Source organism: Physcomitrium patens, chromosome 14 (genome assembly GCF_059467195.1).
Source record: "Physcomitrium patens ecotype Gransden chromosome 14, ASM5946719v1, whole genome shotgun sequence".
Lineage (NCBI taxonomy): Eukaryota > Viridiplantae > Streptophyta > Bryopsida > Funariales > Funariaceae > Physcomitrium > Physcomitrium patens.
Window position 1 is genome coordinate 11,728,139 of NC_143423.1, and position 64,357 is coordinate 11,792,495.

The 64,357-nt window shown below is 34.1% G+C and overlaps 6 protein-coding genes across 8 annotated transcripts; 2 read left to right on the plus strand and 4 right to left on the minus strand.

Moving 5' to 3' along the window:
• Nucleotides 1-4,219: 4,219 nt before the first annotated feature.
• On the plus strand, nt 4,220-6,991 carry LOC112291629 (26S proteasome non-ATPase regulatory subunit 8 homolog A). Its single transcript, XM_024539314.3, has 7 exons — nt 4,220-4,470; nt 4,722-4,800; nt 5,298-5,400; nt 5,816-5,910; nt 6,176-6,344; nt 6,468-6,579; nt 6,765-6,991. Exons 1-7 carry the CDS (start codon nt 4,366-4,368, stop codon nt 6,903-6,905), a joined length of 804 nt encoding a protein of 267 aa, XP_024395082.1. The 5' UTR covers nt 4,220-4,365; the 3' UTR covers nt 6,906-6,991.
• A 432-nt stretch (nt 6,992-7,423) lies between these two features.
• Nucleotides 7,424-8,462, minus strand: LOC149987855 (gibberellin 3-beta-dioxygenase 1-like). Its single transcript, XM_090255521.1, has 3 exons — nt 8,184-8,462; nt 7,794-7,985; nt 7,424-7,558 (listed from the first exon to the last, which is right to left on the minus strand). The coding sequence occupies exons 1-3, from the start codon at nt 8,460-8,462 to the stop codon at nt 7,424-7,426; spliced, it is 606 nt and encodes a 201-aa protein (XP_090111647.1).
• LOC112291626 (protein LATERAL BRANCHING OXIDOREDUCTASE 1) lies at nt 7,455-10,341 on the minus strand. Its single transcript, XM_024539311.3, has 3 exons — nt 9,804-10,341; nt 8,858-9,203; nt 7,455-8,514 (listed from the first exon to the last, which is right to left on the minus strand). The coding sequence occupies exons 1-3, from the start codon at nt 10,339-10,341 to the stop codon at nt 8,496-8,498; spliced, it is 903 nt and encodes a 300-aa protein (XP_024395079.3). The 3' UTR covers nt 7,455-8,495.
• Nucleotides 10,342-23,178: 12,837 nt separating this feature from the next.
• LOC112291360 (SWR1 complex subunit 2) lies at nt 23,179-28,867 on the minus strand. 2 transcript variants are annotated; one of them, XM_024538640.3, is made up of 12 exons: nt 28,682-28,867; nt 28,065-28,134; nt 27,813-27,884; nt 27,495-27,535; nt 26,984-27,287; nt 26,585-26,660; nt 26,113-26,232; nt 25,592-25,660; nt 25,429-25,471; nt 24,975-25,040; nt 24,132-24,758; nt 23,179-24,001 (listed from the first exon to the last, which is right to left on the minus strand). In XM_024538640.3, the coding sequence occupies exons 1-12, from the start codon at nt 28,726-28,728 to the stop codon at nt 23,845-23,847; spliced, it is 1,692 nt and encodes a 563-aa protein (XP_024394408.1). In that variant the 5' UTR covers nt 28,729-28,867; the 3' UTR covers nt 23,179-23,844. The 2 variants fall into 2 exon arrangements, with proteins under 2 accessions (XP_024394408.1, XP_024394407.1); XM_024538639.3 differs by having other exon boundaries at nt 23,501-24,001; nt 25,574-25,660.
• Nucleotides 28,868-30,476: 1,609 nt separating this feature from the next.
• On the plus strand, nt 30,477-32,835 carry LOC112291361 (F-box/kelch-repeat protein At1g16250). 2 transcript variants are annotated; one of them, XR_012218908.2, is made up of 4 exons: nt 30,477-31,325; nt 31,422-31,856; nt 32,029-32,395; nt 32,637-32,835. XR_012218908.2 is itself a non-coding variant. In XM_024538643.3 (3 exons), exons 1-3 carry the CDS (start codon nt 30,747-30,749, stop codon nt 32,326-32,328), a joined length of 1,314 nt encoding a protein of 437 aa, XP_024394411.1. In that variant the 5' UTR covers nt 30,477-30,746; the 3' UTR covers nt 32,329-32,513. The 2 variants fall into 2 exon arrangements, 1 of the variants encoding a protein (XP_024394411.1); XM_024538643.3 differs by lacking the exon at nt 32,637-32,835 and having other exon boundaries at nt 32,029-32,513.
• A 651-nt stretch (nt 32,836-33,486) lies between these two features.
• Nucleotides 33,487-34,961, minus strand: LOC112291362 (uncharacterized). Its single transcript, XM_073538686.2, has one exon. The coding sequence runs from the start codon at nt 34,433-34,435 to the stop codon at nt 33,923-33,925; it is 513 nt and encodes a 170-aa protein (XP_073394787.1). The 5' UTR covers nt 34,436-34,961; the 3' UTR covers nt 33,487-33,922.
• Nucleotides 34,962-64,357: the final 29,396 nt, after the last annotated feature.

A 64,357-nucleotide genomic window follows, 5' to 3' on the forward strand; every position in this document is an offset into this window, starting at 1 on the left:
TTTTGTTTCCATCCAATCATATTTTTTTTCATCTAATAGCACTGTTTTTATCCAATGGTGCTTATTTTCATCCAATTGCTTATTCCATCCATTTTTTCTTTCATCCAACTACTTTCATTTGCTAGAATTTTATAATTCTTTTTTTTTCTTATTTTGTTTTTTATCACTTGTTCTAAATTAAATGGTGACCATTGCTTAGAAGACATTATTTAGTTAATTATAAATTGATTGATTAATTAATCAATCATTAAATTAATCTCTTAATTAATCTCTATTACCTTCCAAACTTATTGTGAAGTTATTTTTCCTCTTAAAATAAAATGAAGAGGATTTATAGCTCACAATGTCACTCAACTTCAAGGTTTCTTCTTCACATGTCTCACACAATATATTTTCTTCATTATCTGTAAGGTATATACTTCTTCTTTTAATTACTTTAGTTTTAATCCTAAGTTGATCACTAATTTTAGTCAAGATTTAATTTTTCATAGAACCACAATCTAAAAGCACTTGATATGGTTGTTTTCTTTGTTGTCCTATTAGATATACGAGTCAACCTTTTTATAGTTGTCCAAGGCCATGCGGTTTATCTCTAAGAGACAACAAGTATCTCTAATATTGGCTATCGATGCCTTTATTGGAGAGCCTTGTTTTCTTGCTCTATTTCATTATTGATTCAATGATTTTTATGACTATAAATCTGCCTTGATTTGTTGTTGCTTGAATTTTGATGTTTTAGACAACTTCTAATTTGATGAGTTGGCTTTCGTCAATAGAAACATAATCCCTTCTATGCCAATATTTGTCATCTTTGTCATGTCAATAATTCTTGTAGGACATCAATCTCTATTGGCATTGTTGTTGTACCACACTATTAGATAGCGGCATAGGAATTTGTGCTATAGGTCATATTCTATGATTTTTGAAATCTATAGCATTGAACTTCTTTGTAATTCTCATTGACTCTTCAAATGTTTGTGGATCCTTTAGTTCTACCTCTCGCTAGATCTCAGATTTGAATTCTCATAGAAATCAATCCATCATCTCCACTTTTAAAATATTGCCAATTTGGAGAGATAAAAACTTGAATCAAGAAACATAATCTTGTTCCAACTTGAATTGTGTAAGATTTGCCAACTAATTGCATATTATTTTTTCTACATTGATGGCCCAAAATTGATTCTTAAACTTTGTCTTAAATTCCTTCCAATAATAAAATCTACCTTGAGCTTTATAGCTTTGAACTTGATGTCACTACTAAATAATTGTTACATCTTTCAAAGAGTTGGTTGCATTCATAATTCTTTTGGTGGTATTTGCTTTAGATACTTAGTGGTATTATCACATGCTAAAGAGCCATTGACATACATCTTCTTGCTCTAAAGTCTTAGAGTATGTACTAGGCTTTCTCAATTTCAGCCTAACATATGTCAACTTCTTTATCCTAAAGGCTTCTATTTGTCTTTACAAAGTATCTATCTGGCCTAAGAAGTGTTGTATCTGAGCCTCCATCCAAGTTTGTCACTTACTGAAAGTGTAAAATTCACTCTTTAATCCCAATTATAAGATGGCATCAATTAAGAGTTTCTTTTAATTGGTGGTGTGAAGTGAAGTATGCAATTGACAAAAAACCAAAAAAGAACAAGCACAATACAAGTAAAAGAAATGAAATCAAGTAATTACAATATCCAAAATTAAGTCATAGTCTATTCATTATATTTTTATTCAGTAAAAAGTAAAAATTAAAATTAAAAAAATATGTTTTGAGATAGGTAATTTTATTATCTTTCCAATGACATAAGAAATATATAAATCCGAATTACTATGAGTAAGTTATAAAGTTTTAAAAATAGGAAATAAATAATTAAAAAGTGAAGTGAAAATATTTTATCTCAAGGATAATTTGCCTATAGATAAAGAGTTTAAGCCTAACCAAGGCTCACATTTAGTGTATAAGGGTTTCTAAGAGAGGTCACGAGGCCTTAGTCTTATCTTCCTAACTACCTTCAAGGTGCTACAATTCATATGGAACTTATGCACCTCTCTTCCTACAAGGACTATACTAGCTACTGGTTCTCCTATTTTCTATTAGAAGGACCAATATTTTTGCATTTTTGACCTCACTATGGTATTTAAAAATATCCAATTAACCTACAGACCTTGCGTGGCCTTCAAATCTTGCTCCATTTCTTCCTAAAGGCTCCCAAAGTGATAAAACTTCTTTTTACTAAGATCTTAAAAATTACTCTAAAAATTCCTAAAAAATAATATATAAATTCTAAATAAAATTTGAAAAATCCTATAATATTTTTATAATATTAATATCTATTTGATGCTATATTTTTCTACCTTTAATATTTTTTATAATAATAAAAATTAATTTAAATACACTATAAATCTTATTTTTTTCATATCAATAAATAAAATGACATGAGATTCTTTCTCATGCTTCTTCTAACTACTAATATTTATAGTTTTTATAAGTAGTACATACAAATAAAAGACCAATATAAATATTGGTCTTATTAAATAATCCTTAATATTTAAAAATTAATAAAAATACTAAATCAACAAAGATAATTACCTCTAAGACTTATTAAGATTTCATTTCCACCACTAACATTCTAATTTTCTATTTTTCTAAGGATTTCTACACTATTTACTATATATTATGATTTAAAGTATTTTAAATATATATTTTTATTATAAAATACTAAGTAAGTCAATTTGATAACTCACACTTGCCAAATTAAAAATGATACAAGTTCTTTGCCTAATAATATAGTTATATTTCTTGATCACATGATTGTTGATTGATAAATAATATTATTAGTTGATGTTATTTATCCAAGTCTAGCAAAAGACAATGTAGCAAATGATGGCTTTTTAAGAGATAAAATTATTTTATTGGAACAAAATGATAATTTGGATGAGACTAATCACAAGTTTTTGGCTATCTTTTTGGAAAAGAATAAGAATATCAAAGAATTGATGAAGTTATTATCAAAGATGGAGTCAATAAAAATAATGTTTATTTAATTCAATTCATCAAGTTGCTTAATTCATTTGAAGTGGTTAAATCAAGGCTTTGTCTTAAGATTAGATCTCCAATAATGCTACTAAAGTATATTTCTTTTTGCCAAAGACTTTGCAATAGAATCCAATTGGTAATTATACAACTAATGGATTGAGTTCTTGAAGCAAGAATCAAATTTATATGAAACTTGATGTTCATTTTATAAATTACATTAAATTATTTGATAAAAATATAAACATTGATTTAAAATAAATAAATAAATAAATAAATAAAAATCTAATATGTATTGCATTTGTAATAATAATAAACAAGTTCTAAGGACATTTAGTAAAACACTTTGGCTCAAATCTACGAAGAGCTATTTTTTTCTATAGTCAATTTCATGTAGCACTTTTTCAATGCACTTCTTCACATTCTATCAAGGTTCTTCTTCTTCCAAATAAGAATTCAAATTCTATGTTAAATATTATTTTTTTAAGATAATTTGATTAATTAATTATTGATTTTTTTATATATTTTATATTTTATTTATTTATTCATAATTTCAAAATTTGACTTTAGTACATTCTTGAATGCCTTAACATGATTTTATACTTTCTTATGGTTATGCCTTAACAAATAGTTCCTTTAACAAAATTAACTAATGTTTTACATATTTTTTGTAACAACAATACAAGTTCAAGTAGCCCCTTTTTTAGAAGAAAGTTCCATTGTGCATTTTATTTCTTTTTTTTTTTTGAAAAAAATATGAATAGTGTTTTTTGGCTCACAAACATGTCTTCAAAAAAATGCTTCTTGGAAGTCAAGCTTTTTGTGCCAATGGCACAGGTTTAGCTAGTATATTATATGATCCACATTCAACTAATATTAAATTCATTTATAAATATATTTGTAATATTCAATAAATTTTATAAATAAAAATTAATCTTTTATAAGTATGCATGCAAGAATATGTATACTTGCACATGTTGATGATGTTTCTCAAGTCCACAAGAGGTATTTCAAGATTTAAAGCTCTCTTGGATCAGGACATAGTGTGAACGCACAGACATCTAAACTTGCTAGGATCAAGGGGAACGGAATTGGGAACAGGAGAGCGTGGGAACGTAGGTCGTGAGGGACGCGGCACTGCTTAGGGTATAGTCGAGCATCGCTGCTGATCCCCGCTTACTGTGTTGGTTTTCCTGGTGTTTCTGATCAATTCTCGTTTTGTTGGTGTCGAGTTCCATCAATTCCTCGACACTTTTGATTGTTACGAGTTCTAAGTCGGAATCTTCTTATTCTTCCTTACATTTCGAGCTGTTTGGTCAGGTTTTTCTCGCTTTCAAATGGAGGGAAAGCTTGCGGAAATCACCCTATTGTTTCAGAAGTTTAAGGCTGCCTACGGAAAGAACGATGTGGATACCAGTGACAACATTCTTTCTCAACTCAAGGTTTTGTTCTTCTTCGGCCCCTGCTCAATTGGAAAAAGTATTGATAGCTTTTAGGTTTTGGTGATGCAGGTTTAATTTTTTGCGGCAATTTGTTTCCTGGGAGTAGTTTGGATTTGCAAATGTTTTTAGTGGTGAGGAGTTTTTCGATCTTGCTGGATCGAGGATTGAAGGAGATGTGTTAGGTAACAGTTATAGTTGGAACTGCATGGTGTTGCGTGAGCATTTATCAAACCAGTATTTGAATGTTGTAGGTGAAGTTGACGGAGTTGCCTGGTCTTCCGCCTCTGTTCAAATCGTCTCCAACAGCTGTGCAAGAGCTCCTTCTCGCAAGTATGTATAGCTATTTCTTGCGCTTTTAAGGATGTTCCCACAGTCGTTTGCAGATCCTTTAGCGGTAGTCACCTTGTTCAATTCAATTCTCTGTCGATTGTTTTTATACCTCTACTTTTGTTGAAATGCTTTTAGGTCTGGTCTGGTCCGGTCCGGAATAACAATCAATCGTTGACGGTAAAATACATGGTGTTGACTATCAGGTTTCTTACATCTAGCTTGTTTGTGTAGCGGAAGTATCAAATGAATAAACTATAGTGTGTCTATAGAGTTTAGAATTGAAATGTTTTTCCGAAATGTCCTTGATGACGTAGCTTCTAATTCGTCATGCTCGCGATCGTGAGCAAGAATTTTGAGGTAGTTTTGGTAGCATGCGGTGCATTAGATGACATTCTTCCCCACGATGCCTCGAATGCATTGTAGACATTTGGGGGCAGTCCCATTACCGCCCTTATTGACTTGTTTGCAAACCTAAAGATCATTCCTTTTTTTGGCAGGAGATATTTTTGAACATGCTGTCGTTCTGAGTGTGAAAATGGAGGATCAGGATGCATTCGAGCGTCATTTTCTTCAACTGAAGTCGTATTACACCGATACTAGGTATGGGTTAAACATTTGAGTTTGATAATGATAGGGTGGACAGCCTAGGTGCTTCTTGCCTGTCGCTCTCAACGTGTGGTTACTCCATAAAGAATCCATAAGGTTAATGCACGGAGGTTGTGATTCTGCCAACCTCACCTTTTACACTTAGTCATTTTTACGTTCTCATCGTTAGTGGGCTTCACACCTACATTCGTACTCGATTTCAGTCAGGTGCTTTTATAAGTTGTTTTGGATGTTAAAGAGCCTACTGTGCCCATTTTCACTGTATTTACTGTTATAACATTCTCAACCTTATGTGTATTCTTGTAAAATCCCCATGTATCTCAGAATTGTCTGAAAACTGGAATGCACAAATTTGTTGTGTTGAGTCACGTTACATTGTTGATCAATTTTTCTTAAACATAAACTGCAGGGGTTTGATTCCTCCATCAGAACAAGAGTATCCTATTTTAGGTCTTAACTTGCTCCGGCTATTAGTTCAGAACAGAATCGCGGAGTTTCATACAGGTAATTTGCTTTTTTCTTTTGGCGCATTTGGTTAAGACAGTCTTGCAGTTTTATTGCACGAAGTGCCGTTAAGCCTATCCTTCTTTGAACAATATCCTACATTGCAGTTGTATTTGTCCGAACACGGAACATGTAGTGAGCCCTTTTTGTTGTAAATACTTGAGCCGAAGGCCATATATTATGAAGGCAGCTAATGTTCTTATCTTTCTTTTTATCTGTATCTGGTTATCGTGATGCTTGACTTTGCTGTTGATGATGTTTGTAGAGCTAGAGCTTCTACCATATGCAGCTCACGATCATATTTGCATAAAGCATGCTTTCGAGCTGGAGCAGTCTTTCATGGAGGGTGCTTACAATCGTGTGCTGAGTGCACGTCAAGCTGTTCCACATGAAACTTACGTGTACTTTATGGACCTTCTTGCTAAGACTGTCAGGTATGATTCCTATATATATAATGGTTTTCTGGGTTTATTGCGTACATTCTGTTCTTTGCAAGGAATATGCTCTTGTTTTCGGGAATATTGGTAATGATGTACTTTCATTATCATCGTGCACAGAGATGAAATCGCAGGCTGTAGTGAGAAGGCGTATGATTCTTTGTCATTGGCGGATGCAAAGAAGATCCTGATGTTTGCATCTGATCGAGACTTGCAGGCATATGTACTGGATGTAAGTATACGTCTAGGTTTTTGCTCCAAATTGTTCTCACACAAATATGTAGTAATTTTGTACATCTCACATATTATTGACTTCTGTCATTGTTTCTGTTGAAGTTTTTCTACGTTTTCAGTTTTGAACGATTAATCGGTTGACTGTAAGCAATTGATGAGGATTGGGGGCTGGGAATTGCACAGGATCATCCTGATTGGGAGATTCGTGGCACCAGGGTGTACTTTCAAAAAGCCAAGGAACTTGCACCATGCAAAGAGATTCCTTCTCTTCAGCTGATCAATCAAACTCTAGGTTATGCTAGAGAGTTAGAGCGTATTGTATAGAATCAGGCTTACTGCCGCTCAAGTCTCTTATAAACTTCCTTCTTTTCACCCAAAAGAAAATTTCGATGAGGTGACAGTTGCATGCATTTATACGCTAAGTATGATTTATACGTGCAGTATGTTGTACTCGAATGCATGGCGCGTTAGTTGATAGTTAACGTTTCTGAATGTGATAATCTTCTCCACAGAAAAGTTAACCTCTACCTAGGCACATCTTATTCACTTCGAAGGATTCTGCGCTCGAGAGATCGTTGCCTCGTACTTTTAGATTGTATCCTGTTAATGAGTTAGTTGAATGTGCTGGTGCCGTAGGCTCTCTTTCGTCATTTTTCATCTGCGTGGGGATTGTGCAATGGCTTTTTTGGCTATGTGGATATCATGTGCTGTGCAACGAAGAACCTCTTAGAATGTATATAGGGGCGAAACAGTGCTCAACAGATAGTCTTCACTGTAAGGAGTATTTAATCGTCTTTCTAGTAGGAGCATGTTAAGATGCTATAAATGGGTGCGGTTCACCTTTAAGTGTAATCAAGCGAATTGCATTTCAGATCAAATGAACCAACGCATTTGGAGAACTGCGTGTAATTGATATCACGAATATTACATCTGTCAGCCACAATTTCGCATGAGTTGTCAATTCTGTGATACCAAGTCTACATTTAAGGATGAAACAATCACCTATCGACTACGATTCAAAATTTATCATAATACATCTTAAGGCAGCAAAACAAACCAGCAAACCCTCCGAGTCAGTAGCTTCGGATTTCACTCCGCATCTCTTGGTCCAGACGAAGTTCTTTGCAGCTTTCTGATGATTCTGAACATTGATTCGAAGCTTCTTCTCTCTTCTAGTTGAAAAGCAATAAGGGGGTTGAAGATGTCACTAACTTGACCAGACAGGTACTCTGTCCATGTGAAAGGTTTACACAGTGGTGGGTGTGCAGAGCTTACATTCTCTGGAGCAGTGGTGATGAGGATATTGGCTGGAGGGTAGGCCGAATACATCATGGAAAGCCGACCCTTGCCTTGATTCGGGACTGCTCGATGTAGAACAGCTTTGTAGGTGGCGTTTGTGAGCACCTGTAAGTCATAGAGACCAGTTGTCAAGCTCAAGAGATAATTAGATATGAAGTTAGAACTGGTTATTGTTGTTCTCCTGTTTCGGTTACTGAAATCTTTTGGAATCGTAGCACATTCTTCATCAAACCCATGCGTGGAATTAGTCCAGAGTATTTCGACAAAGTGATGTGACAGGAGCTGGGAGGAACAGGGATGTACCTCGCAAACGGCAGCCATGAGAACAATCATGACATCGTTTCGAGGTGGTACACTTACCCACTGGCCATCTTTTATTAATTCAAGCCCTTTAACATCACACCCTTGGTGCACTATGGTGAGTAGTGTATCATCAATGTGCGGTGGAAGCCCGATGTCTCGATCTGGATGCTCACTTGCGGGGTAGTTGCTGATTCTTAAAACTCCGAACTGTTCTGTCAAGTAGGGTTGAAAATGTGCGGAGTTAACCTGAGGTTTCAGGCCCTCAAGCACGAGCTCCATGATCTTTAAGGCCAGCTTATGTGATTCCGCATTTTACTCGTCCATGCTTATCCTAGAGTTTTGACACAGCACTGATAACTTTTAGTTCACAAGTGTTAGTTTCATTTGAAGGTGCAAGAAAACTGGCGTGCATAAGATTAACTTGAAATTTTGGCGTCGCCATGAGTTAGAATACAACTTGGTCTCACACAGTGTAGGATAAGGAAAGATGGACCCGATGCTCCTGAAGTGTAGTTGGCCATTGACTGACCAGAAAGTGCAAGCACAAGCAGACCTTGCTGGGGTTGAAAAGAAGAGATATACTGATTATTTATGTCATGATCTGCTTTAGGACGATGAAAGAACCACTGACACTTTACAGGGACAGTGAGATTGATAGCTTGGTTGCTACTCACCCGAAATCGGAATTGCCTTTAGGCCAGAACTTGCTAGCAATTACGTCGGCTTCAGAATGTGGGTACCCAAAGGTGATAGCTTCGGATGCAATTTCGCTGTTGAACGCGTCTGCGACGATGGCTCCATTCCCATATCCACACAAACTCCCCGGTGGCCGCTTGGCTTTCAACCTTGTTTCATCTGGCAGTTCAAAGACCTTGCCAGCTTGAGCTCTGGCCCTCTCTATCACGACCTGTTGAATGCCATGGTTGACCAGCTGGAAGGCGCCCCAGTCTTTGCATGCGTGAGCAATCTTAGCGATTATACGCTTCCGTTCACGTTCATCGACATGATCGTCTTGAAGTGCTGCAAGGTCAATGAGAGGTATGAGATCCGAAAGATTTTGCTGTGGCTGCAAATGTCCCCTTTCCTCCATTTTAAGACCGCATTGACAATGCGTCCAAAAGAATGAGTTTGGGATCTTCATCAGTTAACAGTTCTCGGACATGGTGTTATAAAATTCGAGTAGGACACAAGCTCGTGGACGAAAACTTTTGTATACAGTGGTGACAATCAGAGAAATGGATGGCACCCTTTAAACAGCTCTCACGAGAATAGAGACGGCGGCTCATACTGCGGAGCCAGGACACAAGGTTGCCTATTGCTTCGGCTAGAAAGCAGCTTCTGAAAACAAAATCTCAAAACTTACGTGAGCTCGATGAGTTGATGAATCTCTGGGGAAGGACTTGGACAACTTAAATGGACTCACCTCAAGCACCAGGCGCTCTAAGAGTACCCCTCATCATATTCAGAGATTCGAAGTGTGCAGGGATGTAGCAAAGGGTTTACATACACCGATCGAGAGATTAAGGAACTGGCTAAAGGTAGCCTCATTTGATCGGATAATCGACTTTCCTAAACAGTTAGCACCGAATGAGAAAAGCTCAGAGCTTCAGACAACCTCACCTTGTATCAATCTCCAAGTACAATTCAGTACCAGGGTTGATGCTTCGAGATTAATGACTGCATGATTTGTTGGATGCGAGGGGTGTGTATTTATCATGTCACGATCAGCCCAGCTTCTCAAGAGTCGATAAGTTGGAATATTACAAGATTCAGAGGATGATTTTCCAACATGCAAGGCACACATGGGATTGTTTACATCCAATGAAGTCTCTTGGAGACAGGCTAGGGCCACGTTCGGCGATCTGTCCAGTTGAATGAAGGCAGAGATCCAAGGTGCACTGTGGACTGGGATTCGGACTTGATTTTGGAGGGGCCCCAGAAATAATATCCAGTTCGTGAGCTTCTTACTTCGTGTCTGGACAGGGCATACTTGTTGCAAGATGAGAGGCTGCACTCCTTCATCACAGCCACGGGCCTGCTTCTGGGGATGTAGATCGGCCGCAGCGCTGGACCAAATCATTGAGTAACCACAAAGCTGGGTATTGGCTGGCTCCTGTGTCGTGCAGATTCCAGAATTGGACTTCCGCAACAGCCGCATGAGCTAGAATAGAATGTAGACTCCCTAAAAGGGTATCACATCCAGACTGGGAAGAATTTCCCATATCACACAATCATAGAAGAGTCTCCTCGGAGCCGCCCTGCCAGACCCAACAATCAGCTTTTGTGATATTCTGCGCCGGTGGACCTCTTCTGCATGCAACAATAGCTACTGATGACTGTGAATGCTCCTGAAATAGCATCTTGAGAACTGTGTGACGACTTTATCCGGAATTTGCTATTCACTCCACCCACTCTGTCCAACGATAATAGTACACTACAGTCGAGGCACTGCCGACTGGCCACTGTAGACTTGTGTGGAGTCTGAGTCGAATTCAGGACTTTATTACCAAAAATAGAGTAACTAAAAACTAACGTATATTAAATTTTCCCTTTTGAGGACTAATTTTATCCCGCAAGAGCTCAACAACAATTAACTTGAAATTAATCATGATAAGCACTTAAAATTTTCACATACGATTCAAACCTAAGGCAAATGTATTTCTAATTATGGAAATGTGTCAAAACTGTTGAGAATGTTTTAGAGAAAGACACAAGAGAGTATATAGAAGAAGAGAGAGCTTTTAAACAAAACTATATATTGATGTGGTTGTGTCACTTGTATACAAAGAGGAAGAGAAGATAAGCAGGTTTTCCCCACTACATTCTAAACACTATAGCTGCAGTATTTATTATAATTACAATGAATGTTATGGAGAACACCGTCTATATTTAATGCTCTCAATACTCCTCCTTATTTGTCATAATATTTATATAACATAAAATTTGTATAAAATTATAATCTATATTTTTTTGTAATTTTGTATAATCAATAGCTGATGCCTCATTAAAACCTTATCTGGAAAAATCTTCTTGCATTTAAGGGCAAAAACCATAGATGAAAGAAAAAGAGCACAACATCATTTTTTTATTATTATTTAAAGAATTCATTAACTTTCTTATTCAAGAAAAGAAAATTGGATCATACCAATGTCATAAATAAGTCAGCAATGGTTGCACAAAGGAAGAGTTTTGATGAGAAGATTAGCAAGCTTATTTATAGATTCAATTTTTTTTTATTTTAAGTGCTCAATCAATAACCAAGTTATGGATATAACTAAAATATTTTGGATCAATATGCTTTCTCTTATTGCCTATAATAAAACCAACTTACATCTGTACAATATAAACACTATTGTCTGCATACAAAATAGTTAGAGAATCATCATATAAAAGTCCACATGTTGTTTAAATGAGTTTATCAATTGATTGCAACCAAATGCATTCCCAATATACTTCATGTAAGGCAATAATTTTTGCATGATTGGATGAAGTTGCAGTTATAATTTATTTCATTGATTTTCATGATATTGCAACTCTATGTCTTAAAAATATATAGCTTATTTAAGATTTAGCTATTATAATATTAGATTTATATCTTCCATCACAATATCCAACCAATTATGAATCTACAAATCATGTGTAATAAATTTTCAAGTCTTTAGTATCTTTAAATAGTATAATAAATATTTGATGTCATTCCAATGTTGTAGTGTTGGACGTCCACTATGTCTTGCAAGAATACTAACTATAAATAAAATACCTAGTCTTATAGATGTGGCTAAATAAAAGAGTGCTCCAACAGTTGTGAGCTATAGATATTGATCTTCCAATATTTTTTCTTCCTCCTTACATGGATAGTATGGATTGCCACCATTATGACCACGTCCAACCATTATTGTTGATAATAGATAAGCATCAATCATATTGAATCTCCACAAGATTTATCTAATATACATTAGTTGATAGAAAAAAATGTTACCATCTGTGAGATGCTTAATTTGAAGACCAATGCAAAAAATTACTTTTCTCAATATATTTATCTCAAATTCACAGATAAGTAGGTAAATAGCTACAATGCATATAGATCTAATATCTATTATGTTAAGGTCATTAATATATATATATAATAATGATCACAAAACTAATTTTATCTCATTTGATAAATAAACAAGGGATCAATGGATTACTTATGAACTTATTTGTAATTAAATAATCTCAAAGATATTGATACCACATGCATCTAAATTGTTTTACATCATATAAGGCCTTCTATAATTTAATACCACAATATCATCCTAGAGTAGATGCATGTAGAATTTTTAATTCCAAATCAAATGGATGTCACGGATATACATAGGTACTTTAGTAAATACCTATATGATTATGTAGGAACAAGTAAAAGAAGATAAAAATAGGCTTATTTCATAAGATCTTCTAGAGTAGTTTCCTAGAAGCTTCATAGATACTGCTTTGACTTTATATATGTCTGTAGTTGATTGGTAGGTTAGAAACTTGGTCAATAAATTAACCACGTGTTGGTAGCTTATAAAACGAGTTAACTATGTAGCATACAAATAGAAAACTTGCCTTGCAATTTAAGATACATGTCTTGTAAATTCAACATGTTTTGGAAGTCCTATAGGACATCACTACATAGCTCTTAGTTAAGAATATATATGGAGGCAAGAGTAAAACCTTCTTCAATCTTGCTAATGCCTTTTTATTCTTTAGTCTTGTTTCAAGACTTTATAATCTTTTTGTTTTTGATAAAAACCATTCTAGTTTAATATTATATCACCTTTTGAATGACTTTGTAGTTATCTTCAATGATATTAGAGTGTATTGAGGATTTTCTTTCTTCGAGATTTATATCCTTGACAGTTTGACAAGAGTGTTATTTTATTATTTTTGTCTTATTTTAGAAGTGAGTAGATTATCCTATTTCTATTGTTGTATTTTAAAGGTTATGGACTATCTATTTTTAAATAAAAAATTTTTATTTTCTAATATTAATCTTTTTTTTAAAGAAAGTAGATTATCCTTTTTTTGTAGAAATTTTTATTAGAAGTTGTGGATTACATTCTTTTAATTTAATTCTTTGAATTTGTTTGAATAATCTATGAAAGGAAAGATTATGGATGCTACTTTCAGCAGAAGTGAAAATAGATTTCTAACTATTGCAGATCTTCATGAACTTCTCAATATTCTAAGAATAGAAATCTCATGTATTTTACGATATGAATCATAGAAGTACTATACCTATGCCTATGGAAGAAGTTTAGAATTTCTCGCAAAAATTTGTACAATTAAAAGAAGTAAGTAGATCAATCTTACAACCAAATCTAAGGAATTTTCTTACTACAAGTATAATGGAGACAAGGATTAGTATGCCTGAGAAGTTTGATGAAACAAGATCAAAATTTTGAAGATTTTTGCAATAAGTCAAGCTCTATCTAAGATTGCATCTTTTTAATATCCCAATGGATTTATCCAAGTCAGATACATAGGCACACTTCTATCAAGAAATATTCTCTCTTGATTTGTACTTTTAATAGAAAATAATTTGTGACTCCTTTATGATTTGAATTCATTCCTAAAAGTGTTTACAGCCATATTTGGAGAAAGAAATTGAAAAAGAGTAGCAAAGTCCAAGCTCTTATCTTTATGGAAAGGATCACGATTAACCATCATATATATTGCTGAATTCTAAAACCTTGCTTATGACGTGGATAGATATGATAAAGCCTTTATTAATCAATTTTGATATGGATTGAAGGATAGTATCAAAGACTTGTTATTGAGAATACCAAAAGTAGAATCTTAGGAACAATTTATTGCTCAAGCCATTGCATGTCATAATTGATTATTTAAAAAATATCAAGAACAAGAATTTGGTTGAAGAGAAAAACATCAAATAATGATGGCAACTTTTAAATTTTCATAAACTTATTCATCAAAGCCAAAACCAATGTAAATTGATATAGTACTTTTTAAATCCCTCACAAAGTAAGAAAAGAATTTGCAACATCAAGAAGACTTATGCTTATATTGTAGAAAAGCTAAACATACTGCTCAATATTTTCCAAAGAAATAATGCAATTACAAAATGAAAAGGATAATTGCCAAAGAAGACAATGTATCAAAAAACAAGTTATTCCAGCTACAATAGGGACCATGTGATTGAAATCATGTAGAACATCTAGTAAAGGTCTTATTCTCTCCTCAGATTCTTCATCTTGTTTCACAATAGAAGTCTATTTAGGATTAAAAAAAATCACAAAGTCTTAGCCTTGTTGGAATCTAGAGCCTCAGCTTGTTTTATAAATGAAAACTTTGTCAAAAAAAAAAGATATTTCTTTAGTTAAAAAAATCAAACATGTGCATGTAGAAGTAATAGATGGACGTTCATTGTCTTTTGAGGATGTTATACATGAAACTATTCTTGTAGAAGTAGTAACTAATGGTCACAATAGTTTAATAATATTTAATATAATTAAATCTCTTTCTTATTCAATTGATTTAGGATTATTGTGGTTAAAAAGATATAATCTTCAAATAGATTAGATTTCTTATAATCTTGATTTTTTTTCATAGTTTAGTTAAAGGTCCTGCTGGACAAGTAGAAATCCATAAGTCTAGTACATCCAAACCATGATTTATAGATACAAGAGCTTTTATGTATGCCACAAATGAAGGGCCATCTTTTGCCATATATGCCATCTACATTATTGATAGTAAGAAGATATCAAGTAGTATTTCTAGTCAATATCAAGATTTTTAGGACATTTTTGAAAAGAAGAATAGAGATATTTTTTCAGAGCATCATCTTTATGATTGTTCCATTGATTTTCAAGAAGAAAATCAACTACCATTTGGACTAATCTATAGACTATTACAAAATGAATTGGCTATACTTAAATAGTATATTAATGAGAACTTGGCTAAAAAATTTATACACCATTCTAAATCTTTAGCAGGAGCTTTGATCTTATTTGTGAAGAAAAAAGTCAAATCTTTGCAGATGTGTGTGGACTATCAAAGACTTAACAAGTTCATTGTTAAGAGTAGGTATCCTCTACCTTTGATTTTAGGAATTTTTTATCAACTAAATGAAGAAAAGTTCTATACAAAAATAGATCTACAGAGAGCATATAATTTGATTTGCATCAAAGAAGGAAATAGATGGAAGATTGCTTTTTAAACAAGGTATGAATATTTTGAATATAATATCATGCCTTTTGGACTCACAAATGCACCAGTTGCTTTTCAACATCTAATGAATGATATCTTTTGTGAGTTTCTTGATGATTTTATCATCTTTTATTTAGATAATATTTTCATCTATTCTAAGAATATAAAAGAGTATATAATTCATATTTATTACATATTATAAAAACTAAAAGATGTAAGATTATATGCAAAGATTGAAAAGTATGTATTCCACACTACTCAAGTTGATTTTTTGGAGTACATCATTTCCAATGAAGGCCTTATAATAGATACAAAGAATGTCCAAACTATCATAGATTAAAAGATCCTAAGAATAGTAAGAGATGTACAATACTTTTTGAGCTTTGTTAATTATTATCAAATCTTTATCAAGAATTTTTTTCGAGTTGCAGCTCCACTTACATATTTCACTTATAAAAACAAACTTGAGTAAAATAAAGAAGCCAAAGTATCATTTGTTGCTTTGAAGAAAGAATTTATTTTTGCATCAACTTTGTATCGCATCAATTTTTTTAAGGCATTCTTTATGAAAATAGATGCATTATAGTTTACCTTAGCTGTAGTATTATTACAAATAGGAACAACTAACAAACTCCATCCAATAGCTTTTCATTCCAGGAAATTTTCAATAATCGAGATTAACTATGAGATCCACAACAAAGAACTTTTTGAAATTATAGATTCATTTTAAGAATGGTGTCATTATCTATAAGGTGCTTCAAGTTTAATTACAATATATATAGATCACAAGAACCTCGAGTATTTCATGTCAATACATATTTTGAATTGTTGCCAAGTCTACTGCAATATGTCATTATTAAGATTTGATTTCAAGATCACATATCAACTTAGAAAACAACAAGTTTTATCAGATGTTCTTTCTAGATGCTCTTATCTTGCACCAAAAGAAAAAAAAATGTGTCTTTTGATCAACAAAGAATAGTCGTTTTGAAGTCAAAACATTTTCATCTTCAAGCAATGAAATCAACATTAATTTTTTATTTGACCTTTGTCAAAAAAATTCAATCAAGTATGTCCTTTGATTCTTTTGTTCATGATATCTAAAATCTTTTTTTTAAATATCATGTTGTTTCAAAGTTCAAGTTCAAGAACAACCTACTCTATTTTGAAGGATGCCTATATATTCTAAAAAGAAAAGCACATTTATGTATTCTTCAAGCATGGCATAACTTTCCAGCATTAAAATATTTTGGATACAATAAGACTTTAGAGCTTATATCTAGAGATTTTTTGTGGGAACAAATTTCGAAGTTGGTAAAAGACTTTGTTTAGTCATGTGATATTTGTTTAAGATCAAAAACTCCTTATCATTGATTCTATGGACTTTTCCAACCATTGCCTATACTTGAACAACTATGGTCTTCTATTTCTATAGATTTTATTACAAATCTTTTAAGTTCAAGTTCATATGACTCTATATTTGTAATAATAGATTAGCACATTTTGTATCATGTACAAAATCTATTTTACATGAATAAATAGCTAAGCTTTTCATTGACAATATCTATTGTTATTATGGATTGCCAAAAGATATTATATTAGATAGGAAGACTCAATTTATATCAAGATTCTAGAAAAGCCTATTTAAGATTCTAAAAGTGGATATAAAGCTTTATTTAAATTTTCATCCTCAAACTAATAGGCAAACAAAAAAAATGAATCAAGTTCTAGAGCAATATTTGATATATACCATCAATTATTATTAAGATAATTAAATAATTCTTTTTCCATTGGCATAGTTTGCATTCAATAATTTGGTAAATTTTTCTACTCAACAAACACCTTTCTTTGCTAATTATAGTTATCATTCATGACTTGATACTTTTGACTTTTTAAAAATTAATAATCCTATCGTAGAAGATTTAGTAAATCATTTTTTAGAACTACATGCAACAATAAAGACACAATCAAAGGAAGCTCAAGAATGAAAAAAAACCAACACAAATGCCTATCACAAGGAACAACCACAATTCAATGTAAGTGACAAGATATGGCTACTTCGTTGTAATATCAAGACTACTTGTTCTTGTAACAAGTTGGACTATTATATGTTATGACTTTTTTTTTTACTTATGGATAAATCAATCCTATTTTTATCGATTATATCTACTAGAGTCTATAAAGATCCACCTTATATTTTACATATCTCTTCTTGAGTCATATACGACTGAATAACTTGGAAAGAAGACAAATGCCATTTCTTCCTATATAAATAGATAATAATAAAGAATTTGAGATAGAAGAAGTTTTAGATTCAAGGCCGCACTGAAATAGGTTAAATTATCTTGTTCATTAGCATAAATATGATATTAATGAACACACATGGAAGCCAACAAAGAATCTTTCAAATGCAGCAAAGAGAGTTGAAGCTTTTCATTGACAATATCCATCAAAATTAAGATAAAGAATAGCAAATCTTTGCTATAAAAAGAATAAGATCAAAAGAAAATAATATTTTATCTTCTATATTTCTTTGTAGATTTTGTATATTTGTAATGCTAAAGAGATTGAAAACTGACAACCAACAGATTCAATTCAAGAACTTTTATTTACAGACTTATCAGATGAGACATTGCAATTGTCACAATCTTTTAGATGATAAAATTAAGATGAAGATCTTCAAAAATGACATATCTTTTCTTGAATAGATGGTAAAATATAACGTATTTGTTATCATGACCTTGGAAGAAAGTCTTGATGTTTGGTGATTTTATTAGAAATAAGAAAAATTCTTGATGGTGTTTCAAATGTCTTATTTGAAGGAAGTTATAAAGGCCTTAATAACAATCAAATAACAAGGTGGTCCTCTTGCCTTAGTATGAAGCACTATGAATGGCTGAGATGACCTATCAACCATCTTCGAAGAGAACAAAGATCAGAATATGTAGCAAACATAATTCATTGCATCTTAGATTTCTTCAACATATAAAGATTACTCCTCATCAAACTCATCTCTAGAAGAGAGGATAATAGCATAGATATATATAGATATTCTAGTAAATACTTATTTGATTAAGTAGAAATAGGTAAAAAAAATAAAAATAGATTATTTTCATAAGATCTTTTAGAGAAGCTTCATAAAAGCTTCATAGATATTATTTTGACTTTACATGTATCTGTAATTTATTAATAGGTTAAAAACTTAGTCAATAAATTAATCAAGTGATAATATCTTATAGAAAAAGCTGACTATATAGCGCACATATAAAAAACTTACTTTGCAAGTTAAAATACATGTCTTGCAAAGTCAACATGTTTTGGAGATTTTATAAGACATTACCTCATAACTCTTAGTTAAGAGTATATATGGAGGCAAAAGTGAAGCCTTCTTCCTTCTTGTCAATACCTTTCTAGTCCTTAGTCTTATTTTAGGACTTTTTAATCTTTTTGTTTTCGGCAATAGTCATTCTAGTTTAATATTATATCACCTTTTGAATAACTTTTTAATTCTCTTCACTAACACAAGAGTGTATTGAGGATTTTCTTTCTTCGAGATTCATGTCCTTAATAATGAAACTTTTATATAAGTATTTGTATCAAAAAAACTATAGAAATATACAATTATCACATCCATGACACATATTTCAAGGACAACATGGACTTCCATTCCAATAATATATCAAAATATAATTGAATCCATAACTATAAAATGTATAGATTCATAATCAATGCCAAATTGTTGGATAAATCTTTCAACAATAAAACAAGCTTTATAGCAGATTATTTACATTTTAGCATCTTGCTTGCATATTAATATTATCTTATATCCCAAAAAATAATATTTAAGAGTGTCCACAATTGGACCAAAGACTTTCTACTTACATAAAGAAATATATTCTTTTTTAATGGCATTTTTTTATATTAACAAGTCAGAGCTATACATTGTTTCTTCAATGGTTTGAGATTCAAGATCCTCTTCCTTGTAAAAAAGAACTTCTGTAATCATGCATGCAAATGATTTATTTATTGTAATAGATAGTCTATCTCAAATGTCATTTATAATATAATATAGAATAGATAATTTTATATTTAATTTGATTTTATTCCTCTTAATATGAAGATTTTTTATTGCATGAGGTGAAGATATAATTTACATGGACATATTATTATTAATTGATAGTTCCGTAGGTTTAATAGGAATTTTTACAAAAATAATATCAAAATTAGCACATGTTATAGCCTTCTTTTTATGTAGTTGCTTATTTGGTCCACAAGTCTTTTTAGTTTTTGATGTTATAACCTAAGATATATTAATTAGTGATATTGCAATCTAAGAAGGTGCATTTTGAGCATCATTAATAGAAATTCTTGTAATCTAAAGAAAATCATTAAAACCATCAAGTGTTTCATTTGCAATCCATTTTAGATACAAAATCGTGGCAACTTCAGTTTCAAACAAAGATGTTTTAGAATCAAGATTCATTATAAATATTTTTCATGCTCCAAATATAAATATTATATTTTTTTATTGATTAAATATTATTTTTTGAATAAATAGGAATATATTCTCTTGAAAATGAAAATTTTTAAAATGTTTACATAATAATATGTTAGTTGATGGATCAACAATATGAATAATGCTTGGTGAATCAAAACTAACATATATGCATTTTTGTCAATAATCTCTAATGGTGTGCCATTGAAGTTCTAATACTAAAATCCAAGTACAACAATCAAATATTTGTAGGTGAGATATATTAGGAATATGACTTGAAATGAACTCTTATGGTATATTAATTTCAAGAAAAGAATGATAGATGTATATTAATACTACAGCATGCAAAAATACATGATCCTACATAGATGCATATAAATTTGCTCAAAAGAGTGGTTAGATTATAAATTGTATATGCTTTATAAATGACTCTGCAAGTCCATTTTGAGCATGTTCATATAGAATACAATATGTCAACTCAATTCTTGTTACAATACAATATTCTTTAAAAGATTTTAATAAAAATTCTTTTGTGTTGTCCATATACAATGTTTTGATAGGATAATCAAGAAAATATGCTTGGAAATAAATAAGCATAGATATTAGATTGAAAAATACCATGTTTTAAATTGATAATAATGAAATATGTGATTTTTTGCTTCATGCATCAATAAGGACCAAAAAATAACAAAATAATCTAGATATTGGATAAATAGGACCACAAATATGTTCATGCAATCTTTTAAGTATTAGTGGTAATTTTTATAGGAGTTTTTAAATTGAAGGCCAAATAATTATCTTGCCTTATAGACATGCATGACATAATTCTATAGAATCTACATCTTGAAGTTTTAAATTATGTCGAATTATATATGGAATTATCTTTTAAAATAATATGGATCTTAAATGTTCCAATTGTCCATACTAAAGAGAAATGTGAATCTTTGTAATAGATGATGCAAAATTAAATATAATAGAAAGCCGGATTGCAATCTGGTATAAACCATTTGTTGCAACAAAGACTTTTTCAACAATTTTATAGTTCTGTGCAAGAACCAAAACCTCTCGCCTATTTAAAATGGCAATTGAAAGATGATAACCATTAGCACACACATCTTGGTAGCTAATCAGACTTTGAGGTATTAAAGGCATAAAAATTGCATGTTTATACTTTATAATGGAGCTTGCAAATAATTTTACTATTGTTGTTCTTTTTTGGATATAAAACACATTTACTCTAGCTATGGACATCAAATTTCTAGTTTGTTAAGTTGAGGACTATTATCTATCCCACAAGATAATATGTGTTGTTACAAAATCAATGAGCGCATCATTTGACTCATCATTAGAGGTTTTGTTATGTATGTAAGCCCCTAAAATATCAATATCAATTGAGTCCATAGACGCATCCATGATATGAACTTCATGAGCCTCAATTTGAAGTTTCTTATTTTTTTAGAAAATTTTAACAAAATATTTTGAAGTATGGCATATATGTGTTAAATATCCAATCATACCATATTTATAGCAAGAATGCATCGTTATTTTTTTTCTAATTTAATTAGTAATGGAACGTTTATTCTTTCTATATGGACAAAAATGGTCATGACCATGACTGCTTTGGTACTTATGAGCACCTTTTCTATGTTTGTATAATTTTTTCTTAGACTTTGAAATATTAAGTGCATGAGATTCAAGAACTGTGGTTCTAATAGAATGAGCTTTTCCATTATACAAAAGTAGCTCTTTTTGTTTTTCCATAAGAAATAGATAAGACATGAGATTAGAATGACTTTGAAATTTCATATTCTTTTATTGTTGTATAAGCATAGTACATACAAGAAGAAATGTAGAGAGAGTTTTTTCAATCATTTCTACTTTAGAGATGCTTTATCCATACAACCATAGTTGAAAGACAATAAAATATATTTCACTATTGAAAGTATTTAAATTTTAAAAATTCAAGATGCATAAATGTGTCCAATCTCAATGTGCATGTGGAAAGAAAATGGTCATTTTATGATCAAACCTAAATTTAAGATTCTCCCAAAGTTTGCCTAGATCTTCCATTTTTAAATATTGATATTGTAATGTAAATACAAGATGACAATGAAAGAGAAGAAGTGCTTTCCAATAGATAGTAAGAAGAATAGAAGTACTTACAGCAAGAGATTCTTCAAATAGAATTGCATCTGAGAGGTTTTTTTACAAATAAATTTGCTTTTGTCATTTTTTTCTGTAACAGATAATTATTTCCATCAGCATCTAATGGTAGAAATAGAAGAGTCTGAAAATATTGGGATGTAGTGGTGATAGTTGGAAACATAGTAAAGGCAGTTGAGAATGTTGAAGCATTTATTATAAATAAATTTGTAAAAAAAAAATATAAGATCAAGTAGAAAAGATTGAATAAAATGCACCTTGAAATGTAAAGTCAAATAAAATAATAAAATTCAACTTGAAAACAAAATATTAAAAAAATTGAGAAGATTTTTTTTTTTTTTTTTTTCCAAAAACAAGGATCTGCAATGGATTGCAGCAAGAGCAACAAACGGTGGACAGAGACAATAACAGCAATAATGACAATGGACAATGATGGTAGCAATGATAACAACAAAGATGGCAATTGCAAATGATAGTTTGGCGGTAAGGTTGTGAAGGTAGGCAGGAGCAAGCAGCAAGTAAGTAGGCAAGTAGCAAGCAAGTAATAGCAAGTAAATAGACAAGTAGCAAGCAAGTAGTATGCAGCAAGCAGGCAAGGCAATGTAGTGTAGGGAAAAAAAATGAGGGGAAGATGAAGGGCAAGGTATACACAAGTCTTTAAGAACCAAGAGTAATGCACGAGAGCAGTCATGCTGATAATGTATTGAGAATGTTTTAGAAATAGATACAAGAATAGCTAGAAATAATATGCACATACACACATACACAAGAAAGTATATAGAAGGAAAAAGAGCTTCTAAACAAAACTATGTATTGATGTGGTTGTATCACTTATATACAAAGAGAAGGAAGAGAAGATAAGCAGCTTCTCTCCACTACATTCTAAACACTATATCTACAATATTTACTATAAATATAGTAAATGTTATGGAGAGCACAGGCTACATTTAATGCTCTCAACAAAAACAAAGACAAAGCAAAAAGTCACTCTTTGAGTGAGTAAAGCAATTGACCACTCCTACCTAGAGCTCAGAGATGATTACGCTGGCCTACATTGAGCTGTGCTTCAATTTGGTGGAATTTTTCGAAGCAAAATGCTGCTCTCGAAGATTTTCTTGGCCAAAATAGTTACCATGAAGTAGAAAATCACTACAATTATTCCTCCTATTACCAGGGTGTTTCACAGCACAAGTCGTTAACCTTAACCTTAATGCTTTGGTCCCAGAACTTCTAAACCTACATTCTCGCCAACTGTAGAATGTGAAACTATTACTAGGGCTACGAACAATAATCCCAACTTAAAAAATTCCTTTCGCTTCTGCAGCTGCCAGTGAGCACTAAGACGGGACACAGGAACAGTGACAACAGAATCGAAATCTACAGTACAAAACCTAAAGATCCTGAAGACTGGGTGCTGGATACCAAATCCATTTCAAACAAATCTCATCCGCTGCATCACACTCGGAACTGATTTTGTAAGTCAGGAATCATCCTCGCTTTTCTCTATCCAAAAGCAGAGTGAAGTTGGATGATATTCTTGACCGAAATTTGAGCAACGATTCCAAAACATGGCTGTTTGCTCCGAGATTCAGCTTTTTCATCACGTGCTGCCTACTTATACATTAACGATGCTCTAGGGTTTGACTCGAGTCATTCATCACATGCATGTTGTGAATGATTCATGCTCCAGTCAATTGCATGCAATTATGCTCTGAATAAACGCCATATTCCCTACGACTGAGTTAGACACCTATCTCTTACATTGTGCCTTAGTATCTTTTTCACAACCAGCCTCCTAACGGCCTCTTGGTATCATCCTTTTACTGTTGAGTTCCAGTGGCACTGCATTGATGAGTCATTCCCTTGGTGGACAAGGGATAATCCAGTTTTTCGGGTTTGTGTTGAAGAACCCCACGAGTATTGGCGAGGACACGAAACTGCTTTCCAGACAACATTCCGACTTAAAATCCTGTACAGAGGGCACACATCTAGGTTCACTCCGCGACTTCATATGTGTGATTCGTCAAAAATCGCAAAAAATAAACCCGTGTAGAGACAGGAAAAAGATCAACAGCAAGTGAATAAATGAGGATGCTCACGTGTCTTGCAACCATGAATCATCCAGTAGCAAATTGTTACTTTGACCATCTATGCTGAGATCATAACGTTCTGAAAATCTTGGCAAGCCAGGTCCCGTGGGGGAAAGATTCAACAGCTCATGATCAAGTTGAAGTTCCTGTCCCCCTCCCTGCCCTGCAACGCCACCACCTGAACCCATGCCGGAGGTCTCAACTGATAGGCCACTGTCAAAGTTGGAAGGCAATGAAACCCCCAAGTCTTCTAACATAAAATCTGCTTCATTTGCTTCCACCATTGGCGTTGGCAGCGGAGCCGGAGCCGGAGCCGGAGTCGAAGTGTGGTCCAACTTGTCTTCGAATTCACCCACCTTGTTTGAGTTCTCAGGTTTGTCAAGGGTACCAAGCCCAGAGCTTGTAGCTCCTGAAGGCCCAGCACCGCCTGACGCTCGGTTTTCCACTGAAGGTTGAGATTGAGGCTTAGGGGAGTTTTGAAACTTTGTTTCTACCGGTTTGTCAGGTTTCTTGTACTTAATCTTGACAGCGCCTGTCCGAGTACCAGGAGCAAATTTCTCTCTCTCCACTTTCGTCCTCTTCCTTTGCACTTTTTCCAGCGAGTCTTTCCGAGATATATCCTCTCCTTTCCGTTGTCTGATAAGGGAACAAAATAATTATTGTAATCCATGACGGAGGAGGATAGTTGACCAGTTATATGTACACCTTTAAATGAATACCACATTTGACATTACCCAGCGAGATAATTGTCCTACTCATGATCCACTGAACCTAACAAATCATGTAACAAGCAATCTTGAAAAGTCGACATAAGCAAACTCCAATCACGAGAACATAGTACAGATATCATACCTTTCACGAATAATGGCGAAAGCTTCCTTAGTGGCATATGGAAAACCTGACTTGGGATCTCGGTACCTTCAAGTCCAAACAAGAAGATTATTTCAGAAATCGTGATTCACTCCTGAGGTCGGCCAGAAAAGAGACGAGTCTGTTAAAGCTCTTCCGTCTGCACATGTCTGAACTATAATGCAGTCCAGAGCCATTCCATGCTGGGCGAGAGAAGACTGTAGACTATTCACTCAAGAAACACTCATGCATATTGCAAACTTGACAAAGATCTACTTTCTTCTTTGCAATGAAATATCATGGATAAGTGGTTGTGACTAAACGAATATAACATTTCCTCTTGGTTCATGTACCCTGTAGTAATGTGCAGGAAGATAAAGAGCCAACTAAGGCAATGCAAATATACTGAAGTCCTCAGAGCAATTGTATCAAAAGGTGAAAGAGAGAGTAGACATACTTAGCAAGTAGCCCAGTCACAACACAGACAGGCTGCTTTGGATCTGCACATCACATTCCAGATGTACCAAGGAGAATCAGAAAAGATGATGAAAATATCAGAGAGGAAGATGCCACAAAGACCAAAATAATTGTCACATGCGTACTTCTGAAAGTGAACGTACAAGGAGGCGCCTTGGCATTTATAACCTCTGGTACTTCGGGCATTTTTACGAATTCCAAGACATTAATACCTGCTATCACAGCAAACCCCACAGATAGCAGACTTTAAGAACATCGTGTACATTACGTCATAAATGTATGTACACGAAATTCACACATCAACTTGAGCAACCTTGGATCTAATTCCTGCCGAACTTTCGAAACATAGGAAATGAACGTACACAGAACATTCATATATCAAGTGGAAATTTTGTGTATCCAACCTTAATCCCAAACTACAAAGAAACATGGCTTCTTATCATCGGATGCAGAAAAATCTACATCCCCTAATGAGCTGGGCGGCTGGTGAATCAATACAAATCCTTGCGTGAATAAGGTCTGCGTTAGATGCAATACTCTGTGACATCGACTTCGATAGGCAACCGTAAAGTAATGATTATTGTGTGCCCTAAAAGTCAGAGTTCATACGCGAAAAATGAATCTATGTGCTTTTGATTTTTCAGGAGGACGTACAAATGCATACCTTCTTTGGAATAAAATCTAATAAGAGGTCCACTGTACACCTCCTTATTAATTATTGCCTTCCGCTTGACCTCCTCTTCTCGAGCCAACAATGTCTCCAAAGACTGCCGATTTTGAATTTCTACGAAGCCAGATTCCAAAACATGATTAGTAAATACACCAAAACGAATGCTACTTGTAAATACAGGAACGTAATTGGTGAAATCGTACTATGCAATAAAATAAATAGACAAACAACAAAAATCTTGTAGAATACAGAAGTTGATTAAAGAACGACTGAAAGAAGAGGGCATCTAAAAACGATACAACATCTTCGCATGCAATAAAAGTACAAGTAAAATGGTGTATCCGGACCTGAAAACTATCCGCGAATAAATAATAGTCAACCAGACCCAAGAGCATACTAAGTGCATTTTTGCAGTTCTGTGCCATTTTCCAAGTAATAGCTTGTAAAGAGAAGAAACCTTACTTACCGGTCTGTGCAGCTTCTAGAAGCATCTCTTCCTGCGTCATTTTCCTATCTTCACCTTCCCTTTTTTTCTTCACTATCTGCATACATCACATCTATTTGTCAAGAGCCTCATCATAACGTAACATTAACCAATGCCACTCAACAATTACGAAGGCAACGTGGAACAACTGGTAATAATGATATACAGACTCTAATAAGCACACCCTCTTCGACCAAACAGCCTAAATGATTTCCTTTTGTTCCTTTTTATAAGGGAAAAGTATGTCTAAATCATGTCAGAAATAACTTGAACTTAAAACATACCAGCCGACTGACGCTGAAAAGCAACTAGAATAGAAGTTCAGCTCTACGGCTGAAGCTGTTGAAGACCTTTCATAACAAGGGTGCCCAAGTAGTATACCTTCGGGAGTGCCTGTTGTATTGCACGTTGCGCCTCCCTTTCGGCTTGCCTTACAATCACGGAAGTTCGGGTAGACTTCCGCAAGAGCTTTTCGCCCTCTTCAGTTTCACCATCTTCCTTCTCGGGACTCGGGCGAGTTGCCTGTCGAGGGGTTTTCAAAGTAGGGAGGGGAGTTTCTCCTGCATCGGCTGCTGCTGCAGCTTCTTCCAGAAATGATACACCTTTCTTCTTAGTACTTCCTGAAGGGCCTTTCTTGAGCGGCTTCTTACCACCAGGAGGTAAGATTTGTTTTTTCTTAGGACGCCTGGCCGATGTAAGGATCCTCATCAGCGTGTTACAGAAGCAATTTCAGGTAGGTCGTGGCTACACCCTATAGAGTATCTTGCACTTATGCGCTGGATTTTAAATAAATCAAAACACAGATTTGAAAAACACTACCATATAAGTTAATCAGAATCAAGTCAGAACAATCAACTCATTTACACAGTATGGAATAAGCCATGTGAGGAACCTTTCTTTCTCCTCAACCTCTTCATCGCCAGATTCGTCTTCCTGCAGGAAAAAAGCCAACATTTATGAATCTCCTAAAAGAACTGAATCCAGCTAATACATTCGAAGCCATTGAAGTATATTTCCAAAGCCATATGCGAAGCACATATTTGTGTTGTTTACAAACTCACACCTAAAAATTACATACGATTGCTCCCAAAATTCAAATGGGCTGGTGCACCAACAAAACAAACTGTCATGCGGCACCTTGGAACGAAACCAGACCTACAATTACAGTAAATAGCAGAATTCAAAGGGGCCATAAAATGCAATGAAATACATCATCATTAAAATCACTGTCGAATTCATCGGCAAGCTCTTGTTCTTCTTCATACTCATCATCGGCTACGTCCTGCCAACCAACGCACAGTGGCAGCCATATCTCAGCCAAAGAAATACAACAGATACATTCTTGAAGGACGTGTAACAAAAACAGGACATCTACACATTCTAGTCCTACATTTTCCGACGACGAAATTACAGACGCAAGAGTGCTCCTAGTCGAAACTTCAAATAAATGAGAAAACCTTACTTCCTTAAAAGCATCCTGGTTCCAAAACTCTTCATCAGCTTCAATCTCCTCATCCAACAACTTGGATAATCTGCTCAGTCACAAGAGTACAAGTGGTTTTACGTAATCAAACTAGACTTTTTTAAGTACGAGTCAATGTACAGAGCGTGTAAATATAATATAATCTCCACAAAATCTTGCGCTACTAAATTATCCCATTTTTCTAAGTGATGGTCCACAGGTCGTGACCACATTGTTAAACATAACATAGCCCAAACCAGCTCAGAATAAGACCCGGAAACCCAACATATACTTGTGTCGAGGCTTGTTCCGGGCCTATTCCAGCGGTTGATTGACTATAGAAATAAGAATGGAAAAAAAAAAAAAAAAAAAAAAAAAAAACCTTTCAGAAAAAATTTAAAGATCGCAATCTGTAAGAAATACACTACCCAACAGGAGCTCGAAATTCTAAAACAGAGTCCCAAGAATTTGCTAATAAATTAGGGTTTTCCACGAACTATTAGATGCAAGGGACCCATAACTACTAACAATCCCTAAAACCCAATTCGAACGCAGATTTCTCTTTTGCTTGCAACCAATGTCGAGAAGACCTCAAAACAAGGAAGAAATAAGAGTACCGCTTTCCGCGAGTAGCCCGCGTAGGACGGGGAAGAGCCGGTGCCATCGTTACCGCGCCAACTCCGATTGGTTGACGATTCTACAAGTAGTTCTATGTATGTGCTTCAATCGCAACTCCAATCATAAACCCAGATGCATTAACAGAGCCGATGCATGAGGAGAATCGCGAAATCGAACGCAAAGAAAAACTTTTTGCGCGGTCTTGCGACGAGAAGTGTCGGCGGCGACGACGACGACGACGACGACCGCCGCAGACGCCGCAGACGCCGCCGCGCGGCGATTCTCCCATCCCACATTAACACCCCAGTCAGACACACTAGGGTAGGGTTGGTCTTTGCCGCCTAACAAGAAGAAAGTTTAATACAACAATGTTACTTCATTTGCTTGGATTTGAACAAAAAATTAAATTAAATTAGACCACTTCTTACTTGCATATATATATATATATGTATGTATGTATGTATGTGTGTCTGTGTGTGTATATGAGTGTTATGTGATGGATATAAAATAAATAAATAAATAAATAATCATGTGCATATCAGAAACAATGAATATGATTTTTATTTTATTCATCATATTTTTATTTATTTATTCCTGTTTGATATTATCATTGCTACCTTCACAATTTTTTTATTTGTACTAAAACTCAATTAGTTTTGGTATCACACTATCATCCTCAGGCATAGAAAATGCCTTCTGCATTTAAATATCAAAGCCACATAAAGGAATCATGAACTCAAATACAACATACAACAATTTGATGCTTGAATGTTAATTAATATCTTAATTGAAGATGTGGATGAGTAGTGATGAAATTTTACAGCTGACACTTGTGAGTTTTAGAGATAATATCAAGGCTAAGGATAACAAAGAAGCATTTGTAAAAATAAACAAAAACAAAAAATGTAAAGAGATTTTTTTAATATATATGTATATATTGTTGTAAGCATAGAGTTCTTTTTGGAGCTTTGTGTGGTGAATGTTGAAATATTGCAAATTTTTGTTTTGATTTTATTCTTTTCTGTCTTGTGAGAGCATTAAGTCATCATACTCCAAAAAAAGTAAGAAACAAAGAAAGAAAAGTGTGAAAATAGGGTCATGTATGGTGCAAGTGATAGTTATATTGATTCATTGGCATTCAAACGGCCAATATTCTTTTGTTTTAGATAATCAAAACAATGGACAATGCATGATGATTTTGTAAAGTCTCTTTCAAAATGGCAGTATATGTTCACAAAAACTTCAGACTTTCTTTAAAAGAATCCACATTGAACAGTTGGCCTAAAAAATAAATGAGTAAATTTCAAATAGAAAACACTCATTTACTCACAATCCTTTGTAATCAAAATTGGATAGTACAACAATTTTACGACTTTTAAAAAAAACAAGAAACAGAAGTTTTATAACAATTAAATTATCGTAAATATACATATTTTTATTAATGTACATAATATTTTAGATAGGTACTGTTTTGAATGATTATAACAATAATACCCAGAAATATTAAGACATGTTTATCACACAATATAATAGAGACATGAAAGGCACCCACCCCAACATCAAAGTTAATCCCCACAAGCCACCATGCACAAAAACCCAACCTTTAGTTTAGAACCCAAAAAACAGGTCAGAATGAGAACCAATGAAGGACCTCAAATGACACAAGGGTCTAGGGATGTGGAGCATTGGAGAGTCACACAGGAGTTGGGTGTACACATTGCACAGTTTTATGATCATCTTTTAGCATATGAAAGATCACCCTTGTGCAACAACACAAAATAATATGCATAATCAAATAAACCACCATTTCAGATCCACTATGATTGGTACCATTTAACAAAGGGGGAAATGTGGCCTTCATTTTATGTAACTTAGATATAAATAAACGAAACCCACCTCCAATTACACAAATTAAAAGAATATGTTCCACACAATGAGGGCAAACAAGGGAAGAGAGAGAGCGAGAGGGGAATTGTGGAGGAGAGGGATAGATGGCCATGAATTAGTGCGACACAAGTAATAGTATTAGTAGGAGTAGTAGTAGAAGGCAAGAGAGAGTCGGCCATGGCCATGCCCAGCCAAGGGCGAAAGGGAGGAGGAGCAGCAGGGTTGGTGCCGGGTCTACCGGACGCGGTGGTAGCGCATTGCATTCTGCCGAGGCTGCCGTGGTACGTGCGTCCGTGCATGCGCGTGATCTCAAAGGCATGGAGACTAGTGCTGGACGACGAGGAAAGTGCCTGCTTGCTGGAGTCTCGCACCAAAGAGCTCTACAAACCCCAGGGATTGTTCCTCATCCACGAACTCCTCCGCACCTCGCCGGGCATGCCCGCGCACCACGAACATGACGACGACGAGGAGGAGAGCGAGGGAGGATCGGCCACGCTACCCAGCGCTCGGCTCTCCTCCCACGATTCTGACGACGAGCCGTCTGAAATCTTCCTTCTGCGAAAATATGCCATCGAAATGTGCGACGTGCGTGACGGATCCTGGCATCGGTTGCCCCCGATTCCAGGATATCCGTCTGAAATTCCGTCCAGATGCAGTTTCGTGTGCGTCGATGGGAAGCTGTATGTGATGGGAGGCATTCCTGACAGTACTAAAGCCAAAGATAGCGCCGAGATGCACATGCTTAACGTTGGATTGGTGAGCCTCTCTGTCTCTGTGCGTTTTCTTTCATTTTGTTTTGTTTTTGTTTTGTTTTCTTGTCGCATCCATGTTGACATTTGGAGCATTTCACAGGGCCATTGGTGGTGGGAACAATGTGCCAGCATGCATTTCTCGCGGGCATACGTAAAATGTGCTGCTCAGGGCGAGCATATCTACGTTGCAGGGGACACTTGCCCCGCCGAAGTTTACGATGTCGGTGCCGATCGGTGGCACCGCTTGCCTGACATGGTCGATGTTCAGTTCTTTTGCAATGGGATGCTCGCACTCAACCACCAGATCTATGCTTTTGGCTACGACATCCTTGACCCTGATGTTGTGGTTGAACCAGATGTGTACTCCGCTCAAGTGTTCCATCTCTTGTCCGGACAGTGGAGCACTGCCTCCTTCGCCTTCTCCAAGTGCTGCACCTCCGCTTCCGGCCGCTTGATGCTTGATCTCGTCGACGGAGCCCTAGTTGTCTTCGACACCTCATCTTGCACCTCCACCACCCTCCACGGCACATTGCTCGTGAGCTTCCCCCACCATCACCGTCATTCTTCATCTTCTATTTCTTGATTATTTGTACACATACATATATGTGTGTGTGTGTGTTTATGTGTGTATATATATATATATATATATATATATACACACACAGAGAAGCTGATTTTATTTTTATTTTTTTATATTATTTTGGCAGGATGTGGTTGGCATGAGCAAGGGGTGGAGACAAGAAACGGTGCGCTTTTTTATAGAAAATGACTACATCCACCTCACACCTTGTCAAGTGTTTGATCTTGTAGTGCTTGAGGTTGCTCAAAAACCTCTTCAAGTGTACACTCTGGTTTCTCTCCATGGATCACGGTTACGCACACTATGGCGGGGTATCGTGGATTTGGATGCTTGCAAAGTGACATGGGATCAAATTATCACTTGTCGTTTCAGGCTTTGTCAACTGGATTCGGAGAACCTATCTGAAATATGCTGCATGTCCTCATAAAACTCGTGATTTTTTTGCGACTTAAAGAAAACCATGCTGAATCTGACAACCTTTTATCAAGATTGAAGTAAAATTAAAGTGCTATAAAGATAATAGTTAACCATACTATCTTTAAAATGCTATAAAGCATAATTGAAATGGTTTACTATTAACATTACAGCTTGAGGCAGATTATTCAAGCATTATCTCGAAAAGTCTTCATTCTATATGTTAAACCAAGTTTTTGGATTGTGTTTTGATTTCATTTTGAGCTAATCAATAGATAGATGTATATTGTTCTAAACCATTAATGATGTGTGTCTGTACAGATTCATACGTGAACTTTGTAAAGCTTATTTTTTCTGGTCATAGAATAATGCTTCAGAATGATAATGATACGCTAAGTCCAAAAGATCTGTGGCTTAGTATCACTTTGTCACCTATTGAAGCTTTATTTATAAGCACATCTTCTTTTGTACATATCAAAGAAGAGAAGTATCATTGTTCGAAGATTGACATTCCCAGACACTTCTGTACCATGGTTTTTCTTTGATTTCGTTTGGAACTTGGGAGGAAGTGAGAATATTAATGTCCAGCCGATTCAATCCACCCAACAAAGTTCTGAGTTAGAATGGCAGGAACAGATACCATCGGAGGCACAATTCTAATGATTTTACATAAACGACTTAACTCACGTAGCAGTAAACTGTGACCCAACCTGAAACATCAAAACAAAGTTTACGCTTCCACCAGAACGTAAAACAAGTACTCTTACAAACCTAGTCCCCTGAAACGTTATGTGTCAAAGAAGGTGCACCAGGTACAACAGTCTTAAGCCCAATTCATAAAACCTTTGAGGAGAAAGACTTTAGCAAAAAGAGATCACGGAAACACAGCTTGCATTCATGATGCACCTCATCTTGAAGATGGCCCTCAGTCTTTCGCTCACCTCCACGCAAATCATAAGATCATGACCAAATAGTGTCTTGTGCTCAAATGATTTGCTGCAAAACCTCCAAGTTGTAGGTGGACTGAACAGTTTCTCAATACTAGAACTGACGACAAGTTGACTAATCGCTGGCACAACTGACAATCGTTGCATCGTAATGGGGTGTGTTACATCCCAGCCGAGCCTGCGATATGAGTAATCAGCACCAGGATCGTCTTCTCTGCCGTGTGTTGAAAAGACTTAAAAAGAGGTGAGATTTAAGTTCCGATCAGTCACACACAAAGGTTCACGCTTCACGGTAGTCAATTATGAAGTAATTATCTTCTATCAACGAGGCGTAGTGCGAACTGCGACAGTCATAATCATATCTACCAATCTATAAATCCAGAACTTTAAGAAGAATCGTGAAAGTCACACAGGACAAGTTTTCAAAACGCACAAAACGTGTGCATCATGGCATTCGCCAGCTTTTGCTTTTCACGATCATCATCACTGCTTAATGAAAAACTTGGTCCAAGGCTTCTCGTTGGATTTCGGGAGCGATCTTTTCGCCCCCTCTTCCGATCCGAATTGGTGTAACCAAAGTCAAAAACACTCCTGGAGCTTTCAAAATTAGTTAATGCAAAATTATCACTCCTGTTCTTTTTCAGAAAAGCCTCCGTTTGCTTAACGCGTTTTACTTTTGTCTGCTTTCATAAACGCGGCTCCTTGCAGAGTATCTCGCTGCAATCTGTGCAGACCCGCCAAAATTTCTTCAGGATCCATAAGCTCGGGCCGTAACTTAGGATTCATGAGCTGCTGCGTCCGAGTCGGTCGAGAGACATACACCCTCTCATTTTGACACTCGTAAGTCCAGTGTCCCATCTGAAAACACTTCTGGCAATGCTGGGAACCTCCAACTGCCCCCGCTCCCGCTAACTTCGTTGGATCCTTCCTCACTCCTAACGTCACCGCCCTCTCTGTACTCAACAAATACATTTGCCTCTTCGCTTCCTTTCGCTCCTGCCACCGACTCGGTCCCTCCTCCTTCTGCCCGAACTCATTCACATTCGGCGCCACGGCAGAGGCAGCCCTCTCTGCTTGCGTCCGGCTCAACCCCTTCGCGACACACAATGCCGCTGCCTTGACCCTGTCCGCAGCAGCTGTTGCCGCGTCTGACTTTTCCTTCTTGAAATTCATTTTTCCCAAATCTTCCACGCTAAACTGTACACAAAATCCTGGTAAGGATATTGGTTCTCATGACGGCCTAGCAAAATGGAAACTCAAGCAGCCATCATCGCCGATGCAAACAGAAGAGCATGCAGCTTCAAGGATTAGAAACTATGAACTCTACGCAAACGAGCGCCAAACCCTAACTGCGTCCAGACTTCAAACGACGAAGACTGTTTGAAGGGAATTACTACTGGAAACCCAAAAGCTTCCAGAACAACATGGAAACAAAGCATGGACCCGTTCACACCTGCAGAGTTCGCAAAACCTCTTGCTGAAGACCCCATGCCCCTCGAATTGAAGAATATAATACAATGTTATGACAGATTCAGGTTGATTCCTCTCTGACATTCATGCTGCTCTAACACCCAGTTCCCGAATAGATCGCTCCCTACTTCTTATTGATTAAGGAGGAGGTTGATGTAGGTAGAATGGGGGAGATTAAAATTATAGTTTTTAATTGGGTCCACGTAATGGATAATTCTACTTATCTTCTTTAAAATAGGTATCAGTGTCTGCATGTATGTTTGAATGTTGTATATGAGAACTGGCTTGGGACTCTTGCTGCTTTGTTAGTAATATGTTTGAGTAAGATATTTCTATAGTTTAATAAACAATACCTAGATCAATCAGCATGCAAATATTTCAACCGAGAATCACGCAGACACATTTCATTCATACCATAAAAATGAAATTTAGAAATTTTAAATCATAAAACTTAAATATGTAGAATAACATCAAAACTTATCAAATAAAATAAAATAAAAGAAAAAATGTGTATTCAGAAATTCATTACACCTAATACACATACACATTCTAAAATACTTTAGTTTTACAACCAGCAAATGTGAATATAAATACACAAAACGATATTTTTACTTTAAAAAGAACTGAAGAAGAAGCATAATATTTACCTTGGAAAATGTTAGAAGTATAATTCATGTATTTAATACTTGAAATAATTCTTAAATAAATATTTATCAAACATATATGTGTATATATATATATATATATATATATATATATCCGATTTTAAAATGTGAATTTTATCCAAATAGGTATTACAAAAAATCTGTATGTATAATTTTGACTAATAGAATAAATATGTCCTTGAATAGACTTGTATACAGTAGTACAAAACACCTATTTTGTTGTCAAAAATATTAAAAGTCCTTCCATGAAATATCCTAAGATTCAATAGATGTTTATTTCTATCTAATTATAATAGTTCTCAATTCTTCTTCAGCAACTGTTAATTATATTTTTTTATACAGGTGTTATGTAATTATCATCTATACTTTTCTGAAAAAAATTTCTAAAATATTATTCAATCATAAATAAAAAAAATTAACAATATATTTTCTTATAAGTTATAGGATTTTTGTATTACTTGGATCTACATCCATACATTAGACATGTCATTAAACGTGTCCCATTTTCATCAAATATTTTTTACAGTAAATAGTTTTATTTAATAATTTATTGGAGAAGAACATACAACTAAGATATTTGTCCTGAAAGCATGTGCGGGATGATATCAAATTCTTAGTTTTACTCTAACTATGTTATGTACTACTGTACACAATTCTAGTCAAGAACAATCAAGGAATGAAGTGATATATCCATAACTGTGGAACGTCTATTTAAAAGTAAAACCTCCAACGTAGTATATTTGAAGCAACTCGGAATTTCGCAACATAACTTTATCATTGCATACCAGAATGCATCCCATAATACTAGGAATAATTTGCAAAAATTATTGATTGTGGTGGTTTTGATAATGAATTGATTCAAAAGTAAGTGATTAAAGTTTTTACAAGAACATATTTCATTCATTTTTTATTCCTATTATTATCTAAAAAAATGTAATAGTTTCTTTTAAATGTTTTTATACATACATACACAAATACAAAGATAACATTAAATGTGAAAATAAGATGTTCATTTATAAAGACACATTAAAGAATTCTATAAAAGTACATAACTAAGAGTTTCTATTTTATTTTTTTATTTTGAAAAATATTAACTTTCTTACATGTAATAATCATCTTCAATTTACATCAGAAAACTTATACATACATACACATATACAAAGATGATTTTATACAAAAATATTTAATGTCTTCATTGTTGAGTTTATTTCTGAAATATATTGCATTATGTGCCGTTGTAAAAATATATGCAAAAAAAATAAAAAAATAAAAAAAATTGAATTATTACATAATGCAGTGATGTATTTTTGTTTTACCTTTCTTATCATTAAATTTTGTATGGGTTAAGTTTAGAGCTTTAGTTTCATTTTAATTTTCATTCGTTTTTTGAGAGATGTAAAACTAGACGAGGATATTTATTAACTTACAAGCATTTTCTTATTCAGGCAAGATGACTAAGAAAAATTATTGCATACTAAAAATATATTCGCATTTCATATATATATATATATATACCATCGCCAAACACACACTTGCATGCTCTTCATTAGTTTATAAGCTGTATAAAGCAAGAAAATGGCTGTGCAAATAGCCTTGAATAGCTCTAGTATGCAAAGAATATCCGGTCAAAATAAGACGAATACCTCATCCTTTTCTTGAAATACATGCACAGTTGTGAGCTAAATTAGGGCTTTCCTTTGAAGGTTGTGTCAACGCTAGAGCATTTGTGTTTCATTCCCACAAGGGGCCCACGTTCTCACGTTCCCATGATGATCAGGAACCATTTCGAGACTGGTCCAGGAAAAAACCTGGACGTAATAATCAGGGAATTTCAAGACCAGGTCTCAAGACCCGGTCTATTCCAAGACCCTTCCAAGACTTGGCCAGGAAGAAGAAGAGAAGCTCCACAGAGCATCGCTTAGCTGATGAATGAGAGTCCACATCCATCCCCAAGACCTTTAGAGACAAGTCAACGCGTTGTCCATGTCAGATAACCACGAGGTCCAGGAGGACCACACTTTAATCACAGCGTGGCAGGAGTTCTTCGTGCATGTTTCCATCCACATATTTTCGTCCATGGATGACCAGATGGTGTACTGTAACTTTATCTGATATCGTTCCTTTTGTTTTGTTTGTTTGCTACCAATAACTGCAATGAGAATCAATTTGATTTACTACTCTTATTTTCAGATACAAATAGAAGATACTTCTATTGCAGTTGAAACACGTTACAATTAGGAATCCAACCAGGTCCTGCCAGGCTATCACCCTCATTTAGATGCATGTTAGATATAAATGTCAGAGGGGCCATGCGGATAAATGATATTATGTAGATGAAACTATACAAGGCAGCTTCGAAGAAAGCTTTCCACAGTGCATCGTTTGTATGGCGAGAGATGGGCAAACGAGGATCAGCCTCGCGGCGACCGCTTCGAGAACCCATTAATGGTCACCTCCACCACGCAAAACAAATGGATCTGGGTTGCTATTTCAGCGCCATGCGGCAGGTGAAAATCCACTTCGGTTGTGTTGGTCTGCGTTGGCACAAGGCGAGGAATGCACGTACCCTCAAAGTCCTTAAATGACGCGCCTCGACACCAGGGAGACGGTGCCGCAGTTTTTGCCATGTGCTCAGATGAGACGGTATTACAACACATTTCGTTGTATTATATTTCTATTTAAAGAAGAAGAAGAGAGGACGAATTGTGCGTCTTCCCGATACAGACCAAAAGTGGTCTAGCTGCGGTCGAAATCGGGCCAAGCGATACCACCATGGTCTGGGAACTGGGCCGCGGGAAGAGGGAGAGTGTGGATTTCCTCTGTGCACCAGTAATTTCGTTTCGCGCTCTCAGTTTCTACGGACTGTGTACTAGGTTATGATCCGAGTACGGACAAAATGGCTGGGGAGTTCCTGATCGGAGTGCAGACATAGTACTTTAAGAGACATTTAAAACACATTTTTTTCCTACACGGGGAATAAAATTGTGAGATAGGTATTAGTAACTACACTTTTAATCCCATCTACAATCCAGTCAACCTATGGAGGGGCTGAACTAGCATAACAATTGATACAAAGTGTCCTGTGTGCCCCAGGCAATCCTAAGAGTCCTTCCTACATAGGTTTTGGGAGTGCCCCTCAGCACGAAGTGCATGGCAATGGGGCATCCACATAATGAATGCCTCTCATTTGGTTGGAAGGACAAGGACCATGACCAATGTTAACATGGAAACATAAAATTTTCTCAAACCACATCTCTAGGAAGTTTTGGCAGATTAGTCAAGCATGGATGGCACTTAGAACTGTTGTCCATTGGATCCTTGGGCGAAAACAAAATGACACATCCTTTAACCAAATTCATTGGCACTTAGATGAACTCTTCCAACGGATATGATTAGGTCTCTTTGATTACTCACGTATTAAATGGGAGATAATAAAAACTCAAGACTAACATTTGCCAATTGTGGAAAGGAAACTTGAGAATAATTTCTATAATAAGTGATGTAGTATTAGGGTCTTCACAACATGAGGGGCAAGTCATTATCAATGAATTCTTACATGGCTCCATAAGGGCTTTATTCTCCAGTTACTGCATACATGAATAAACTTGGACCTAGTTAATAAACTATTTGTTGATTTTATTAGATTGACACACATTACTAACCAATAGCTAATTACTACTAATCATCACTAATTCCTAACTTTGTCATTCACCTCAAGTTGTATATAATTGAGTGATTGTATTATTTATCCATGTAATGAAATCATTGTTCATTTGTACGAAAAAGAAATGAACAAATTTCTTTTTCGTACAAATGAACAATGATGTGCAAATTAGGCACAATACTACAAATGCAATTCAAAGCACATTAAAATTGAGAAAAATTTCTAGAAAATAAATTACTAAAGAAAAGATATTCTATCTTGTATTATAATACATGTAAAAAACAAGGATTGCACAATGACCAATGTACATTGCTATGGTCTCTTTCATCAAAATTTCAATCTCCATAACTTAATAGCAATTTGTAGCTAGCTTAAAGGAGACTTGATGGTGGTTTTATTAATTCTAATATAAAAGCATGAGCATCTTTGGGAGCATGTGTGGCAACACACATCAAATTCAAGTTAATATATTTCATTCAATCTTCAAGTCTCCTATATAATTATGTAAGAACACAAATAACTTTTGATATGCAACAATATATGGAAGGTATTAACTTAAAGTGAGACTTCTATCCAGAGTTTAAGATTTTGTTCTAATTAGGATAAGAGAGTATGTATGTCCATGATCAATGAATGATTCAAATCAAGCTTATAAAGGAAGAATAGATTAAATAGGTAGAATCAAGGCAAATTTGTCTTCATACACAATGGTAGTGAAAATGAGATTAATATGTATTATCATGTTTTAGTTCAACTACTATGTAAAAATAATATATATATATATATATATATATATATATATATAATTTATTATATAATGTAGTGAAAGTAATGTTATTAAATTTTAATTGATTATAAAATGTGATTAGATTATTACTTTGAAATAGCTACTTTAAAAGGATTGTTATTGAGCTTGATTTTTTGTTGATAGTAGTTTTTATATATTTAGAGTCACTTTTATTTGATATTGATGACTCTTAAAATCTTATTTTATTTTTTTATTTTATATTTAGGGTACATAATATATAAAATTTATTAATAAAAGGATCAATGAAGGATTTTTGTATAAAAAAGAATAGATAGGCCAACCATATGGATGAATGGACATAGATGATGAAAATTTCTATTTTATTAGCCAAAAGTCATATCCAATGGACCTCAAGGAGGCTGCCTAAGGCCTTATTAGGAATTAGGATTATTTTTTTAAGGCCATTTGAATATCAAAGGTTGAAATCATGAAGTTTAAGATTTTGGATATTGATTCGGTAAAATTTTTGTGTGATTTGGAGTTTTTGTAAAGAAGATATATGTGCTCAAAGTTAAGATGTCAGTTTTGTATCAACTGTTACTCTTTGGAGTATAGCACATGCATATGAAGGGCTTTTGAGGAACGGATTATGCAATTTGAAAGTTGGTTTAAAAGACTATATTTTGCATACAAAAAAAAAGAGTTTAGAGTTGATTTAGAGGAGCAATGATTACTTGAAGATAATGCTTTTAAATTGAGGTTTTGAGTTTATAGATATAAAAAAAATAAAATTGATAAGGCATTTGGATTTTGAGATTTTAAAATGTAAAAAAATAGTATTCAGGTACTTGTAAATTAGGATTTAGAGCACCTGCTAAGGTTTGTAAGATGTCAAATGATTTGTAATAGATTTATGATTTTTTTTTTTTTTTTTTTTTTTTTTTTTTTTGATAAAGCTTAAGGATAAATACTATATTATACAGAAATTTGAGAATAATTAAATAATTGAATAAAGAGATATGATATTCTAAAGTTTGAGGAAAAAAATCCTTTGTAGGAGAAAAATATTTTGAAAGGATTTTGCAACAATTTGAGTATTTTATGCAAAATGAAGGAATTTTAGGAGCTAAGACTTAATATAAATATTAAAAATAGAGATATAAAGCTACAAACAAATCATGATATAAATATGGATTTTTTTTAATGAGATTATGGATTTTCTTTGAACTTATAAAAAATCTAACTTATTAATAAATAATTAGTTATGATTTGATATAGCAAAGAATGATAAAATATTTTTAGATGCTTTAGAAAGCCTTGTATATAAACCTTCTTAAATTTAATAGATTATTATTATTAGAATATCTTTTTATATTACTACATTTATTTATCTTCCATAATAAGAATAAAATAATTATTAAAGTTTGGTGAATAAGTTAAAATTAATTTTTTTATAGCTAGATACCTAATATATTTCCAGATAAAAAATCATCCTATATAAAAATATACTAATATTACCTTTAATATCATATAAGCAACAACAAACAAAATGTATATAGAAGAAAGAAAGAATGGAATCTAAATTAGTAGCCATTGCTTCTCAGATAGAAATTCATGCAACTGTCTACTCAATAAAAGTTTTGTAAAGTGAGATTCTTCTTGAAGGACTATTTCAAAATAGTCATGTATTCTTGGTATCAAAAAAAGATGTACTAATAACATTAAATAAAGAAAAAAATCCAAAAAGTGATAGATTATTTCTAAAAGAGAGTAGTAATTGGATACTTTGTAGGAACAAATAACTTCCTAAAATAATTTAAAAATAGCTATTTAATATAATAAAAGTGGTAACAAAAGAATCTCAGCTAGAACAAGATTTAAGATTTGATTTTTTTGGGTTATCTAAAAAGATTAAGTAGTTACATAAAAGTTGCTAATGCATACATGCCATATTTTAAAGTAAGGTACATACATATTCTAATTATGGATGCTAGGATTCAATCTTGCCCAATTCAAAGGCATGAAAATACTTATGTAGATTATATTAAAATCACTAATTAGTAAGTTTTGAAATAGCTTGTAGGAATTGGCCCAAAGCTTAGGAAAAATTGTAAGTAAATATCATGAGAATGTAAAAAAATTATATTATATTAAAGATCAAAGTATTGTTCAATTTTACATTAGACTCAGTGAATCAAATAATAGGAGATACAATATTCATAAAAATTGTTTATAACAATCTTTTGATTTTTTGTAGATATTACCTTTTAACAATTGACTTAGTGAAAGAGTACTATGTTTTATAAGATGTAAGGCAAATGAGATTATTGTCAATAGTAGTAGGAGATATCAATGCAAAACTAAACTGCCTTCCTCATTCAACAACAGTAATAACAATAGGAATAGAGATTCAAATTTCATAATTGATCATAAGCATAGTAATAAAAAAAAATCAGCAATGAATTGGTAATCTACTTGATTAATATGTCACGTTTTTTTATGAGTTCTAAAAATTCCTTCAATTGAAAGAGAAGTAACCACCAATTGAACAACTGACCTCAACTTGAGCTTATAATAAAGAGATGTTAAGTCAAAAGTGTGAATTAGGCATAATGGTAGATAAGATTAAAGCTACGTAGATGGGATTTATCATCTAATATTAGTAAAATTTTCAATATAAATAAAATCTTAAAGATACTAAATGAATAGTATGTATAGGAAAAAATACGTCACAACATGCCATGACCAACTTAGGTCCTACCTAATAATGCCTTTCCACCTATCAAAGGCCAATCTTCAATTACAACTATATTATCATTAAAGGCCATCTATCAAGTCATTATTAAAAGAAGATATAGCCGATAATACAACATTATCAAATATTTAATAAATAAGATAATAATATTGATCAAACAAGATGATCAATGGATAATTCATCTTTGTTTGTCATTTAAGAGGAAAAAAAATGCACAATCTCAAAGGCAATATAAATATGGACTTGATAATAAGTCAACAACAATATATTATAGTACTTAATAATGCAGCTATAATTCACGCTGTATCCACACCCATACAACATATAGAGGCATGATTGAGATAATATTTTCTCTACAATAGATATGAAATAATTTCAAGAGAGATAGACCAAATATCAATTTTAACCAAAGTATATTGACAAGATTCAATTCAAATGATAATCATTCTTTGATTGCCATTAGTAACATTATGCAAGTCGTTTAATTCATTACTAAATTATAATTGGAAGAATATTCTCTATTTATTGAGTCTCTTATTAACAAGATTCAAATAATATTTTTAGCCCATATCTTCTCAATTGATATTGTTCTTTTAAGAATGGTTGAAAAGACAAGGAATAGAGGCCAATCTATTGAGCTCTTTGTCAAAAAATTAGCTCTCGACTAGGATAATAGTAAGATTCAACAAACAATTGGTTAATCTTAGTATCAGGGATATGAATCTCAAAGAAAGAGAATCCTTGATATACTATTGTATCACTGAAGAGAACTAGAAAGTCATTCAAAATATAATGTAATATTAATTAGAATAGCTATTATTAAAAATAAAAAAATTAGAAAGTCTTGAAATAAGACTAAGGACTAAAACGATGTTGATAAGAATGAAGAAGGCTTGACTCTTGCCTCCATATATACTCTTAATTAAGAGCTTGTGGTGATGGCATGTAGGACCTCCAAAACATGTTGACTTTGCTTGCCACGTATCTTAACTTGCAAGGTAAGTTATCTATGTATGCGCCACATGGTTAGCTTATTCTATAAGCTACTAAGGAAAGTTAACTTGTTCCACAAGCTACTATATGGAGTTAACTTGTTCCACAAGCTACTATATGGAGTTAACTTGTTCCACAAGCTACTATATGGAGTTAACTTGTTCCACAAGCTACTATATGGAGTTAACTTGTTCCACAAGCTACAAAAATGTGGTTAACTTGTTGGCTAAGTTTCCAACCTATAAATACATCTAAAGTCAAAATTGTGTCTATGAAGCTTTTAAAAAGCTACACTAAAAGACTTTATGAAATTAATCTAAATTTACCTACTTCTACCTAATCATATAAGTAATTATTGAGATAAATATATATATTTGTGATATTACCCCCTTTTCTAGATATGAATTCTTTAAAGAGTAGTCTTCATATATTCAAAAAATCCAAGATGTGGTGAATTATATTTGTCACATACTTTGATCTTTGTTCTCTTTGAAGATGGTTGTTAGGTCCTCTCAATCATCGATAATGTCTCCTACGAGGACGAGAAGACCACCCTATTATTTCAATGTTGTTGAGGCCTTTGTAAATTCCTTCTAATAAAACATTTGGAACACCATCACAAATTGTTCGTACCTCTAATAAAATCACCAAATAGTAGGAGTCGCTTACAAGGTCATGATATCAAACACGTTGTATCTCGCCATCTATTCAAGGAAGGACATGTCATTTTTGAAGATCTTCAACTTGATTTTGTCGTCTTGAAGGTTGTGACAATTACAATGTCTCATATAGTAAGTCTGCAAATGAAAGCTCTTGAGTTGAATGTGATGGTCATTGATTCTCCATCTCCTTAGCATAACAAATATACATAAGCTACAAAGAAAGATATAAGGTAGAATATTATTTTCCTTTGACCTTGTTTCTTTTATAGCAAAGATTTGTTATTCTTCATCTTAATTTTGATGAATTTTATTAATGAAAAGCTTCAACTTTCTTTATTGCATTTGTAAGATTTTTTGATGGCTCTCATGAGCATTTATTAATATCATATCCATACTAATGAATGAGATATTCCAATCTATTTTGGCGCCACTTTGAATCTAAGACTCCTACCTTGAATTCTTGATTATTATTTACTTCTATAGGAGGAGGTGGCATTTGTCTTCTTTCCAAAATATTCACTGTCTTATATGATTCAAAAAAAGACAAGTGAATTACAGAATGGATTTTTATAGACTCCGATAGATGTAATCGATAAGCAAGAAGATTGATTTGTTCACAAATAGAAAAAGGTCCCAACTTACAATAGTCCAACTTATCATAAGAAGGAGTAATCTTGATATTATGATGAAGTAACCATACCTTGTCACTTATGTTGAATTGTAGTTGCTCCTTGCAACAGGCATCTGGGTTGGACTTTTGCCATCCTTGAGCTTCTTTTAATTGTATCTTCATTGTTGCATGTAACTCTCATATATAATTTGCTAAATCTTTTGTCGCAAAATTATCAACTTTTCAAAAGTCAAAAGTATCAAGTTGTGAATGATAATCATAATTAGTAAAAAAAGATGTTTGTTGAATAGAAGAATGTACTAAATTAATATATACAAACTTTGCCAATGGCAAAAGAATTTTCCAATCATCTTGATGATAATTGATAGTACACCTTAAATACTGTTCTAAAGTTTGATTCATCTATTTTTTTTGTCTATCACTTTGAAGATGAAATGCCAAAGAAAGCTTTATATCTACCTTTAGAATCTTGAATAAGATTTTTTAAAATCTTGATACAAATTGAGTCCTCCTATTCAATATAATATCCTTTGGTAATCCATGATAGTAATAGATATTGTTGATAAAAAGCTTAGCTGTTTCTTCACTTGAAATAGATTTTGTACATGGTACAAAATGTACCATTTTAGTGAAGTGATATATGATTACAAATATGGAATCATATAAATATGAAAGTCGAAGATCCGTTGTCAGGATAGAGAGAGTTTGCCTTAAAAAAGCGTTAGGCTTTTGGTTGCCATTAAATACTCAATTAAATCTAAGATATAAAAGTACCAAGTTTATACATATATAATATTCCTTTTTAGGCAATTATATCAAAACATAAGCCTAAGTACTAAGAAAAAAACTAAATATATGATAAAGTATCTTAAAACCTTATATATCCTCATGAGAGATGTTTTTCAAACTTCAACAGCTTATATTTCACGATCGGACCGTCCAAAAAATCCTAAATTTGACATGAAGTATTGATATACTTTCAAAAACTACCACAAAAAACTTCAACTACAAATTCATTACGGATCTTGAGATATCACCAAAATCCTAACAATAGCTTTAAATCCTAGCTTATATACACCTGTATGCTAATTTCTTTATATCTCACAAAATAAGTATTCAAATACCATGAAACTTTGATTTATAGCTTTTAAACTTAATAACTCAGACTTATGGAAATTTTGAGCTAAAAATTCGTCGAAAAACTTAAGATATGGCTCCAACCATTACTATCAACAAAATGACTTACTTACTACCTTTGAATTACATGTGCTGTCTTCAATGCCCTATAACTCCTTCATCTAGACTTAAAATTCATCAAAAAATATATATAAAATATAGCAAAGAAAGTTTTCTCTCCAACTTAAGTCGCCAATCTTTTATTGCTCTCCGTACGCATATGTTATGCTTCACAGAGTAACAATAGGTACAAATTAGACACCTTAACTTTGAATACCTATATCTCCTTCACAAAAACTCGAAATCATACAAACTCTTCACTCAAATTATATCCACAATCCTGAACTTACTGATCCTAGCCTTGAAAGCTCAAATGACTTCGAAAGAGAAACCCTAATCTCTAATAAGGCCTCGAGCAGCCTCCTTGAAGCCCATTGGGCATAGCCTTCGACTAATAGGAATGAAGTTTTCCATTCCTTGCCTTCATCCAACAATGCCTTGCTTTCATCCCTGTCAATAAGCCTCTTATTGTCACGGACCAAAAATACAAACAAGAAATCTAAACAAGAAGTTCAAGAAGAAATGACAAGAACTAGATTATCAGATGAGTACAAGAGTAACGCCAGGAGAATTGAACTAGAGCTTCAAGAGATGCATTGTGGAGACTGAAGAACTCTTTAGCCTTGACTCCTATATATACTACTAGCCTATGGTTCTAAGGAAGCGCATCAAGAAGCTTCCCAAGAACTATGAAGCTTCTCGAGCAACTACCCAAGAGCTAGGAAGCTTCTCAAGTAACTTCCTAGAATCTACTAGAATATTCTAAGAATCTTCTAGAGCCTTCTAAGAGAATCTTTAGGGAATCTTCAAAGAACATTTAAGAAATCTTTGAAGAATATTCTAAGAGAATATTCAAGGAATCTTTTGGAAGTTTCTAAAGACTTCTTTCTAGAAGGTTCTAGAAACTTGTCTCTAGAAAGGTCTAAGGACTATGTCCCTAATATCACCTCCTCCTTTAGCTTCGAGGTCTCCGAGAAGCAATGTTATCGTCAGTCAATACCAACGCAAGAAAATGAAGATCTGTCGCATAACCTTTGCTATGAACTCCAATTGTTGTTCACGAGGCAAGTGATTCAATGGTCCTTGAAGCCAACGGTAGTGGCCCACGCCTTCAACTTCTGACCAAGCATGAACCTCCATGTCTTCATTGTGAAATTGTCCTGCAAACACTCCTTCTGGCTGACCATTGTAGGCAGGCTCGACCTCAAATACAATCACCAGCGATCTGTTGCTTGGAATCCTTCGACGTCGTCGTGGTGCAGGCAGTTCTTCATCTCGCGGTCGTCTTCGTGAGCTAGTTGCTTGAGATGACATGACAAGTGTAGTATCTTGGCTATCCATATTCAAAGGTTAAAACAATAAGAACAAACTTGGGCTATTAACAAAGTTCTACGCTATCTTGGAGAGAATGACTACATCAACTATGGATTTTGGTGGTGCTCTTTCTTCTTTTCTGTTTTCTAGATGAGCAAGCTTCAGTAAGAAGCTATCGTCGAACCGGCTTGGGTTTCTCAGGATATCGTCGATGAAACTCCTGTACCTTTTGTGGCACATTCACGAGATTTTCGGCCGGCTCCCATGTTCGTTCATTAATATCGTAACCGCTCCAATGCACAAAATATTCTAATTTATCCCGTCTTTGCTATGAATTCAGGACCTTTTCCACCTCGTATTCTTCGTGGTTCTCTATTTCTATGCTAGGTGGTGGACATTGTACTCTTCCAGGAAAAGACGATTCTCGATAAGGCTCCAACAAAGAAACATGAAAGACAAGATGTACCTTCATAGTAGCTGGTAACTCCAGACGATACACTACAAGATTGATCTGCTTCTAGATATCAAATGGTCCCAATCTCCGATAGTCCAATTTGTCACATGACCGCTTGGTCTTAATATTTCGTCGAAGCAGCCAAACTTTGTCTCCAATCGTGAATTTAGGTGCCTGATTCCGAAATTTGTCCGCGGACGCCTTGTAAGTTTCTTGGGCAGTTTGCAATTGAAGCTTCAATGTAGTTTGAAGCTGCGAAAGCTCCTTCATCAATCCTTGAGCTGCCGGATTGTTAATCGTTGACGAACTCCATAAGTCAAGCTTCGGATGGTATCCATAATTGGAAAAGAATGGCGTTTGTTGAGTTGACGCATGAAGCGTGTTGTTATATGCGAACTCGGCTAGCGGTAGATATGCTGTCCAATCATCTTGTTGATAGTTGATGGTGCAACGTAAATATTGCTCTAAAACTTGATTCACCCGTTCTGTTTGGCCGTCCGTTTGAGGATGAAATGCCGAAGAAAGGTTGATATCCACCTTCAATATTTCAAAAAGAGATTTCCAAAACTTTGACACAAACTGGGTTCCTCGATCCGATACGATATCATCTGGTAGACCATGATATCGATACACATTATCAAGAAAGAGTCTTGCTGTGTCTTCGCTTGACGATGTCTTCTTGCAAGGGACAAAATGTGCCATCTTTGTAAGCCGGTCTACGACAACAAAAATGCTGTCAAATGAATTCGATGGTGGTAGATCCGTAATAAAGTCCATGGAAACCGAAGACCATGGTCGGCGCGGAATAGGTAATGGCTGTAGAAGTCCATAAGGCCGATGTCGAGGATTTTTGGATCTTGAACAAATGTCACAAGATACAACAAAATCTTTCACATCCTTCCACATTTGAGGCCACCAAAAATCACGAGAAATAAGTTCCAAGGTCTTATTGAATCCAAAATGTCCCACAGCTGGAAAGTCATGACGAGATTGAAGAACTCGGAGTCGTGTTGGCCCTTTTGGGATATACAACTGCTCTTTGAAATATACTAGATCTCCTTCCATCTTGAATTTATCATCACTAGCATGTTGCTTGATATTAAGGGCTAGAGAATCTTCAATGGTTGCGGCCCGTACCTGGTCGAGGAAGTCAGCATCAATTGGTACAATAGCTACGTTGAGCCGAAATTTCTCTGGCTTCAACAATGTCGTGCACTGTTGATCAAATGCTGCATCTCCAGCCTTTGGCGCGAGATATGATCTCCTTGATAATGCATCGGACAACCCTTGTTGCTTCCCAGGCCGATAAGTAATAACAAAGTCAAACCTGGATAGCGACATATTCCACCGAGCTTGACGCCGATTCAAAACCCGAGCCGACATAAAATACTCCAAATTCTTGTGATCCGTATATACGGTCACTGGATGTGCAGATCCTTTGAGAAAGTGGCGCCACTCTTGGAAAGAATCTACTATAGCAAGGAGTTCCTTATCGTGGATCTCATAGTTGATCTCAATAGCAGAGAATTTTCGAGAATAGAACGCAACTGGATGGAGCTTCTCATCTACGCCCATCTGTGAAAGTACAGCTCCCAAAGCAAAATCCGAAGCATCTGTCTCCAAATAAAAGGCCTTTGTAAAGTACGGATGTACCAAGATTGGAGCTGTAGTAAATACCATCTTCAAATCTTGAAATGCTTTTTCTGCGATAGGTCCCCATTCGAGCTTGTCCTTGCACGTTAACCGAGTGAGGGGGGTAGCAACTTGAGAATAATTCTTGATGAAGATCCGATAGTAGTTAGCAAATCCAAGAAAATATTGTATGTCCCTAACCGTCTTTGGAACTTCTCAAGACATGATTGCTTCCACCTTCTTTGGATCCATCTTCAAGCCTTCCGTAGTCGCGATGAATCCCAAAAACTCCATCTCAGTTTGGTGAAATAAGCACTTCTCCAATTTGGCATAGAATCCTCGCTCATGTAGTTTTTTGAGTACCAGACGAATGTGCTTCTCATGTTCTTCCTCGTTCTTAGAAAATATCAAAATATCATCTAGATAGATGACAACAAAATCGTCTAGATGCTCTCGAAAGATGTCATTCATCATGTGTTGAAAGACCGCTGGAGCATTAGTAAGACCAAATGGCATGACATTGTATTCAAAATGGCCATACCTTGTTCGGAACGCTGTCTTCCATTCATCTCCTTCCTTGATTCGCACAAGGTTGTAAGTTCCCCTTAGGTCAATCTTTGTAAAGATCCTTGCATGCCTAAGTTGTTCTAGAAGACCAGAGATCAAAGGCAGTGGGTAGTGATTCTTTTTTGTCACCTTGTTGAGACCTCGATAGTCCACGCACATCCGTAGTGAGCCATCCTTCTTCTTCACAAATAAGATTGGTGCCCCAGCTGGCGACTTTGAATGATGGATGAAGTTCTTGGCTAAATTCTCGTCAATGTACTTCCGCAACTCAGTCAACTCCGTCTGCGATAAATTGTAGATTAGTCCAAAAGGTGGTTGTGCTCTTTCTTGCAATTCAATGGCACAGTCATAGAGTCGATGCTCTGGCAGCATATCAGCATTCTTCTTTTCAAAGACATCTTTGAATTCTTCATACTGCTTTGGAATAACCAAAGTCGGAGTTGCATCTTCTCGAGTCGGAGTTGCGAAGATGACAAGAGGTATATTTTGCTTGGCTTCCTTCATGAAAGCCCTTGCACCTATAAACAAGGATTTGTTTTTAGACATTATCTTGGCAGATTCCACCTTCAAGGAGTTTGTTGGAAATGTCACTTTCCGCAACTTCCAATCTATCAATGGATTATATCTATCAAGCCAAGATAGTCCCAAAATGATAGGACATGAAGGGGTCTTGATAACATTAAACACAATATTGCTCTCATGGTTTTCAAGACGTACCTTCAATGGTTTAGTTTCATGGATAACATTGCCCGAAGACAATGGTCGTCCGTCTATGACTTCTACATGGACAGGCTTAAGTTTCTTTACAAGAGAAATATTGTGAAGCTTGGCAAACTCTTCATCTATAAAGCAAGCGGATGCACCCGAGTCTAATAAAGCATCGACTTGTAGTTCTTGAATACCCAGATGTAAAGGTACCATAAAACAATCTGAAGGTTGAGCTGAGAGAAAGGGACCTTGATTAATTTTGGATGTTGAGATGTCCAGCTGCACGGTCCCTATTGTGGCTGGGCGTCCTTGTTTTCCTGCATGCTTGTACTCTTGAGTCTTGTTGTTTGAGGCTTCTGTTTCTTCCGACAATCTACAGCTTTATGGCCCGCTTCTCCGCAATATAAACACAAGTTTTGTTCAAACCGTCGCTTCCTTTCCTCAGCTGTAAGGGGTTTGAAACGTACCGCATCAATTTGCATGGGTTCAGGATCTGTGGAGTGATTCTCTGGACCTTTTGAAAATGTAGCAAATGCTCCATCATTTCTCTAGCCTGATCGTCTTTCTTGTCATAATTCAAAGAGGCGGTTGTCACAAATAATTGCCTGAGATATAAGTTCTTCTAAAGTATCCGTCTTAGGCATGGTGATCAATAAGTTCTTGACATCATCTCTCAGTCCATATCGAAATCGTATCATGAACGCCTTATCATTCCAATCAAGATCACATGTAAGCTGTTGAAATTCTGCAGCATAGATTACAGCAGAACGTGATCCTTGTCGCAGATTTTGTATCTTTCTTTCAGCCACTCTTTCTCGATCGCTATCTCCAAACGCAGCTGTAAGTCTCTCTATGAAAGCCTCTAGGTCGTACAATATTGGAGAATCCTTCTCCAATAGTAGAGCAAACCAAGAGCGAGCATTTCCTGATAGAAGAGTACCTATGAAAGCAACCTGGGTAAATCCATTCGGATAACGAGAAGGATATAGGCGTAGATAAAGCCGTACTTGTTGCACAAAACCTCGGAAGTTGGCTCTTGTTCCGTCAAACTTGTCTGGCATACTCGCTTTTGGTTCTTTCATACTAATCCTTGAAGTATCTATAGGGGTCGTATGTGACACATGTCTTGCTTCTCTTAGTCGAATAATCTCTTGTTGTAGGCTAAAATTTTGCGTCTAGCTTCTTCGGTCACTAGATCAATTTGAGGTTCTTTACTTGGATTGCGAAGAAATGTAATCTCCTTTCGTACACTATTCATAAGAGCTTGAAGATCTGCAAGAGTTGCCACTCTATTGTCTACTTGTGGAGATGCATTGTCTATGACCTGGTCTCCTTCCATATTTAGAGAATAGATGGATTAAAATTTTGAGAGAAGAAGAAATTGCTAAGTCTCTTGGAAAAAATTGTAGCACTACCTGTCACTAAAATCTACTCGGAGAAGAGAAAAGAAAAAAAAACACTAAACGATTTCAGTTTTAGAGGAGGGTAATCCGCAACCTCTAAAAATGCCTCAATGCTTTCGAGAAGAGGGGTAATCTGCACTCTATCAAGAAGGCAAAGCTCTGAAATCGATGTTTCTACTAGCTATACTAAACAAAAAGAAGGAATTAATATCAGTCCAAGAGAGGATAATCCGCAACCTCTTCTCAAGGTTTTATACTAAATATTTAGGTCTTATAATTGTTTTAAATGCTGTAATAAAAAAAGTTAAAATTTAAAATAAAGTTTATTAAATCCACTCTTTTTAAATTAACCTATTAACCATTTTAATATACATCTAGATTTATTAACATATAATATATTTTAACTAATTTTTACACACTATAAGCTTTTGCAATATGACACCGTGATTAAATCCTTAGAAACAGAAGGTCATGGTTGTTCTAAAAGAAGAAACGATTGAAGCAATCCATAAGATTGATGGCGAGGAGTTTTGAATCTTAAACAAGTATCACATGATTATACAAAGTCTTTAATTACCTTTCACATTTGAGGCCACCAAAAATCTCTTGATATTAACTTGAAAGTCTTATTGTATCCAAAATGTACCGTTGTTGGAAAATCATGACGAGCTTGAAGGACATCTAATCATACCTCACCTTTTGGAATATATAGGTGATCTTTGAAATATAGTACATTATTCTTAAACTCAAACTTTGAAGTATCGTAGGACATAGAAGAAGTATTGCTGATTTCGTGAATAAGAGGATCACAGGACATACTCAATTGAATTTACTTAACAAAGGTTGAATCAACAACTAATGTTGATTTTATTGTTCAAAGATGAAAATACTTGGATTTCAAGAAAATGGTTCTTTGTTGATCAAAAGATGCATCTCTTTCTTTTGGTACAAAATAAAAATCTAGAAAGGACGTCTAATAGATTTTATTTTTTTTTTGGATCAATAAGTGATCTTGAAATTGAATTTGGATAAAGATATGCTCCAATGAGTTTCACGATGATTCAAAACATATGCTAACATGAAGTACTCAAGGTTCTTATGATCCATATATATGATGTCATTATACGTGAAGTCTTGCTTGAGAATGCTCCGGGCACCTGGCTGTAGAAGGAAGAATGGAAATTACAATAACAAAATCCTAATTCTAATAGAATACTAACAATGGTCTAATTAGATCATAATAATACTAAGCAAGCTTAATCAAATTCAAAAAACGACAAAGAAATTTCAAACAAACAATAAAAATTCTTAAAGAAATATTAGAAGGATCACAAATATCAATCAAATACATCTCAACTCAATCTTAATTTAATTCTAGTTAAAATCCTATTAAACTTCATTCAAACTTTAGGCCAAAACTAATTGAATCTTAATTCTTAATAATATCCTAAATCCTAAATCAAACCCTAAATAAACCTTAAACCAAATCCCAACGAAATCCTGAACCAAATCCTAACCAAATCCTAACCAAATCCTAAACCAAATCCTAAACCAAACCCTAACCCTAAATCAAATCCTAACCAAACCCTAATCCAAATTCTAAACTCTAAATCAAATCCTAACCAAATCCTAAATCAAACCCTAACCAAATCCTAAATCATAAATAAAACCTAAATTCCAAATCCTAAACCAAATCCTAAATCCTAAATCAAACCCTAATCCAAATCCTAAACTCCAAACCTTAAATCATATCCTAATCCTAATCCTAGTAATTTCTACAATAAATTTAAACCTCAATAACTAATGAATAAACTATTGATCTTAACTCAAATTTTGCACACTTCTAAAAAAATAAGTTAAAAACAATTATAAAAAAATTAAAAATGATCGAAGTTACCAAATTGACGATAATCTCAAAAATGTGCTTGGATATTGGCTGGCCTCCTTCTCCAATCTTGATGCCAATCTTCCACAACTAATATCTCTCCTTTGCACCATTCGATTGATCTCAAAATTCTCATACACATAGAAAATCAAGTCTTATATTCTCTCACGTAAGTTTTACTCCAATCCAACTAGTAGATTGTAAGAAATCTTTAAAATCCTCACTAGACGTAAAATTCTACTTTCTGAGACCTTGACCTATTTAAACCTCAATATTCCTCAATTCAACCATTAGATCGAGTTCAAATTCACACCACATATTAAAACAAGTATAACCATAAATCCGCGAAGTTTTACCCATAGATCTATTATAAAACACTTGAAATCACCTAAAATATAAACCCTGTTTTATTTCATAAAATCCAAGTCATCCGAAACTAACCTTGACTTTGAAAAGCTCTTACAAAGTCATATCAACTATAAATCACCCAAAATCAATGCTTATAGAAACCTTATCCAATCTTCTCTCAAATTCCACTCTCTTATCTGCCAAAGAGTCTCAAAGTCATCGTTGAGACTCGGTTTTGTGCCTCAGGGTCTTATTTCAACCCTGGTTCATAACTGACCCTCTCCGGATATCAACATCTAGTTTATTTAAGTAATTTTTATTAGAATTTACTCTTAACTTCCTTTTAAAGATATCTATATCATTTATTTTTCTAATATATCTTATTTTTTCTTATTTTTGGTCCTACAAAGTAAGTAGAAGCTATTTTTTCTAAAAGAGCAGCATTACTATTAAAAGTTTGACTATCTTCCTATCTTTTATCTATATTTTTCTACCTTTTCTTTTAATTTGGCTCTTCTATAATAAGATCCATATTATCATCTTTTACCATATAGTCATGTTACAACACGACAACGGTGACTAGACTTTTGAAGCACCTTCTAAATAATGATACCATTCTTGAAATAAATCTATGATTGTAAAGAGCTCTTTATCATGGATCTCAGAATTAATCTTGGTTACTATAATTTTTTTGGAATGGAAAGCTATTGGATAGAGTTTGACATTTGTTTTCATTTATGAAAACATGGAACCTATAGCAAAGTCTAGCATATCTATTTTCATAAAAAATACCTTAAAAAAGTCGATGTAATTCAAGATTGGTGTAGAAGTAAATTCCATCTTTAAAGCATCAAATGATGCTTCTGCTTTTTCATTCCACTTAAGTTTTTTTTACAATTCAAACGTGTAAATAAAACTCTAACTTGAGAAAAGTTCTTGATGAAGATTTGATAGGAATTAGTAAAGCCTAAAAAGCATTGCATCTCTTAATCGAGGCAATGTTTGGGAGAAATGCCATTTTGACAAATTTTTAACTATGGGAGCTACTATGATTCCAATTCAAGGAGGTTATCAAATCGCGGCATGGAATAGAGCAATGCTTAGTTATTCGAGAATGTTCGATATAAGAGTCAATTTAGGTGCCAATACATAGGAAACAATTAATGTCACATCGTTGCAAGTTATACCACCAAGCATGGCAACATATCCATACTTCTCTTATAAGCAGTAACCATTGACTACGACAAAATTGCTAATAGTAACAGCTCCGAAGGATTCTAATGAAACCTTATTATTAAATGTGACTAAAAAAATAGAAGAAATGTGAGTCAATATGGCAAAGGATAAAGAAAAAAAGGCAAAAACCTACCAATGCTAGGCCAAATGTATGGTGGAGCAATTGTAAGGACTAAGGTCATTTGGTGACAAAATGTCCCTCTCCTCTACAAATGATGGTATAATGTACATTCTGTGGAGGAAAGCATTTGGCAGCTAATTATTCGAATTGGAAAAAACAACAAAAATTCAGTACTCAGACCATGATTCCACCCACTCAGTGGAATGTCAATCAAGTTCAAACAAAAAATACATTTGATTAGAATGGGACTCGTTCAAATAGGCAAAATTGAGTCTTTAATAACTTTCAATGTCCAAATTATAATTTAGATTTTGCATCAAACTTCCATAATTACATGAAGGAACATCTAGAATATCAACAATATTTTCCATCACTATAATCAATTCTAGTTTCTTTTGTACCAACAGGACATAGAGATCATTTATCAATTCAACTTGAAATAGGTCTACTCCATATATATCGTTGGAGATACCGAATATGCGTGATAGAAGTGGAAGAAGACCACTTTGTTGTTACCATTGCAAGCAGATTGGTCATTACGCTAGTGAATGTCCTAATCCAAGAGCAAGTGATGACTATGCTCTAATTTGTCGAAATTGTAAGTGGTTGTAGCATACATATGAGCAGTATAATGCTCTATTCAATTTCAACAATCATGATCAGCAGATCCAGCTATAAAGTAAGATCGAGGTTAATAATTGAGGTTCCTAAGATTCTTTGATAAATCAAGTAGAATGTATCTAAGTAGTACTTACCTGGAGCCAACAAAAGGGCAAAGAACCAATTGAGCACTTGAGTGAACCAATTGTGAAGGATCAATTCAACTCAATTATGAGGACATCAAATCTAGTTTCTATAATGAACATCTTACCAATGATAAGACCTAGTCCATCTACACAAACCAATGAGGTCTCAACCACCGAGGTCTTGGCTCAGTCTAAACTAGTTCCATCCTTTGTGCAGTTTCAAGAGATCTTTTATGGATTAAAAGATCTTTTTGTGTATAGACATTCCGCAAAAGCTCTTTCAGCTATTTCAATTCCGAGTCCAAGAAAGAAAAATATATTACCTCAAGAGATAAAGCTAAAACAAATAAAAATAAAGAGGGCATTAAAAATTTCTTTAAATATGGAGCCTTATGACATTCTGAAAGATCTAGATGCTATTCAGCCTTCTATTTCAATGAAGCAACTTCTAACAGTAGCACCAGAGTGTCATTCTATATTGAATTCATTGTTAAGTTAGCATAGGTAAGGCAATAAAGAACTTCATGAAGTCAGTTTGAACCCTGGCCCAAGTGCACCAACTATCGACGTATGGATAGACAGTAATATGATTTTTAGAGTTCAAGTGGATGGTGGCTCCATCGTCAATTTAATGAACGTAGATACAATGGATGCTTTGGACTTAGCACATTTAGTATCCATGACATTGATTTTATGGATGGTAGATCATAGCCAGATTAAATCAATCGATATTTTGTAAAATATTCAAACCATAATTACCGATATTGAATACAAAATAGACTATATTATTTTTTTGGTTACAACATTTAACTTAATCATATTTGATTTTATTGGGATGACCTTGGCTTTATCAAGCAAAAGCCAAGAATGATTAGGATCGTGGTACTTTGAGAATCCAAAAAAACGGCGACAAGATGGTGTTACAAATATACTCGGTACACTATCATGGAAATTTCAAATGCCAGCATTTGAATTGATATCTAGTGATGAGCTCAATTCTAATGAAGATGCCGTTGTACCAAAGGAGAAAACATCCCTCGAGACAACTCAGTACCATAGGGTGGTATATGAATTTGGAGGATGGGAAGAATATTTGATATATCCTTTAGATATGGAAAATTTTGATCTTGTTATTACCGATTGGATGACCAAACATGATGTACACTAAAGCAGTGCATTGGAATTAGAATTGAATACCTCCACTACGTCGGACTCAACGAATGGATCAGAATTAGCAAAGGAGTTGAAACAAGAAAAGACATCTAAACCTTTATGTCAAATTATTAACTTGACAACAAATGAAATGCCTCGGATAATAAAAATTTACAAAAGTATTTAAGATCAAGATTTGACATGTTAGAAAGAATTTTTTATTCACCATAAATCCGCTTTTGCTTGAACTTATGTTGATTTGAAAGGTATCTTTGTGGAAGTCTGCGAGCATTGGATAATTTGAGAGGAGAATGCTAAATCTATCTATCAAAGATAATACCGACTTAATCTAAAATATTTCCTAATGATGAAGGAAGAAATAGACAAGCTTATTGAGGTTGGTTTTATTTATCCAGTACCAAACAATGAGTGGGTTTTTCCAATCGTGATGGTGCCGAAGAAGAATGGCAAAATCAGAATTTGCCAGGACTTCCAAAAATTAAATGCGACTATCAAAAAAAATTACTTTTCATTACTTTTTATGAATAGTATATTGGACACCATAGCAAGGCATAAATTTTATTCTTTCTTAGATGGATTTTTTTAGTTATAATCAAGTTAAAATTGCAAAGAAAGTTCAGCTGAGGACTGTTTTTACTACGGATTGGAAAACATTTGCTTATCGCATTATGCCATTTGGGTTATATAAAAATTTAGCCACATTTAAAAGGATGATGACTCAAGCATTTCATGATTATTTATTAATGTTTATGGAAATATTTTTAAATGACTTTTGTACTTTCAATATAAAATATGATCATTTGAAATGCCTAAGCAAATGTTTAGATCAATGTACTACATATGGGATATCGTTGAACTCTGATAAATATCAATTTCGTGTTTTGTCTAAAAAATTCTTGGAATACATAGTCTCGAGATGCAATATTGCCAGTGATCCAGATAAAGTTTAGGACATAATGAACTTGCCAAGTTTAAAGATAATATTGAATGTTTATAGTTTTGTCGACAATGTTAGTTATTATCGATAATTTATTTATTTGTTTGTGGTTATCTATCAACCTCTGGCTAATCTTTTAAAGAAACCTCTATCACATAGGACTGGTCCAGTTTGGACGAAGGAGTGTACAATAGTGTTTGAAGAATGGAAGCAAAAATTGATATCTGCACGAGTATTAATGGTCCTTTGTTGGACAAAGCCATTTCATGTGTATGTTGATACATCCAATGTTGCTATTGAATCTATGTTAAGTCAAGATGATGAAAAGAGGATGTATCATCTAATATATTATGGCAGTTGACAATTGGTGGCTTCCAAACAAAATGACACTACTATTGAATGGGAAGCTTTGGGTATGATATTTTTGATTAAATTTTTTTTGCCATTATTTGTTGGATCATGATGTCCTAAAATACATGATTCATAAGCCTCAGTTGAGTAGACATATTGCCATATGAGTATCACTATTACAAGAATTCAATTTTACTATTATTGTAAGACCTAAGAAGAACAAGGCGAATGCTGACCATTTATCTCGATTATCTAATATCCTAGGCAATGAATCTATTCTTGATGTACTTCCTGACACTGATTTATTTATTGTGGATGTGATTTTACTTGAGTAAAGTGAAATAATTTAGTTTTTGATATTCCAAATATTTCCATGTGCATTTAGTGAGAAGCTTTAGAAATGCTTAATTTTGAAAAGTGCACCATATACAATGATTGGTGATGCTTCGTATAAGTAAGGAAAGGATGGCATTTTATGATGTTGTATCTTTCAAAGTGAAGTATAATAGATATTAGACAGTTGCCACTTGGATAGTTGTGGTGGACATTTTGCTGGTGATAGTACTATCCGAAAGCTTTAATGGCCGGATATTGGTGGCCAACAATCTTTTCAAATGCACACCAATATGTTCACCAATGTGATCCATGTCAAAGAATTGGTCAACTAAGTGGTACTTCTGCCATGCCGTTAGTACCAATTTTGGCCCAAGCACTATTTAAAAAATGAGGAATTGATTTTGTTGGACCAATTACATTAGCATCGAGACATGGACAAAAATAGTATATTTTAGTCAACATGAATTATGTAACTAAATGGATAGAGGCTATTGTCACACGACATGATAATGCAAATATTGTTGCTACATTTCTATACAAGAATATTATCACTCGGTTTGAATGTTCTAAAGAATTGGTTAGTGATTGAAGAACTTATTTCATTAATTTTACAATTACAGCTTTGATAGATATTTACGAGATCAAGCATATGAAAACAATTCCATATCATTTTAGAGCCAATAGGCAAACGAAAAAGACCAATGATATTTTATGTAAGATATTAACTAAGATTATTTTGGAGGCGGGCATGGATTAGGATACCAAATTATTTGCAACCTTATGGGCATATCGTACAATGTATAAAGTGACAACCAATTCCACCCTGTTCAAATTGGTTTACAGGCAAGAAGTACTCTTACCTATCGAACTAGAAGTCTAGAGTTTACGGATCGCAATGGATGAACAACTGAGTAATAAAGAGTCTGTGCACTACTGTTTGGCAAAATTGAAAGAATTGGATGAAATTTAGGCTAGTACTCTTTTAACTATCAAAACTACCCAAAAACGATGGAAGAATTACTACGGTAGAAACTATAACTTAAGAGCTTTATGTCTAATGATTTGGTCTTACTTTATGATAGTTGTTTTAATAATTTTTTAGGAAAATTTCAAGTTCGATGGTATGATCTATATTGAGTGGTTGAAAGATTTTTCAATGAGTCAGTCCAATTGGAAGATTTTATGGGCCATTAATTTAGTATACGTAATAACAGGCATCAATTACAACTGTATTATACTTTAAACTCGGGACGGCTTTCAATTTTTTCTTGAGGCTATACTTATTGGTATAGGTGGACTAGGGTGTAGAGGCGGCTGAAAGAATAGTTAGAGATATAATTAGTCGTAGGTCACATAGGATAGCGGAAGAAATAGATAATATGGATATCATGTTGTCATTATCATTATTAGGCAAAAGAATAAGAGTGGAACATGTATTTAAGGTGATTATGTGGTATCATATTCTATTTTTATTTATTTTATTTATTTATTTATTTATTTATTATTTATGTTATAATTTCTTATATTTCTGAAGTATTGGAAAATAGCATCGATGGTCAAAGCTTGGAAGAGTGTGCATCATGGTGATTGAGAGTGCAAAGAGAGCTATAAATAAAGAGGAAAGTGGCCAAAATGTGAAAGCTAAACACAATTTGGGACCACCATCCATAGTAATCATTACCAATATGGAGCCTATGAAATTGGAGATTTGCTAAATACCAAGAAGAATAAGAGATTTTTAAAATGCACAAATGTTTCAATTTTTGTGAAGGTCAGTCAGCTTACCATCAATTAATATGGTATTTATAGAAGAATATATTACAAACTATGATCCAAAAGATGGATCAAGCGTAGTATAAGGGCATATTATCAGTATTGATGAGAAGATCCTAAAAAAAATGTTATATCTTTGAATTAGAGAGCTTGTGGTGGGGGCGACGGACTTAAGCGATTTCAGCCCAAGAGTTTTTCAAAGGTAGAATGTCATCGTTTGAGAAGAACCAAGATTGGCAGATAATTGAGGCAATTAGACTAGAGCTCTTTGAATGGATGCGCTTCGTGCATAGGCATTTAAGATTGTATCGACACAACATGTATATGTCAAAATGATTAATGTTTACAATGGTAGGAATGCTTGACGGGATTGTATTCAATTAGGTAGCTTATGTAATAACCTGTATTCATGTAGAAATGGGAGCTAAGTAAAAAATAGGAAAGTTTATAGCGTTGCTCTATTCCAATTATGTATATGCCATGATTGCATTTATATTGAGTCAAGCAATGCCAATAGCAGAGAAAAATATACCCTTGTCAGTGCCTCAACAAGGTGAACGGAATTTATTGGCATTGACTGCCAATTTAGGAGATATAGTATATGAAATTGGAGAATCCAATTGTATATTGGCACAAGAGGCAATTCCAGAAGTTACACCAGAACTGGCTCTGATTTGTTTGATGATATAGGAGGAGAATGAAGTCTCGATTTTGTTATATATGAATCAATTGGCATTTCTACAGGGCCAACTACCAGAAGGCGTACATCTTAAGAATACTTTATTGAAGTATATTTTATAAATATATTATATGGTACGAGCATTGGATATAGAAGGCAATGTCAAACAGGAATTAGAAGCAAGCAAAAAGGTGATATCAAAGCAGAACTGAAGAATTGCAAAGAAAGAACAGATCATCTAAGAGAATACATGGACCAAGTTGATATTGGAGTGGAGGTTGTTTATAAAAATAGGAAGCTTGGATGAAAGAAAAAAAATACATCTTTAAGATCAAAGGAGGTCAATGGGATGAATTGATCTAAAATTGTCAGATATGGGATTTGGAATGGAAGAAAATCAGGTGCCAATTGCAAGCAAAATGGGAAAAGGTAAAGTTCTTGGTGCAAGAAAAAATAGTATTGAATGACCTATACAAATGTGGAACACAGCAGTTGAGGGCTGAAATTGAAGCATTAAACGTTGAGGTGATAAAATTGGCAGATGATTTAGTCAATATTGGTCAATCACAAGTACCGATGATGCTAGTTTTTGAAGTTCCAGAATGGATGATTCAGCATCAGCACCAAATCCATCAAGATATTGGAAAGGGTGCAATCTTTGATATTGCTTGACTTTTTGCAAAAATTTTCAAAATTTTGATCTTGTTCCATCAAAATTTTTAGGCATACTAATCCTTATTCCCGTCATACTTATAAAAGCAAAACTCGGTAGATTTGGTTGTAAGGTTGATCTACTTGCTTCTTTCAATTGCACAACTTCTTGTCACAGACTCTAAACTTCTTCCATAGGTGTAGGCATAGTACCTCCATGATTCGCGTTAGAAATATGTGAGATTTCTAGTCTAAGAGTGTTGACAAGCTCATAAAGATCTGCAATAGTTACAAATCTATTTTCAATTCCACTAGGTGTAGCATCCATAATCTTTCCTTCTATAAGCAACTCAAACAAATCCAAAAAAACTAAATGTGAGGATGGTAATCTACAACCTCTAATAAAAATTTCTACAAAAAAAGATAATCCACTTTCTTTTAAAAAAGTTCAATATTAGAAAACAAGATTTTTTTTGTTGAAAAGGTGAGTAGTCTACAACCTTCAAAATATAACAATAGAAGTGAGGTAATCTATTTACTTCTAAAATAAGACAAAAATAGTATGTTAGCACTCTTGTCAAACTATCAGAGATATGAATCCCAAAAAAAGAGAATCCTTGATACACTATTGTGTCAATGAAGAGAACAAGAAAGTCACTCAAAATGTAATGTAATATTAACTAGAATGGCTATTGCCAAAAAAAAGAAAACTAGAAAGACTTGAAACAAGACTAAGGACTAGAACAATGTTGAAAAGAGTGAAGAAGGCTTTACTCTTACCTCCATATATGCTCTTAATTAGGAGCTACGTGGTGATATCTTATAGGACCTCTAAAACATGTTGACTTTGCTAGCCACATGTCTTAACTTGCAAAGCAAGTTATTTATGTATGTGCCATATGGTTAGCTTGTTCTACAAGCTACTTTGTGGAGTTAACTTGTTCCACAAGCTACCAATACGTGGTTAACTTGTTGGCTAAGTTTTTAACATATAAATACATCTAAAGTCAAAATCACATCTATAAAGCTTCTAAGAAGCTATACTAAAAGACTTTATGAAATTAATTTATATTTACCTACTTCTACCTAATCATATAAGTAATTATTGAAGTAAATGTATATGTCCGTGATATCTAAACATAACATATCAATGTGTCTTTGCCTATATTATATTAGATAACATCACTTGAATTCCAAAATCACTTATCTTTATACTAAAGCCTCTCTTATTTCTATAGTAAATTGATGAAGCTTAGCCACATATATAAAAATGTCTAGGAATTAAATACACTTGATAAGATGAAATAGATTAAGAACTATATGAAGAAATAATATGCCGCATTAGATGTCATATGCATACATGAATATCAATTGTGGAGAAATTTCTTACTTGTACTCAATGAAATATTTTAGCTAAGAGCAACATTCTATGGATATGAATCTACTATAGTGTACAACAATTCCTTGCACCTTGACAAATTAGAAGTAGTCGTATTTATTTATGGTTTGCACAATGCCTCATCCATTTGATAATAGCAGAAAAATATTCATGGATCAATTAGGCATAGTGGATTTGATTCTTTAAAATCACTAAGCATAGTATAGCTATTATGAATTTATATGTATTCTTTACATTGATACAATAATGTAAGCTATATGAAAAATTCATTCAAGATTTATCAAAAGATTGTATATAAATAATTTACAAAGATTGAAATTTTATAGAAAATAGATCTAATAAGTCAAATCTAAGAGGATCAATACTACATCTATATAAACTAAATCTATTCCACAGCTTTATATAGACCTTATAGGTAGTTGATAATTTTTTAGCATCAAAACATATATTATTCAACTAAAATAATCATTGGAAGAAGGAATCACATGCCATAGTAAGGCTAGACAAGTTTTTTACTTTTTGATATTTAAATTAAAGCCTACAATCATAGAATATCAT

Coding starts and splice junctions, on each gene's coding strand:
- LOC149987855 (XM_090255521.1), bottom strand. CDS start 8,462: ATGGAGCTCGTGCTTGAGGGCCTGAAACCTCAGGTTAACTCCGCACAT. Junction 7,986..8,183: donor TCATGGCTGCCGTTTGCGAG/GTACATCCCTGT, acceptor TATGACTTACAG/GTGCTCACAAACGCCACCTA. Junction 7,559..7,793: donor CAGAGTACCTGTCTGGTCAA/GTTAGTGACATC, acceptor CCTTAAATGTAG/ACTTGGTATCACAGAATTGA.
- LOC112291361 (XM_024538643.3), top strand. CDS start 30,747: ATGGCCATGCCCAGCCAAGGGCGAAAGGGAGGAGGAGCAGCAGGGTTG. Junction 31,326..31,421: donor ACATGCTTAACGTTGGATTG/GTGAGCCTCTCT, acceptor AGCATTTCACAG/GGCCATTGGTGGTGGGAACA. Junction 31,857..32,028: donor CCCTCCACGGCACATTGCTC/GTGAGCTTCCCC, acceptor TTATTTTGGCAG/GATGTGGTTGGCATGAGCAA.
- LOC112291362 (XM_073538686.2), bottom strand. CDS start 34,435: ATGAATTTCAAGAAGGAAAAGTCAGACGCGGCAACAGCTGCTGCGGAC.
- LOC112291629 (XM_024539314.3), top strand. CDS start 4,366: ATGGAGGGAAAGCTTGCGGAAATCACCCTATTGTTTCAGAAGTTTAAG. Junction 5,401..5,815: donor TCGTATTACACCGATACTAG/GTATGGGTTAAA, acceptor CATAAACTGCAG/GGGTTTGATTCCTCCATCAG. Junction 6,580..6,764: donor TGCAGGCATATGTACTGGAT/GTAAGTATACGT, acceptor GGAATTGCACAG/GATCATCCTGATTGGGAGAT.
- LOC112291626 (XM_024539311.3), bottom strand. CDS start 10,341: ATGCGGCTGTTGCGGAAGTCCAATTCTGGAATCTGCACGACACAGGAG. Junction 9,204..9,803: donor TACTTGGAGATTGATACAAG/GTGAGGTTGTCT, acceptor TTGACCTTGCAG/CACTTCAAGACGATCATGTC.
- LOC112291360 (XM_024538639.3), bottom strand. CDS start 28,728: ATGGCACCGGCTCTTCCCCGTCCTACGCGGGCTACTCGCGGAAAGCG. Junction 26,661..26,983: donor TACAACAGGCACTCCCGAAG/GTATACTACTTG, acceptor TGATGTATGCAG/ATAGTGAAGAAAAAAAGGGA. Junction 25,661..26,112: donor TAGATTTTATTCCAAAGAAG/GTATGCATTTGT, acceptor CTGTGATAGCAG/GTATTAATGTCTTGGAATTC.